Consider the following 69,062-nt stretch of genomic DNA (forward strand, 5'->3'; position numbering starts at 1 on the left):
AAAAGTAAGATAAGATGAGAAGATAAATAAATTCATAACAAAAAACAAACAAATACAATATTGTAACTTGTAACTAAATGTGTGTGTATATATATAAATGGAGATCGGGTACATAACATAGTTATTGAAAGTTTGGTCATTGTTAGGGATGAAATCCTTTTAAATCAGACACTAAGAAAGATAATTATTGGAAAACCAAATCTACAAAATAATGAAATCAATCGTACCATATATACAATATAAACAAATCGAAGAAAAAAAAGAATATACATACATAATAAACAAAAAATCAATTAAAATATCTAGAAAATAAGAACATATCTAAAAGTAAACAAATGAATGGAAAAAAAATGCACTTTAAACAACATATTTACAAAAAAAGAACAAATCTACAATGATGAAGATTGAGTAGCGGGATACAAAAGTCATCATATTAAGTTAATGTATGAAAAATCAATAAAAATACACTTTAAACAACATATTTATAAAATAAGAACAAATCTACAATGACGAAGATTTAGTAGCGAGATATAGAAGTCATCATATTAAGTTTAACGAAATGAAGATTGACGAATGAAACATTTGACTTTAGACATGTGAGAGAAGAAGAGAGAAATATAAAATTAAAGGGGGGGACGAAATGAAGATTGACGAATGAAACATTGAATTGTAGACATGTGAGAAAAGAAGAGAGAAATATGAAATGAAAGGATGAGAAGAATATGGAGATATGAAATGATAATGGTGGAGAAGTAATTCACATATGAAAAGGGATTCAATCCCCTTTATTGTGAGATGTAATTTCTTCATATAATAAAAAACAAATGGACCCATTAATCATTAGAATTAAATTGTACAATGAACAAAAAGGGAAGATTGACATGTTTTGGAGGGAAAGTTTTGATTGAGAGATTGACACATGTCATGAGGGGCCTTTAATTTTGATGAGAGATTGACACATGTCATGAGAGCTTGAGCGATTGACACATGTCATGAAAGACATTTTTTTGTTATATAGGTAATAGATTTTCTCTCTTTATCACCCCAGGAAGAACAATTTTGACTGAAATGAAAAAACATTTAATGACACACTAATCATTATTAGAGAATTTTTTTATAGAAACTTTGTATATACACTTGATATCAGAAAAAATAAGAATGTGAGTCGACAGATAAGGAGTGTTGGTCGACACACTAGTGTTAATAATACTTCAATTCTATTCTTCAATTTTAGAGATGTTGTATTCATTTTTTTAATATTTTTATTCCCCCTCTATACTTAAGGCTAGTATAAATAACTAAAAGTAATTTTTTATACAAAGTATTTACTAGACAAATAATCAAATACCAATTTTTTGAATATGTAGTTGTATTCAAGTATTATCTAGCATAAGTTTGTTGTCTTAGTTATATCGCTTCAAAAAATGTTGTTTTTGCTTCTCAATTATATAACTCAAATGGTAGATAGAATAATATTTTTAAAATAAGGGTATTTTGATAATTATACAATATATTTCTAATAATATGCATCATAAACAATATGGTTTCAAGTTATCCCATGAATGTTGATAAAGATCCCAAAAAATATAAATATCAACCAATCATATATTTTAATATACCCATGATTCCATGAATGCTATTTTTGGTAATAGTATTCCTAGGAATGTGGTTTTCAAGATTATAAATTTATACCTTGAAACAAATTTCGGTACTATTTTTATTTGATACAACATTTCCAATATCATTCGGGAGTAATATTATATTTGGTTTTTAATATAAGTCACTTAAAAAATGTATAGACTTGTAAAAATGGAGAACATTTATTATCTCATACAGTGTGTCATTTCATGTATCAGTTAATATGATTGATTGAAAAAATGTATATAACTTAAAGGTTTAATAATTAAATATTTTTATAATCAACTACATCAAGTGACACATGAAATAACACACTTTATGAGACATGATATGTACTCCCCTGTCAAAAGAGGTCGGGTCATGCGAGTACCCAGAGTATGAAAATGTATAGAAAATAGATATTAGATTAGGAAGATATTGTTTAAACCATGATTTTTAGCCAGACTATACCACATTAAAATCATACTTGGGTTGGGTTTTCTTCTCTACATTCAGGCTAACATCATTAAACATGTTGATAAAAGAATATGGTCAAGTATAGTCTCACGACCATAAAACATTAAATATCTTCCTCTAGTTTGTTACCTTTTGACATTTCCTATTCTTCCAATCACACTTCTAAAAATCTAAATATTCTTTGTCTTCTAAAAGACTAAGACATAGTCACAAACACCTTCATATGATAGTAACTTTGTTGCTCATTCTATGACTCTCTAGTCTACTTCATCAGCATGATGACATAGTTTCTCTCACATTCTAACGGCGACATGATCTATCTCACATTCTTCCAATGACATGATTTATCTAATTTGACATAATGACACAATCTATCTCACACTCTCACAATGACATATTTTGTCTCATGCGGCACAATGTGTCTTAATGATCACGACGACAGAGTGTGGCTCATACTCATGGAGGCATGTTTTGTCACACTCTCACAACAACACAGGTTGTCATAATCCACGTCTGTGTTAGGATCAATGTTCACCTAGGTTACAAACTCAACTTCTTCCACTTTCATGCTCAATTGATCGTTTTAACTTTCAAATTTTATGTTCAATCCATATAGTACTTATAAAGCTATAATAATTTTAACTATTTTTTTTTAGTTTCTTTCTCCCTCTTTTGCAAATTTAGATATTGTAGAATTTAGTGTTAATTATTTGATAAGTGTGAAATTTATGAATTGTGGATATCGTTTGATAGTACTGTTCGACTCTAATTCATTACATTTTAATTAATCAACTTAATTTGTGTATAGTTTTTTATGCATGCTATTATTAATGTTTCGTTGTTAATATTTTACTTTTAGGTATAATTTGGAAGGAAAAGCAAGGATTCAAACCATAGCAGTCCGAGTAAAAATGAAACACCACATTTATTCACTATTAGATCGAGAAAAGTTTCTAATATGACATTCCTAACACATGGAAATTCAATCTAAACACTCGGGTCATTGAATTATGCAAATCAACTCTCTTAGAGTTAGTCGAAGCTTGGTGAGCGAGAATGAAATAGTAATAATAGGTAGTCCGAGTAAAATTATCATATTGCGTTCGTTCATAGTTAGATCAAGCAAAATTTTAGGTATGATATTCATAACATATGGATCCTCAAGAAAAATGGTGGGATCAGTGAAGTCTTTAAAATCGATCTTGCTAAGCGACAATTGGGTAGAATGTTAGGATTGCCTCGCCATTTTCGAAGAGCAAGAACCCGTCGTTGAGCAAAAGTGTGTGAATTTCTACAACTTTAAAAGGGAAAACCACATGATCTTTAACCCTAACTTTTCCCCATTCCTTCATTTTTCTTAGGCTTAGACATGTAGCTTTAGGGTTTTTGCAACCCGTAGGAGAGGTAGAGTTGAATATTGAAGGCATTGTAACCTTGTTGTGAGTTCACCTTGGTGCTCTTCCTTGGAAGGTATTCATCTTTTCTTCACCATTGTGTTTGTTTCCATGAAAATGAGTAGATAACTTCTTTTTTGTTGAGATTAGATGTAGTCACTCACATTGATGTATCTATTTTAATTCATTTCAGTTTAGTCAAATTTATGTCATGATTTCTATGGTTTATTGTTGTTTTTAACGTTGGTTTTAGTTTGATCATCTAAAGCATAATTTTAGATGTTGAATGTGTTGGTGGAAATAACATGTATGAGTTTGAATTAGAATATATCATCTAGTGGGTCTAATTTCTAGGAATTGATTTAGATTGATTAGTCAAGATAACATCCAAGCTTACTACAATTCACTTTGATAATCACTCAAGGAATTGATGGTTAGGAAATGAGTTGTTAATATTATCATTATTATATTAATGATGTTAGATAAAAATGATATTGAATAATTCAAAGTATAGATAGTTTTGTGAGATAAAGCATTCTGATATTGAAATGTCGAGCAGTGAATTCTAATTCTAATGTTTTTATCTTCAATTTATTTTATAATTATTTAGTTAAAAAATCAAAATCACTATTGATAAGTCCATTAGATTAAGACCATAATTATTGTCGAACATGTCAATATCGTTCGATTCCTTGTTGATACAACAAGTCTTTATAATTGTTTGGAACAATCCGATTCAATATTTCATTGATGATTTGTCGGTTAACAAAATATCCTTGCTCATCGAAAGTAATCAGCCAACAGTGCCAACATTCTTCCCAATTCTCACTCAGCGAGGTCGATTTTACATATTTTGTTGATCCAACCATTCATATTGTAGCTTCATATGTTATGATCAAATAGTAGACGAATGCGGTGTTACAATGTTACTCAGACTACCCATGATTGTTGTCTCTTTATCACTTTAAGAGAGCTAATTTGCATATTTCACCAATTCAGTCATTTATATTGATGTTCTGTGTTAGTAACATCATACCTAAAACTCGTCTCGATCCAATGATGAATGAATATGGTGTTTCAATTTTGCGCGGACTACTATAGTTTGATTCCTTGGTTTTCCTTCCAAAACATACTGAAAGTAAAATATTATCTGTGAGACATTATTAATTGTATAAATAAACAAATAATAATCAAATTGAGTCAATTAGCTACAAATATAAGAGATTGACGTCTGATGTGGACATGGATAAGCCACACCAAGAACTCTGAGGCTTAGGATGGTGTATGATAAGGACAAGAAGGGCCAGAGAAGCATTACCAAAAGTCATTGGGGCCCTAACTGAAGCCCAACCGGAGGAAGAAGACTTAGAGCCAAGGGTAGTGTTACACATTTAAGGTTAAAACCCACAAGCTTACACAACTATGGGCCCATATAGGCTAAAACCCACGTTTTTTATGGTTTGTATATCATTTTATAGGTTTGCCTATTCCTTGCATGTTAAGTGCCAAAATTACCTTAATCCATAAGGTTAGTTTAGCAATTTCTGATTCTAAATACATACTTTATATAATCATAGTTGAGATTTTGATGATAAATTGCATTAATCTCACTTTCCAAGTCCATCTATGTGTCTTAGGTCAAAAAAGAATGAATTGGCCGAGAATGGATCAAATTGGGCTAAACATGCAAAAGCCTCAAATCTGATCAACTTCGCTCATCGCAGGAGCTGAGCCCAGTTCAATGGTGCTGACTGTGGGAAGCCACGCTAAGCATGGAGGAAGCCAAGCTAAAGGTCTGAATTGAATGGAGGTGCGCTTAGTGCACCGTTGCTGCTCTGAGTGCAAGAACCCAGATCCGTAAACATAAAAAAGAGCATCAAAAGACTAACTTTGGGGAGATATTATCACAAATTTCATCTAGGGAGTTAGAAACTGATATTTCTATAACTTTGTATTTTCTTAGTACGGTTTCTAGTCTCCTTAATGTGTAAGTTTATGTAAGTTGGATTTAGGATGTAAAGATTAGAAAGTATGAATAATATGGATATTTGATGTTCATGAGGAGATGGACACATCTCCATGAACTCAAATTCTGAAGTCCATTTTTATTGAGTTATGTATGAGAATACTTAATTAGATTGGTTCTTAGCTGAGATTGGTTTAATTATTCATTGATGTATTTTGTAGTTCGATTTATGAATGAAATGACATGATTTTTATGAATTATTCATGCTATATTCTTAATTCTTACCATGTGTTTGACAAAAGGCATAGTTTGATTTTATGAAAAAAATCTTGAGGCGAAATCCTGGTTTGATAGTCCAATGAATGTCTTTGCTCTTATTTTTGCTAGACATGGATTCATATTTGTATTGAAAACTCTCAAACTCGACGGTGTGTGTTACTAGACATAGAGACACGTTTGATGGTTCATAAATCATAATTTTATCAAGTTAGTTACAAGACCTAGATCTAATTTTGGTAAAGTGTTAGTATACACCAAAACATTGGCGGCTAACAACATTGAAGATATGCATTAATCTCAACTCATTTGCATAGTTAATAGACATAGAGGTATGCATGTGTATCATAATCATTAATCTTGTATTTAAGGTTTGAGTTTTATTTCATGAGTTTCTAAGTAGACTAAAATATTACTTCTTAGTGGAATTGTGGTCAAATGTTGTGTGAAATTGTACTTGTTTTATTGCTTGATTGTTTGTCAATTTATTGCTATGAATAGTGAGTCAATCCCATATCTGAATTCCAACACTTTTATTATTCAAAACTTTTTCAACCAAAACAACAACCAATTGAAAACCCTTTTGAAATCCAACTTAAAGTGGTTATTTGATCTTGAAAGGTTGAGTAAGCAAGTCCATGTGGATTAGACAACCACTTACTTTCTGTGCTTGTTTGGGACAACTGAGGTTGTATTTTTATACCTACTTGTTGATTTAGCATTGCCCCAAAGGACTTAGTGGGGGACAAAACATTTATTACTTTCTTATAATTTGCATTTTCGTTAGTGGAGGTTGTCTTCTTATCTAGTTCAACTGCCTATAAATGTACCTCCATTTTGATGAATCAACATATCTTGAATTCTAGCTTAAACATATTACTTACTTCATATTGTGAGGAGTCTTCTTCTTGATTCTTAACTGATTTGATCCATGGACTTATCATCGAGCTAGTCACCCTTCATAACTTCCAATCGTTGGTTTATCAATCAATCTTGGTTGTAGCACTATTCGAGTTCTTCATTTCCATTTCTTACCTTCCATAAATTCATCATCAATGTTCTTTATGATGATGTATGTTAGTTAAGATACCATCCTATATTCATAACACCCAACTATATAAGTTTTACATTAGAATGATTGTTTAACAAGGACCTCCAAAGGAGGTTCACTTCAAATGGTACCTCCAAAGGATCTTCAAAGTATATTGCTTGGCACAAAAAGTAAGCCTACAACTCTAAAACGCCTAAGACTCTAAGATCACAAGTCCTAAAAACGTCTTGTGGCATCATCTACACGGGTACTAGTTGATCTAACGTTTTATGTTAGAAGTCTTGTTCATGTTATTTTGCCTTCTTCATAGATTGAAGCATTGTTTGCAGGCTGTTTTATGCTTCTTCAGAGTAGCATACATCTCATCCCATCTTTGATGAATGGATGGTTCCAATATGTAAATTGGTAAAATGAGGCAAAATGTTCTAATTGAGGACTATGGTGGAGAGAAGTTTAATGAGGTTGTGACACACTTTCAGAATCTAGAACAACTATTCTAGGAGTATAACCTCGATGTTAGATTCTAGAACTAGATTTGAGGTATGGGAGTCATGGGATGATACTCTACTAGTTGAATAGATTCTAAAGGTGAAATGGATTGACGAGGTGATACTTAGTCTGGTATGGGTGATGTGACATAAGCTAAAGGTTAGGGAGAATGATCTATTTGAAATATGCACTAGGGTAAAGAGAAAACTTACTCCAAATATATATATATATATGTGTCTGTGTGTGTGTTTTCTCTCAAAAAGCGCCACTAATTTGCACTTTGTCATCCTTAAATCAATATTTCCTAAAACAAACAAAAAAACCTATTAGGCTGAAACCTGAAAGGTAGTTTAAGCACAAATTAAGGATCCATACAATTAAAAGGGGAAAGTCGTCTTGAGAGAAACCTGAATTAAAAGCCATACTAAGCCATATAAGAAATAAGTTGAAGCCGTAATTTTTTTACATATATGGTAAGTAATGGGGAAAGTTCAAAATATGGACAAAAGAAACTCTAGATCTCAAACTGGAGCAACAGTTCGGATTCGAATATGAGCGTATTAAACCTATTAGGATTAGGAATGACAATAGGGCGGGTTGGGATCGAGTTTGTGCTTACCTAACTTTGAACCCAAAATCCAAAACTTGAACCCGAACCCGAATTAAGGGAGATTGAAAATAATGATATTATCTCCGAACCCGTCAGATTTCGGGTAACCTGAACCCGATGGGAACCCTTCTGAAACATGTATTTATATATATATTCTATATATATGTCAAATTTATATATATATATATATATAGGTTTTATATATGTATTTATATATAATACTATAATTGTATATATACTAATTAGGTTCGAGGTAGGATATCAACTATACCAAACCCGAAAGTTGAACCTAGGTAAAATCCGAACTCAATCACATGGGTTTTATCCGTTAAATTCGGGTTGAGTTCGGACAGTTACCCACGAGTCCAGTTTTAATTGTCATCCCTAATTAGGATGCTGACCGATTTTCTTTTCAAAAGAAGACACTATGGAAGATTTTGGATTGTCTCATAATTTTTTCTAGAATCAACTCTTACCTAAAAGATCCCTATCATGCTTTACAATTGTAAATATCCAATTTTGTCGACCTATTTCCACACAAAAAATAAATAAAATAATAAAAAGAAATACAAAATATAAAAACTATAAATTTCAAAATAATGAAAAGGACATTCTTGTCATTTTTTATTTTATAGAGTTAAATGCTTTTTAGTCCATTTATGAGTTTCTAGTAATTTTTAGATTTTATTGTCACAAAGAATTTTTTGTCCTAAAAGTGTACTCTGATAATTTTTTAAAGGTAAATGAAATATTTGTATGTGAACTAGAGATTTATTTTTTGATAAATAATTGTATCAAATAGTAAAATATTTAGATGTCCTAGACCAACTTTTAACTTCGAATTATAATCGACGATTATTTAATTTTCAACTATTTATTCCGAAAATAATTAGCGATTTTGAATTTTAAATTAAAAAATAAATGAGCAATTTTGTTTTAAATTTTCAGAATTTATTTAATAGTTTTAGAAATTAAAAAAATTAAGTTACAAGTTTATTTTTTAATTAATTCAGAGTTACAAAATATTTACCATTCAAAAAGGAGAGAAAAAAAGCAAAGAATGAAAGAGAAAATAGACTAGAAAAGGAAAAAAAAAACCAAAACACTCCAAAAAACACCAAATGTAAGACAACATTATTGCCTTTTTCTCTCTAATTTTAGTGTGTGAATCATGGACACATGAAACATGCACTAACCGTGACAATTAGCTACCAGTTAATCCTTGTCGAAATAATTAAGATACTCATTAGTTCTATCGGTGACTTGTGTTAGGTCGCGATTGGGCAGCCGCCTCTATTTTGATTGCCACAACCATTCCTGTCTCCCAAGCAATACATTTCGCCTTACTATTCGCCAACACCACCACCATTTTAGTACATGTCGTCCGCCTAGACATGGCAATCATGTGGTCATCATATCACGCCTAATCGTTGTCATCTAGTTAGGCAACCATAGTAAGGCACATGGACAATTGTCTCATACCCAGTCTACGTTATTGACGCCTTCTCAATCAACTCCAACCTTTTTCCTCGACCAACGTTTAGTTGACACATGACCATCCCGTGCAAATTGTTATAATTTATTTTATTTTTATGTTTCTAATATATTTAAATGAAAAATGATACTCTTTCTTAGTAATAAAAATGTTCATAATTAATTTGTTTAGTTTTTTTTTAAATATTAATAATTATAATAATAAATTTATGGAATTTGAAAACCCCATTGTGATTTACGTTATCTCTTCCTTTTTGTCTCAAGTGGAAAGTCGGTTTATAATCAGCACCGTCTATTTGTTATTGATTCCATTTATTTGAAAAATAATTAAAAATTGAGTGAATTACACTAACACCCCCTGTGTTTTAGTGAAATTACACAAACCATCCAGACCTTTTTAAAACCTACACAAACCACCCATATTTATACATATATATTACACTAACTACCATTGTAAGAGATATAAGTGTAATTTCTTAAACAAAAATAGTGACGGGTGTAATTAAGTCTAACAAAATATGTTATATTGTGGAGAGAAGTCCAAAAAGTATAAATTTGATGTATATTCATTATTTTTTATTCGTTACAAACTACATCAATAAGTTTAAGGAGGTGTTTAAATTACTCTCGTATTATATTGTAACTAACCAAAATAAAGAATAAACATCGACTTTTATACTATTTGGACTTGTCTTCACAATATATCGTATTTTTTTTGATTTCTTACCGCCTAAATAATTTTATAGAATTTGAATAGCTCAATCGTGACAAATATCGTTTCTTTCTTTCAGCCTCAAGCAGAAAGTCAGTATGTGACAAGTGACGTCTCTTTAATATTGATTCTAGTTAATAGGAAAATAACAATAATAAAAATATATTACCAAAATTAATTTAGTGAAATTTTTATAGTATAATTATGGTTTACATCTTCTTTTACTTATTTGAAAATGGGAAGAAAATCTACAACCAACATCATATATTCGCTATTAATTCCATTTAAAATCAATAACATATATTTTTAATCAATCACTTATTTAATTATTAAATAAATTTGATGAAGCTTTTATAGCTGATTATTATTCTTGTTGTCTCTAACTTCTTTGAAAATGGAAAGAAGGTCACGACCAACACTATCTCTTCGCTATTAGTTCCGTTGAGATGATTAAATATTTAAACCAAATAAAATAATTAAAATCAAATCAACCAACTCTTATTTTCAACTAGAACAACGTAGTCTTGATTTTCCTATTGCACCTAGGGATACATATGAGCAAGATAAATTATTGAAAAAGAAAATATTTTTGTTTTAATAAATAAATGTGTTTAAGGGTATAAAAGTCCATATGATTAGCAAGTGTATCATTTTAATACGCGTGAATGAAGTGCTAATACATTCCTTGATCCATAATCGACTTACGAACTTAGTATCTTTGTTTAAAGACCATTCTATCCAATTCAGACATACACATAGTTTTCTATATTTTAACCGCAGAAGACATAATAGTGACTCCAATTTATTTGAGAAATGTTGAAATCGAGTTTGTCTCTTCCTAGGTTGTAAAGTTGGTTTCCAACCGAATAATGGGTCGTGGCAGTTGGTGATCATAATGGAGACACTTCCATAAGAGAGTCAGGCTAGAGCTGTTAATTACATGGACTAAAATACATTTACCTTTATTTAAACAAATAGTATGTATCCGCTTTTATTTTTGGCTCCAATTAAATATTTTTGAATACTCATTCATCCTTTGTGTAGCTATTGGGGTGGGCATTTATTTTTAACTAAAGGTTTGCATACTGCTAGGTCAGGTTAAAGGTCAGCAAAACTCAAGTATTTCGATAATATTTCACGTTTTCTATCTTGCCAATGTTATGTTGTTTAAATTATCAACCATCCATAACATTCATAACCACATAGAATTTTCATCATACACATGATAAAGCAAGGTGATGTACATAATTAAATACAAACTTTCATTAACAAATTGACATGAATACATGTGATACACAAAATAAAGGAAGGTAATGAAAGTTCATGAGCTATCATAATTCTTGTCCGTTTCTAAATAGGAAAATATATCAATCATAGGTTGTAGGTTCAAAAGTCGATATAAAAAAATATACAACTTGTTAATTTTTCAGGTTAGATCAAGTTAAGAACTTTCATTCAACAAGAAGTTTATAAACTAAATCAGTCATGCACAAAGATATACAAAAAATAATGTGTAGATATGCTTCAATAATAAAAATAGATGTTAAAAAATAATAATAAAATCACTGAAAAATGTAGTTGAAACCTTATTGACATGTCTGCCGTGTACTGTTATATAATCTCATCATCATAAGAAAATCAAAGGTTATCAGAAAACCAAGGTTAGATAAGGAGATTAAATTATCTTATTTCTTAATATTATTTATTATTATAAATCACTTAGATATATGATATATGTATATATATTGTTAATTATGTATAATGATGACAAAAAATTAGAGAATTAATTACATTGAATCAAAGAGATATAATTATTATATGAGAACAAAGTATCTCTTCGTACAAAGAAATAACTTATATTTACTAGAGATGGCAAAATGAATTGCTCAATTCGTTTTGCTCGTGCCCGCAAATGCCCGCAAAGTTTAAGCTGGTGCGGGCATGCCCGCATTGTCTTAACGGACAAAGTTGAATGTTCTGCTCGTTTTAAAATGGGCTAACAGACATACAGGCGGTCCGCGAACATTGATAAATAAAAAATTCATAGAATAAAGTAAACAAATTAAATAAAGTGGTTGACGAGAATTTTTTTAAAAATACTTTGATATTTTATATGAAGTTGAACAAATGTTTTTAGGCATTAAATCACATCATATCATAATTTTTTTGAGTTTTTCTTATTTTTTCTCTTACGTAATGTCCATGGGCAGCCCACATTGCCTAATAGAAATGTCAGCAGGCATAGCAGGCAAACGGGCAGGGCTAAATGAGCTAATGAACAAAATTTTTATGCTCCAAAATTTTGCACGCTATGTGGGTGGGCCCATGGGCTTTGCTCGTTTTTGTCATCTCTATCTCTTACGACAAGTAAAAATATGACATGTGTGCTATTTTATTTAGTTTTAAAAATATTATTATAAAAAATGATTAAATATAATACATGTCATAATTTTAGTAATTGAAGAAGATATTTTATTCTCTTATTATATACATAATTGAATATACGTAAATAAAAATATAATGAATGATCACCGACCTCATCAAATCATATTTGTACCTTACCCAATTAAAATAAATTTTTGAACTTAAACCTGACCGAGAATATTTCTTTAATACCGTGTAAACAAATCCATGTGTTACCTCGGGAACACAAACCAAAACTTAGACATAAGACACGGCGGCACAAGAAACACAACCGTGTATAGATAGATCTCGAGAACTAAAATGGCAGCTTGCATATTCACGGTATCACAGAACGGAAACGGAGATTTCCAAACGGTGCAGGAAGCAATCGACGCCGTGCCACTCGGAAACACTCGCCGGACTTTGATCCGTGTGGCGCCGGGAATCTACCGGCAACCGGTGTACGTTCCAAAGACGAAGAATTTCATAACTCTTGCTGGTTTGCGCCCTGAGGACACTCTTCTTACTTGGAATAACACCGCCGCAGGAATCGATCACCACCAAGTATGCATATTTTCTTCATCTTTTTCATCATGTGGTTTAATAGCTACGCGGTTGTTGTTTTTTAAGTGGAAATTGGAGTATTTGAAGGTTTTTTCGTTACTACCAAGGTATCCCTTACCGTCTCGTGTTTTTGGGAATCTAGCCGGGCCTTACGGCACTATAGTGATGCATTGTTGTTGAGTAGTCGAAGGTTTGTGTAATTTGTATCAATCACTCAGCAAGTGTAAGTATAACAAAAACTGGGAGTTTGATATAGTAATTTCTAAAACAAGATGGTTCGACTAATCAAAAGATGTCATAATGTTATATCATGAATCATATTCATGAAGAGAACATTGATCTCTTTCTTAATAATTTTGTCTATGATTTTTCTTGTTCTCCCTACTCCTTTTAACAATTGGACTTCATTTCATGTATACTCCTTATGCAGTTTTTATTGGTCTCCCTCACGCATGTTCAAATCACTTAAAGACACGATTCTATTATCTTTTCTACAATAATACTTACTCTTGCCTAGTGTACTTGATGCTATAAATACCCGGTTCTTTGAAACAAAGTTGATTTGAAGAATGAACTTTCTTGCCTTTTTTTGTGGCCTTCACATACTCTTAGAATACTAACACTAAATTTAGGGTTTTTCCAAGGGAGTCTTTGTGCTAAACTAAACTAGGGTCGAATTGATTTAAGTCATTAGAAATATACTTCTCAACATCATATAACCAAAAGGAGTGGGCCTTTGTGGATATTCATCTTCATTTGGGTCCATATCACCCGTAGGTGAAAGTTGTGTTAGGTAGTCGACAACCAAAGTAAAACTTTGTCGAATCTATATGATATGAATTTTAAAAGAAGATGGTATAACTAAAAAAGTTTCCTTTTATATCTGTTACTGGGTGAATGTCAAAACTTTATTTTTCTTTTTATATTATTTCTTCTCTTGGGTTCAAGGCGTATGTGTCAAATTGTTAACTTTTTTGTTTGGTGTTGGATTTTTGTTGTAGCCTGCTAGGGTGATAGGGACTGGGACATTTGGCTGCGGAAGTACCATTGTAGAAGGGGAGGACTTCATTGCCGAGAATATTACTTTTGAGAATTCTTCACCTGAGGTAATGCTTGTGAAACCTTCATTATTTTTTAAGGATTTTGCTTGTGCTAGTTTATCATTTATGTCATTATTACCGAATACATGGTACGGGCACACAGTTTGTTTGAGCACCCAGTTCATCCCTTTTTATATTATTATTATTAATATAAGACTTAGACTTTCTTTGAGATGCACCTAATATGTGGTGCACGGTTCTGAAGCACGGATTCATCAAACATTCTCGCGTGTCGGTGTCCGACATGTATTCGACAGGGATATGCTCGGATTCGCGAAGGATACGTATCCGTAGAGTATCCAAAAAAAAAAAAATAAATATCAAGATACGTATCAGATTTGTTTCCAAAAAATATAGGATAATATAGATTCGTTTTCAATAAAATAGGATAAGATAGATTCATTTTCAATAAAACACCGACTTATTTAAAGGTCACAAAGACTCATACCAACATACTATTATACCGCATTGACCCTGCAATAGTCGGTCCACCAAACCGACTCTCTGATCCACAACATCGCTATCAAGGATGAGATGAAATTGATACTATTCGTGTTTCTAGGGCTAGACAATAAGCAATTTTATGAATTATTCTACTATATTTTGTAATTTTGATACTTGGAATTTTGGAGGACAATGATTTTCAATTTCCATTATATTTTTTACTTTGGATAGTTTGATTTACACTTATAATTTTATCATATTTTATGTGTTTTTTATTATTTTATACACGTATCCTTGAACGTGTCGTATCCTATATGTTAGAAAAAATGTGTATCGACGTATCGGATACGTATCGTATCCGACACACGTATCCGTATCTGTGCTTCATAGGTGCACGGTATGGTGAGTTTCGGTAGCCATATGCAGAGTTAACAACAGAATCTGGTAACTGCAGTTTATCTATCATTACTTTGATGAGGACTGGTTTGCATTGTTTGGTAAATGGATATGTGTGCATTAGTTAAAGGAAAAGTGGCAGTAAGATTCTGTGTGTTCATGAAAACATATTTGGATAGTTCCCTTTGTTGGTAATTGACATGTTTATTATATGTAGTTAGCCTGTTGTGGCATTACTTACAGAGTTACAGATGTAGTATTTATATGAGAGATTACTAGCAGTTTGAGATCTTTTCCTTTTTAGAGGTTTCTGGATCTGCTTAATGCTGAAAACCTCCAATAGTTGACATTAAATCTGTCACTTTTCTAAGATATTGTCTCAAAATCATTAGATGTTTTGGTATTTTTCCTTCATACTTCTGCATCTCAATTAGTATCTTCTTTTTCTGGCAGGGTTCAGGGCAAGCAGTGGCAATTAGAGTAACAGCAGATAGATGTGCCTTCTATAATTGCCGGTTCCTTGGATGGCAGGTAACTCCACTATCTTGATGTATTAGTTTATATCGGTTAGAGCCTTCTTAAAGTTTTTTATGTTGGTGATTTATGCTTGTTGAATTGCTGAAATATTTTTGAAGACCATCAAAGAATTCAGTATGGGTTATAAATATATTTAAAAAAACTTCGATTAAGTGATTGCTTTGTTGGACAATTTCTTTGTATAAGTTACGATTTTCATCTTTCTAGCCTTTGTTTTTAAATATTAGTATCTTAAATTAATTTGGGGCATGATTGGCTGACTAGCTGGTCTTATGTTCAATACATTGGCCCAGATTCTGTTTCATTAGGGGACAATCTCTGGAGATATGAAGGGATAAATTTCTTTTGTGATTGTGGTGCAGGACACATTGTACTTACATTATGGAAAACAATATTTGAAAGATTGCTATATTGAAGGAAATGTGGACTTCATCTTTGGCAATAGCACTGCTCTTTTGGAGCACTGCCATATCCACTGCAAATCTGCTGGGTTCATAACCGCACAGAGCAGAAAATCTTCACAGGAAACAACTGGTTATGTATTCTTGAGGTTTGTAATTGACCACTGTCTAGTGTTAACAATCTCATATTCCACTTATTACTATGTTTTAGTCATTAGAAGTTCTTAACCAGTCCAACAAAGAAAGAATTAGTCCCTAAGATAATGTTTTTTCATACAACAAAGTGAACCGAGTTTAAGCTTTTATAGATGATGGAAAAATATCGATCGTTACTGTGATATCCCAAAGCAACATTCTTCTCTCTTTGTGCTTGTGATCAGAAATCATCACTCATACTGGGGTTTATTGGAATATATGAAAAATATCTTATTATATCATTTTTTTCTTAAAATATCTTTGGAGTATCTTAGACATTTTCCTAGGATTTGTTTTCAATTTATATTTCCTGATTTGTTTGCCTATTTGAATAGGACTAGAAGTCTAGTATTAGTATAATTGTACAAATAGGACTTTGGGTTTGTCTTTTTTATCACATTATCATTGTATTAGTTTCAATATCAATATCAATCTCATTATTTCGAGTCTCTATTCTATTATTTCCCCCCTCCTTACCTAAACCCCTCCAATTCAACATGGGCAAAAGTTGTTGATGACTGACTGATTCTGATAATAGGAGCATGCTACTGTCAAAGAGGATCATGCTTTTAAAATTGAAAGTAAGAGAGAGAATAAGGAAGATTTTATGAAATTGCTTCAGTGAAATAGTACTCAGCAAGCTTGATATTTATACACACTTCTAGATAACTAAATCTTATGTTTACAAGGAAAAATAATGTTAGGCCTATACTTCCTTTAAGATATTGGTTTACTCTTCCCTGTCATGGGTTTTTATTTCTGGATATTTTGGTTCCTTATATCTTTTTTCTATTCTACCTATGACTGGTCTCTGTTGTCATTGCAGATGTGTTATCACAGGTAATGGAGGAAATTCATATGTATATCTTGGACGACCATGGGGACCTTTTGGAAGAGTGGTCTTTGCTTACACATACATGGATCCATGCATAAAGCATGTTGGATGGGATAATTGGGGGAAAACAGAGAATGAGAGAAGCGCTTGCTTTTATGAATACAGGTATGACATGTCAGATTCCATTGCACTGTTTTATGCTTTCCAGTTTTTTCTTCCTATTTTTTGGGGTGTGAAATAGGTCCAGGTTATGCATATATGTGGTGCAACTAAATGCCATATTTTTTTGTTAAATCTAAGGATCTATGGCAACCATTATAATTGTAGGTTAAATTCAAATCGGAAACTGTTTTATTGTTGTTAGAAGATCCAAAAGGTTTAAATAAGATTTTAGCCCATAGTTAATTTATGGGGGTATTGATCCCTATATTCCCTCTCATTTGGGTTTTGGTCCTTATTTTTTCATTCATTTGGATTTTGGTCCCTATTTTTCATTCATTTGGGTTATAGTCACTATATTTTCATGCATTTGGGTAGTGATCCATTTTTTCTGCACGCTTCAGTTTAGGTACCTATAGTTTCTGCATTTCTACTCATTAATGTACTGGTTGTCTGGTTCCTATTTTTATGAAGGATTGGTCCCTATCCTCTTCCATCAAATGGTTCATCTAGCTTCAATTTGATGGCAACTAAGGTTGACATTTAGATTCTTCAAATCTAGACATGATGTGGGCAGGATTTGAACATGAAACCGTCATGGGCTTGATGAGTTAATCAACTACTCTACCCCAAATCTTCCCCTTCTCTTTCTTTTCTTTCTTTATTCCCACCTAGGTTCCCCTCTTTGATTGCTTGGTCGCTATAGAAACAGAGTTTCCATTTATTATGTGGTAGTGGTATTTGTCCTTGAGCAACTTGAACCCAAATGAGTGAAAACACAATCTTATAGAAGAAAAAAACCACCTGGAGCAAAACCTAAATAGTTGGAAACTATAAGACCAACATTTTATTTGAATAACAAAGTCTTTTCCCATTAGGTAAGGTCGTCCTATCATGAATTACATCTTCACTAATGTCACTTAAATCTAAGTACTTTTTATTGGTCCATTTATAGTTTTTCTTGATTTCCTTTATGTCTAACTATTGGGTATCCTGTGAAAATCTATTTTTCTTATTGAGGCTTCTAAAGATCTTCTGACAAACTTCCTAAGGAGTTCTAATGTTTTTTCCATGATAGGTGTTATCCTTACTTTCTTGCTTATGTGTTTATTACCAATCCCATCTTGTCTTATATGATTCTAATCATTGAGCGTAACATTCTTATCTTTGCAACATTGAGCTTTTGTTCTTAGGCTTTTTACCATCTAACATTTAGTACTATACTACATTGAACCATTCACATGTCTTATAGATATGCAATAAAAATTATATCTAAGCTTAAGTGATACTTTTCTACCATAAATAACACCTGAAATACTTCCCTACTTTACCATGGAGGCCATATAATTGATACAACAATTGGTGGAGAGATATCGAAGAAACCAAAGGGGCTTATACACAATTTTCATTGGTTTGGAGAAGACATTTGATAACATGCCTAGAGAGGTATAGTGGAAAGTTTTAGAGAAGAAAATTGTTCGAATCGACTACTTTTGAGTAATTAAGGATATGTATGATGAGTTCAAGACTAGTGTGAGGTTTGAGAAGATTTTCCTATTGTCATAGGATAACACCAAGGGTCAATATTGAACTTCTATTTGTATACATTGTTCTTAGATGTGCTTACTAGCATTTCCAAGAACTGGTGCCACAATGCATGTCTTTTACGGATAATATTGTCCTAGTTGGATTTTTGAGAGAAATTAAATGAGAAGTTAGAAATATGGAGACAAACATGAGAAGTACATGACTTTCATATAAGACGAAATATATGGTGTATAATTTTAATAAGAGGCAGACAAACCCTAATGTACAGGTAGAAATTGAAAATCATATCATACTACAGATCACTACATTTATGTATCTTGGGTCAATCACACAAAAAGATGAGGAATTAACAAAGATGTAAACTATAGGATTCAAGCAAATTGGATGAAATGTCTAAGTGCTTCAGGCTTAAGGAGAAGTTTAACTGCACAACTATAAAACCCGAAATAATATATGGAACTGAATGGTGAGAGGTAAAATATCAACAGAAGAATAAATTCCATGCAGCATAGATTAAAATATTGCATTGGATGATTGAACACACTAAATAAGATAGGATTAGAAATGAATATATTGTAGAGAAAAGATAGTAAAATCACGTCTTAAGTGATTTGGATATGTATGGATGAGATCGTTAGAAGTCCTAGTAAGGAGAGTAGATCAATTGGATGTTAATCCAATTTCTAGAGGAAGGGGAGACCCTGAAAAAACATAGGCGAAATGATTAGGTTAGATTTAAAGATAAATGTTTTATCAATAAATATGTTTTATGACAGAGACTAATATTAAAAACAAATGACTTCCATCTTAGTAGCAAGACGAAGTATATGTAAGTCAACAAGAAGCATAATATTTCAAAGTTGTCAATAACGACATGTAGAGGTGTTATAGTGGATAGGGGTGTAAAAATTCGGTTCGGTTTGGTTTTTGGTGCATTTTAGTGACCGAACCGATAAAAAATATATGGTTCGGTTCCGCTCAATTAACCACAAATTTAACTATAAGAACCGAACCGCTCTTGAATGGTTTGGTTCCACGATTTTTCCATTTATTTTTTTATAAAAAATCTTCCATGGATTGAATATTCAAGATGTATTATAAGAGATATTGTTTATCCATAAAAAGATAAATATTACTACTACTATTATAAAAAATTATGAATCATATATAACAATAAAATTCATGATTAGTAATATATATATGAATTAGTAAAATATATAATAGTTACATTTATAACCTTACATTTCATAATTAGAAACACATATAACAATACATGTATAACAATATATGATATACGTTAGTTTCAAACTCAATATCACAAAAGTTGTAAATATGTTCCAAATCATAAGACAATAGGAAACAATTTAGTAACTAATAATATATATAATACTAATTTCATAACAATTTAGTAACATATATAATATTACAATTCACACAAAAATTGATAATTTAAGCTAGAAAATTGGTTGAAGAATTTAAACAATAATAAAACATTATTCCCTAATCCCTTGTATATATTTCTTTAATATGCAGTTCGGTTTGGTTCCAACGGTTCCTAAATTTCTAAAACCATAAACCGAACCGAACATAAACGGTTCCTTAAAAAAATAACCGAACCGAACTGCGAAATCGAACTACATTTTGCGGTTTGGTTCGGTTCCATCGATTTCGCGGTTTAAACCGGAACCACTTACACCCCTAATAGTGGAGGAGCGGAGGGTTCCCGCTATGAGACACGTTGTAGCGTGACGTTTTTTAGCAGTGGTTGTCGCAACCGCCATCACGACCACAATCTCGACTGTGTTGCATCCAAAAGAATCTAAGGCAGAGCAAATAAACTTTATTTTGTGGCGATCTTAACCTGTTTTGAATTTAGACATGCTTTTGAACGGCGCTGATCTTGGTTTTAGTAGAATTGAGGTTCTTTCTCACATTTATGATTTTCTTACTATTTTGTCCTCATTATAACTTATCAAAACTCTACTTACCCCTTTTACTCACAATATCTATTTTGCCCCATGTTGTGAAAACTGGCTTGAATCGGCTAATTCAACCGGTTGGATCGAGAATTGGACTCCAGAACGGTCCGAGTCAGGTGTTGGGTCGTGTATGCTTCATAATTAGTGAGAACTGGCTTGGCTCAATTGGGCTACATGAAAATCAGTGACTCACTTGGTTCTTAGTTGAGCTTTCGAGTCACCGTTTTTTTTAAATAATCGTGAAGTTCAAAATGACATCAATTTGAGTGTTTTAAAAAAAATAACAAAATGATGCCATTTTGACCGTAAATAATAACTAGATTTGAAGTTATAGAACACTAACATACAACCATTTAACTCAACCATATGTCAATACCATTGTTATTAAACTCAGACCAGTCATCGACTCGGTCAGATTATTGGGTCAATGGTCAGACCAATAATCATTGGTTGAATCTGTTTTTAAATCAATTTTCATTAATAAATTCCTAATAATATTAATAGCTATCATCATATTGTAAAAAAAAAACACATGTCAGAAATGTAACTTTTGTAAAAAAATGAACATTTCAATATCAACTATAAAATAATAAAAGTACAATAATTATAAGTTTTTTCTTTATGTCAAAGGAGGCAAAGTTGCTTCCAAGTGAGACCCTCATTCTTCATCAAATAAATTAGAAGCTTTGCTAGCATTACTTTCATTTTGATTCATGTTTTCCACATGTTATCTTGTGCATCATCATCCAAATTTAGTTAACCTGTCACAATTAACAGTAATATTAATATAAAATGATACTAAATATCAATGAATGAATCATATAATTATATTTATAATAATAATATAGTAAAGGTATATCCCAATATCATAAGAAATTGGTTTGATTGTCATATTAGAAATATCATTATACAATGCATCAACCTTCTCATTGGTTAAGAAAGGTGGTGGCTCTTCCATTAATTAGAATAGTCATCAACTACTTCAAGATAGTGTTATAACTTTGATGCCTTAGTCGGTTCCTAAGTTTATTAACTTGCCCACAAGTTAATATAATAAAATCAAAGCATATTTATTCATGTATAAAAACAAGCAATCAATTAAAAATTAAAATTACTATACATTTGTACCTTTATTGTAGCCTCACGTTGTAACAAGCATAGATAGAATCATTTAACTTTTAATCGTCTAATCTATTTCTTTTCTTTGAGTGAATGTGCTAAAACACACTCCAATTTCGTTCCCAACCAGAAGCATTGCAGATTTGACTTAAAATATGGATCGACAATTGTTGCAAATTTGGTGCACCGCAGCCATATAATTCCCATTGTTGATCTAAAATAAAAAACGTAATGAGACTCCACTTTCTTCTTATTTCTTGGAAACCTTTTCATCATCTCTTCTCTAGCTTTATAAAAAGCTTGGTAAAGAGAACTCAAGGTATGTTTATCTTCACTGTGAATAAGACGTAATAAACAAATAAACAAGTGATTCAATCAATTTCACAATATCAACATATTTCTTCCAAAACTTAGAATCCATGACTTATCCACAAATCTTTTTGCCTTGGCTTCTTTGACATAAACTGAGATTGTTCATTCCTTAAATATTATCATAACTCTTAATGCATCTTTTTTAGCCAAAAGTGGCAAAGCGAGTTGGGGCTGGATGAAGAATTTCTCTACCACCTATGCTTTCTCATCAATTATAATAGATAAGAATGATTATAAATGTATTTGGTAATATTAGAAGATTATGACACGATCTCTTTAACTTCTTCTAGCTTCCCTGTGTTGTGAAAGTCATGAAAGTAGTACAGTGGAAAACACAGAGCACAATATAACTTCAGAAATCCAACTTCTAATAACATGCCAACTGTAACTTAGTTTGCAATATTATTTGTTACCATGAGAACAATATTCTTAGTACCAACAAATAATGTTATATCCCAGAAAAGTTTATAAAGCACATCTACAGTTTTGGAATGTTGAGATCAACAAATTTCAGAAAAAACAGTGCCTTTGAGATAATAGACCAAAAAAATTAATGAGGGTTCTCCTACATCGATCAATTCATCCATCTTCCATAAGAGTAAAACCCATTTGGTTTCATATCTTGCGATAGATTTCAAGTTTTTTTGTATCATCAATCTACTTATTTAACAAGTAGCCACAAACTCTAAGGATTATCAGCTTTATACTTCAGACCTATGACACAAATAACATCAATCATAGATTGATAATATGCATAATTAACTACATTAATTAACATAGGCGCGTCAATCATTTATTTTGAAATTGCAAGGTCACACACTCTTTAAGATAGGCTGAACTCCTCGAGTTATTCTAGGTATAAACAATTATCTATACGACCATCAACGGGCGGCAAAGACGTCAATACACTGGTCGCATGAGTGATTTTTTATGCCTAAAACAACTCCTAGAGCTAAGTCTATCCTAAAGAGTGTGTTGCAAAGTAAATAAGTTATAGAGAAGTGTGACTTTGTGATTTCGAAATGGATGATTCATGCATCTATATCATTTAATATAGTTAATTTCACATATTATCAACCATTGATTAATGCTATTTGTGTATGAATCCAGGGTATAAAGCTCTTAATTTTTAGAGTCCATGACTATTTGTTAAATCAATAGGTTGAAAGCTATCTCAATATATGAAAGCAAATTGTTGTAATCTTATGGTAGATGAGTGGACTGGTCGATGTAGGAGAATCCTGATTAATTTTTGGCTTGTTGTTTTTGTCTTAAATATGTTGATGCTTCTCGGTATTCCAAAATTGCATATTTGCTTTATAAGCTTTTCCTGGAATTAATATTATTTGTTGACCTTAGAATATTGTTCATATAGTCACAAATAATATGGCAAAGTATGTTTCAACTGACAGATTATTAGAGGTTGAGTTTCCGAAGTTATATTGCGCTCCCTATGTCGCCCATTGTGTTAATATGATGTTGCACAACATATGCTAGAAGTTATAAGACTATGTCATAAACTTCTAATATTATCAAATACATTTATTGTCATTGTTATTCATTGTATTTGATGAGAAAATATATAGGCCGTAGACAATTTTTTCATCTGGTCCCAACTTGTTTTCCCACTAATTTTATTACATTGCATAATATTTTGGCTTAAAAAGACACGCTAAGAGTCATGGTAACATCTAAGGAATGAACAACTGCAGTTTATGCCAAAGAAGTCAAGGCAAAGAGATTTTGGAGTAAGTCCTAAACTCTAGGTTTTAGAAAAAATATATTGATATTGTGAAACTGATTGAGCCATTTGTTTGTTTGTTACGTCTTGTTGACAATGAAGTTAAATCTGCCATGAGTTAGAGTTGAGATGGTGAAAAAGTTCCAAAGAAATAAGAAGAAAGTAGAGTCTCACTTGAACATCATAGATAGTCGTTAGGATTCTCATCTTTGTAAAAATCTTCATGTTACATGTTATTGGCTAAATACAATTTGTCGATTTAATTTTGGAGAATTTGAAAAGCATATTGTGTATATAAGTATATTCATTAATTTAATTACATTTGTTATCTTAGATCAATGGTAGAAATCTTATGGATGTGGTGCACCAAATTTATAACAATTGGCAAAATCCGTATTTTAAGTCAAACATGTAGTGCTTCTGGTTGTGAATGAAATTGGAGTATATTTGAGTGCATTCACTCCAAGAAAAGAAATAGATTAATGCATAAAAAATTAAATGATCTTGTCTATGTTCATTAAAACTTGAGGCTACAACAAATGTACAATAACTTAATTCTTAATTGATTGTTTGTTTGCTTTTATATATAAATAAATGTGTTTTGATTTTATTATATTGATATGTGGGCAAGTTAATAAACTTAATAACTGACTAACGCATCAAAGTTATAATCCCATCAATTTTGAAGTTGATGCATTGCGTAATGATCTAGCTAAGAACAATCAAACCAATCTCTGATGGTATTGATATGTACCTTTGTTATATTATGATTCATTGATTGATATTTGGTATCACGTTAATGTTAATTGTTGCATTACATTTAAAATGTTGTTTTGTCATAAATCAATTAAATTCGGATGATGGTACCAGATTACATCACGGAAAATGTACATCAGAATAAATGTAATGCTAGAGAAGCTTCTGATTTACTCGAATGAATGCTTAACTTGGAAGCAAGTTTGCTTCATTGAAATGTATGATACTTGGTACTTTTTTTTGGCGGAAGTTACCTTTGTGACATGTATTTTTTACAATATGATGTTAGCTATTAATATTATTAGGAATATATTAATGAAAACCGAGTTAATCAGTTCAATTAATGACACATCGGTTCGACCAGTGACCCATTGACCTAATAGCCTGACCTAGTCGATAATTTTGCAATGTCTTGCTTACCCTCGGTAAATGTCCATTTAACCCTCACTTCCTCCACACTCTGACTTGGTTTCTCTCTTGTTGTGCAGCCACCCTCTTAAACCACCTCCTTTCTGCAGCCTTTTCTTTTCTTGCTATTTTATGGCCACTTTTAGCTAGCCCTGTTTGTTTGCAGGAGACACTTACTCTCCTGTTCATCTTTTATGTGACTTAGAGTTGTGCTCCACTGTTCCATTCTAAATTATGGGGTCATCTTCAGTTGTTTTCACTTCATTTTGAATGCTAAGCTTAGTAACTTTAGAGGCTTAGTGACAATGGTTTTTAATGATTGATTATCAATTATGAATGACTTTATTTTTAGTTAAATCTGTATAATATTAAGTCACTTGTATTAGTTTTTCTAGATGTCCCAATGGTGGTCATCTGCTACTGCTATAGTGTTTTTGGGGTCGGCCGTTCTAGACGCTATTTGGGATTGACTATTTAATAAGTACATCCAAAACTAAGGTAAATGAATAAGGACTCGTAGTTGACCCTTGTCACAGTCCTACAATTATAGGGAAATCTTGTGTCCCCACCATGTTTTCTATAGCTAGTTTTAACTTCATCATGCACATTTTTTATTGCTAGATGAACATAGAGGACAACAAAAACAGTACACAAATCATACTTTTACTAGTGGAAGGAGGTAAGTTATCTTCTGGTATGAGGAGATACTTTATTCTCATTATAAAAAGAAAAAAAATAAGACACATATCAAATAATGAGTAAATTTAAGGAGATAAGTTATCTCTTGGTATGATGAGACATTTTATTCTCTTAATTTTATTGATTTCAAGAAGTTTGGAATAACTTTATAAAAAGTACAGGTGTTTTGGACCTGGTTGCTGTCCAAACAAACGAGCAACATGGTGTAGAGAATTGATGGATGAAGAAGCAGACCAGTTCCTGATGCATCCTTTTATTGACCCAGAACCTGATAGACCTTGGCTTGCTCAAAGAATGGCTTTGAGGATTCCATATTCTGCTTAAAACACATTACATGAGAATGTTCCAAACAGAATGGGTTTGAGGGTTATTTTTCCATCTTGGAAGAATTTTGTAATTTATATTTTAATGTAGTAATGTAATGGGTTATCACTTATCACATTATTAAGGCAAAATAGAAGGATGGTAAGTGAAAAAATTTCATGATTTTACACATTTTTGCTGTATCAATTTGCTAGGTAGGACTGTTTTTGGAATGAAAAATTCTCACGTATGATTTCACATTTTTCATAGTTTGATAAGATCTGGCCCTCCCTTGTTTTTGTATACTGCATTCTGAGTTTGATGCATAGGCATATGACATTACCTGCGGCGTGGCCCGTATTGCCTGCAAAATGGTGTGGGCATGACATCCATATTTTACCCATTAACTAGGGGTGAGTAGGATCTGACCTTACTTGCTCACCCGGTAGATCGGGCCCAAATAAGGTCGGGTTCAGCTTAAAAAATTAGACATGATTAATATTTAAGATCGGGTAAGGACCAAAACATCACATAGCCTGTTCCATTGTCACTTACTCATTGTCTCTATTCAAATGTGTACAGAGTAATGACATCTTTATAGTCGAAAATATCATTGATTTTCTAATTTTTTATCATATATATATGATTAATAATATATATATATATATATCATTTTATATCTCAAATTACATATTTATAATAATAAATAATATTGAGAAGACTTTATCTAAAATGAGTATGCATTATATTTAATTGGGTTTAGGCCGGGTTCGAGTTTAAAGACTAACCATATCGATATTTAGAGTTAAGTTAGCTTTGGGTCTAGGGTTGGGTTCAAGTTCAAGAAAATAACCCACCAACATTTACGACCGGGTAAGGGATAAATCTTAACTCGTCCCAACTTGACATATATCCACCCCTGCCATTTAACTTATCTCACGTGACCCACTTGCCTGTTAAATTAGTGGGCATTTCAAGCGGACTAAATGGGTGGTATGCAGGGCATACACTAAACATTATTGCCTATGTTATAAGTGTTACTGATATATGTTGCCTACTACAACTTCCATAACAAAATGAGGCTTGTAACTAAAGAAAATGTGATGATTATGTGGTTTGAAGTTAACTAAAAACAAAACAAGTATCAAATTGGAATGTTGCATTACATTCCAACTCCTGCACGGTCTGCAAGCACTTCCACCATTGCATTTACATTGGCCTAGAAGTGTATTGTGCAGTGTTGAATAATTTAACTATTGTTTTAGTGTAAGTTAGTAATGACCTGCTATATCCATTTTAAAATGAGCATGCAATTTTGTTCATTAAACATATATGAGTGTGTATGTGCCTGCCTTCACTTAAATTTTGCAGGTAAGAGCAAAACAGTATGGGCTACCCCTTTGCCATCTCTAGATACAACTAATAAATAACAATGTGTTAATGCTTACATACACACATAAATATTAACGTTTGGTATAGGTGGCATTTTGTAATTGGGTCACCTCAACTAGTAGCATACATTTAGAATTCCCAACTAAAGTTTGTAATTATAAAAAGTCTTATAAGTTTTGTCTTTTTATACAAGGAAGGGACTAATATGCCAAAAATAATATTAAAGCTATCATTGGAAATTTGGATCATAATCATTCGGTTGTCCGCCTGTCGGCACGTTTTTGGTGGGCAAGACATGAAAAATGTTTCCATCCGCCTTAAAATGTCTGTCCACTATACTCTTTTCACCCACCCGTATTTCAAACGAGTAGGTAGAGCGGCTCACGAATATCAAAGAATACTACAATAAGAAATTTGATGGGTCAAGTATGGCAAGAGTAGTTCATGTTCTCACCACTTGAGTACAATGTAATTATTTTTTAAAATATAATATCTTACCAATTAAATACATGTCCAGTGTATGCAAAATAAAATGTTATGTTTTATGTTTTAAATCCTACTATCATATTGTGCATCCATGTAATCTCAAGTATGATAACACAAATATTGTAATGTTTCAGCAGTGAAATAAAAAATAAAAGACAATATATAATATATTGCAATGTTCTATGTACTAGATCATTTTTTGTTTTTTTTTTAATTTTGGGCGGCCCACAAGTCCACCCTGCCCATGTTTAGGGCGGACATGATATGATATTTCATTCCCTATCTAAAAACAGGCATACCCATACCCGCCCTAATTTTGGTGGGTATTATATGGGCATGGGCAGAACGATCCTAATTGCCAATACTAATTAAAGTCATGCTATTTTCCCTTTTTAGTTTAAGATCCAAAGTTATTTATTTAGGAATTACTACAAATTAATGACTCATAACTTGTTTGTGTTGGAACAGAAATGAATCACTTGTGAACCCGAGACAAGAAGAGAGAAGAATTGAATGAAGATAGTGAGGAACTTGTGTTGAAGAAAGAAAAGAGAATGAATGAGGGAAACTTTTTATTAATTTCTTCTAGAATGTACAACATCTATTTATAGTAGAGAAACTAACTGAATTACCTAACTTTTGAATTACATTTCAACACCCTACATGATTCAAAAGTTTACAATTTCAAACAAACAAAACGAAAGAAAAACAACTTTCATTTGTTATTCTTGGTTTAACCTTTGAATTCCTATTTTCTTTCTCAACTCCTTAAATCTGTCCATCCTCAATGGCTTAGTCATAATGTCAGCCAATTGCACCTCAGTTCTGCAGTGAGTGAGTTTAATTCTGCCCTCTTCTACTTGTTGCCTCAAGTAATGGTACTTTGTTTCAATATGCTTGCACCTTCCATGAGATACTAGATTTTTGGCTAAGTCTATAGCATACTTACTATCTACCAATAATTCAACTGCATACCCATTATCAATGCCAAGTTCTAGCAGTAAAGAGGACAACCAAATTACTTGACAAGTTGTTAAACATGCTGATATGTACTCATCCTCACATGTAGATAGAGCCACTACCTTCTGCTTTTGTGAACACCAAGAGTTTGGTCCTCCTGCTATCATAAATATGTACCCCATAGTGCTTTTCCTGTCCAGAACATCTCCACTCCAATCAGAATCAGAGTAGGCAGTGAGTTGTGAGCAAACTTTCTCATTATGGTGAGGGAAAACAATGCCAAAATCTAGAGCCCCCTTCAGATATCTTAAGATTCTCTTGGCTGCAATCATGTGGGAGTGTCTCGGATCATTCACAAACCTGCTAATTACACCAACACTGAATGATATTTCTGGTTTGGTATGACACATGTATCTCAAACTACCCACCATTTGTCTATACTGAGTTGCATCAACTCTATCTTCTTCCTCACATTTATCCAGCTTTAGATTCATCTCTGCTGGAGTTTCTGAAGGATTGCAGTCCTTCATATTGAATTTTCCCAATAATTCAAGTATGTACTTCTTTTGGTCCATGAATAGCCCTTTCTTGGTGTGCTGAAACTCGAAACCAAGAAAGTATGACAATCTTCCTAGATCTGTCATTTCAAACTCTCCTTTTAGACTTGTTTTTAGCTCATCAATTTCTGCAGAACTGATCCCTGTGATGAGAAGATCATCCACATAGAGACATATGAATAATGCACCAAGGTTCTAGTCAGTAGGTTTGATGTACACTCCATACTCAACTGAACATTTTTTAAAACCAGAATCTTGCAAGAACTTGTCAATTCTTTTGTTCCAAGCTCTAGGTGCTTGCTTTAATCCATATAAAGCTTTCTTGAGTCTTAGTACATTTGCTTCATTTCCTTTGCTTATGAAGCTAGGGGGTTGATTCACAAATACCACTTCTTCTAGAGGTCCATTTAGAAATGTAGACTTTACATCTAGTTGGCATAGGTTCCATCTCTTCCAGCTAGCTAGAGCTACCATAAACCTTATGGTTTCAAGCCTAGCTACAGGTGCAAATACTTCTGAGTAATCAAGCCCTTTCTTTTGCATGAATCCTTTGGCTACTAGCCTTGCTTTATGCTTTGCTATGGTGCCATCTGGTTTTAGCTTTTTCTTGAAAATCCATTTCACATCTATTGGCCTTTTCTGTTCAGGTAGGTTCACCAATTCCCAAGTCTCATTTTTTTTCTATTGACTTGATCTCCTCTTGCATAGCTTTTCTCCAAACAGTGCTAGATAATGCCTCTTCCATACTTATTGGCTCAGTATATGCTAACAATGCCATGTGTTGCACCAAGTCTCCTTCTGTGTTTACTGCATCATCAGAGTATAATTGAAAATCTCTGAGTCTAGGTGGAGCATTTCTTTGTCTTCTTGGTCTTTCACTCATCTCTTTTTGTGTGTGATTCAAAGTGCCTGAGTTTTCTTCTTCTTCTTCTCTTCTCAATTCCTCAAATTCCCAATCCAGTTGCACACTAGTCATAGGATTGTTGTCCTCTTTGGGCCATTTCCATGATTCTGATTCAACAAATAGTACATCCCTGCTAAATACAACTTGCTTTGTTGCAGGTTTGTACAATTTGTATGAACCAGTGGGATTGTATCCAATGAAGATCATTGGTTCACTCTTATTGTCTAGCTTCTTTCTTCTCTGATCAGGAATGTGGCTGTAACATAGTGAGCCAAATATCCTTAGGTGTTTTATAGAGGGTTTGGTCCCTGGCCATGCTTCTTCTAGCACAATTGAATTCAGCTTCTTTGTAGGGCATCTATTGAGCACAAATGTTGTAGTTGTGGCTGCTTCTCCCCAAAAATTTTGTGGCAAATTCTTTGACTTCAACATACTTCTCACCATATTAAGAATGGTCATGTTTCTTCTTTCTGCAATTCCATTGTGCTGAGGTGTGTAAGGAGCAGTCACCTCATGCACAATTCCTTGTTCTCTGCAAAACTCTGCAAATTCTTTTGATGTGTATTCACCACCTCCATCTGTCCTAAGAATCTTTAAATTCTTCCCTGACTGTCTTTCTACCAATTTCTTGAATTCTTTGAATATCAGGAACACTTCATTCTTGAGTTTGATTAGGTAGAGCCATATTTGTCTGCTTAAGTCATCTACAAAGGTGACATAATATTTATTGCCTCCTAATGAAGGAACACCAATAGGCCCACACACATCTGAGTACACAATGTGTAAAAGATCACTGGCTCTTGAATATGTTATTGATTTGAAAGAGTTCCTTGGTAGTTTGCTGATGAGGCAGTTGTCACATACCTTCTTTGGAATTTGTATTGGTGACATGCCTGTCACCATTTCTCTAGCTTTCAGCATATTCAAGTCTCTAAAGTTTAAATTCCCAGACCTTAGATGCCAAATCCAAGATTCTTCAGCCAGTGTTGTAGCAGATAGGCATTGAGATTCAACAGTGGCAAGACTTATCTGAAATGTTCTATTTGAGGCCATGTTTGCTCTCATGACTAACTTCTTCCTTTGATCATAGATTTCCAGAGATTCATTGATTAGCCCCATGGAAAAAACTTTCTCCAATAGCTGCTCCATGCTAATTAGATTGCTTTTCATATTTGGTACATATAATACATCAGTGATCATGACATGCTTGCCATCATTTCTTTTGATCAATACATCACCTGTGCCTTCAGCTTGGATGATCCTATTGTCAGCAAATCTCACTGTGCTTTTTCTCTTCTCATCAAAATTCACCAGCTAGTCTCTATGTCCAGTCATATGACTTGAACAACCAGAGTTTATGTACCACACATCCTTGTTCTTGTCAAATTGACTTGTTACCATCATGAGTAGAAGGGGTTGCTCATCATCTTCTGTCACTATTTCCTCCTTAACCATGTGTGCTTCACTGAAATGTCTACTTCTGTTGTCACTTTGATTTGAAGATGTCTTGCATTCATTCGAGAAATGACCAACTTTCCCACAGTTAAAGCATTTTATCTTCTTTTTGTCCACCATCTTTCTTCTCCCTTTCCACTGGTTGAAGCCACCTCTTTTGATTGAAGTTTCTGGTTTATCAGGTTCCATTTTCTCTTGATCTTTATTGTGCATATTCTTGTAGTTCTTGTAATCTCTCACTCTGCCTCTTCCTCTCAAGCCACTTCTTCCTCCAAAGTTCTTTCTGCTGTAAGCTTGTAAGGCTTGCTCAACAGGTCTCTCAATACTTCTCTCTATAATTCTTTGCTCATGTGCCTCTAGAGATCCTTGAAGATCTTCAACTTTCATGTCTTCTAGTCTATTTGATTCTTCAATGGCCACCACAATATGATCAAAACTTGGAGTAAGTGTGCGAAGGATCTTCTCAACTATTGATTGATCACTGATTTTTTCACCATATGCCTTCATTGAGTTTGTGTGTGTTACAATTTTCTTAAAGAATTGAGCCACCTTCTCTGTTGTATCCATCCACATTAGTTCATATTGTCGCCTTAGAGTTTGTAGCCTCACTTTCTTCAATTGCTCTGCATCTTGATTGCATGCTTCAAGAATTAACCAAGCATCCTTTGCATTTGCTGCACCAGAAATCTTTTCAAAGTGTGTTTCATCTACACACTGATGTAAAAGAAACATGGTTTTGCAATCTTTCTTTTTCTTTCTTTATACTGCTTCTTTTGCTCTTCTGTTGCATTTTCAGCAAGATCTTGATACCCTTGCTCAACAATTTCGTCCACTTCTTGATACCCCATTAGAGCCTTCATTTGTACCCTTCATCGGTTCCAATTCTTCCCATCAAGAATTGGAAGATTTGCTGGAAAATTTCCACTGTTCTGTCCTATGCTTTTGAAGGATCTTTAACAACCTTGCTCTTGATACTAGATTTGTTGGAACAGAAATGAATCACTTGTGAACTCGAGACAAGAAGAGAGAAGAATTGAATGAAGATGGTGAGGAACTTGTGTTGAAGAAAGAAAAGAGAATGAATGAGGGAAACTTTTTGTTAATTTCTTCTAGGATGTACAACATCTAATTATAGTAGAAAAACTAACTGAATTACTGATAGGGTTTTTGATTAAGGTAGAAGAACAGTGAACTAAGTAAGAAAAGAATAAGAAAATAAATGCAGAAAAAGATAATTCATTTCATTCATAGCCTCCATGCATCAGCTGGATAAGGTTAAATACATGAGCTAGAGAATTTAGGGTTTCAACTACTAGTGATGGGCTAAATACATGAGGCCCGAATTGACATAAAAATTGTAAAATGACAGTAATTACTTTTTAACCACAAAATCAGATAACCAATTGGGTCTATGTTTTATGCGAATGGGCCTTTGTGTGCCTTCAGCCCTATCATTGCCCAACCCTTGGAGAGACACCTTGTCCTCAAGGTGTGATGAAGAGTCACCAGCAAGGCCACGTGGGACTGAATTCAAACGGGTGGAAAGTGTGTGTGGATGACAACTGATTGGAATGGATGGTGCGAATGTGTGTGGCGCCAAAAGAGGGGGGGGCGTGGATGGTGGGGATCTAGTCAGCAAGGGGAAGTGTGTAATCCCTTCAATCACGCCTCGAGTACCAGATTGTATTAAAGACGGTTCAGAAGGGTTCAATGCATCCAATGGTGGAGATGAAACTCCCCAATCTAACGGTCCTCTTTGAACTCCTCGGTTTGCACGAGGAGACCTAATCAAGTGGGTGGGGAATCTTTCATTTCCCATATTCATTGTACTTTCCCTTTCCAAAGCCATTTCTCCTGGTTTCTCTCCCACATTAACCATTTCATTGAGAGTCTCTTTTTTTCCAATGTTTTCTTGCTCACGGTTTAAGGTGTGAGCTTCAACAAAGTGTTTTCTTTTATGCTATTCTCTTCTCCAACCAATCTGTTTGTCCTCTTGCTCCTCTCCTCTTCTTCTTCAATATGCAGGCCATGTTCATTCCAACACGGTTGAACCCCTGGCTCCATGGAGGATTTAAACGGAATGACTGGGGGGTCAAAGGGTGGTTCTACCACTGTTTCTGGCAGAGAACCGGTGAGGGAGGTGTCCTCGGTTTGTCCCGGTGGTGCACCATAAAAACGTCTTAAGAATGAGACGTGAAACACCGGGTGGATGCGAGCCGATGGTGGAAGTTTGAGTTCATACACAACCTGCCCAACTCGCCGAACAACCTGGAACGGCCTGTGGAAGCGCCAAGACAGTTTCTGTGACCGGGGCGTGCCATTGTTTGCTGCCGATACGGTTGAAGGCGGAGAAGAACCCTTTCGTCCACCTCAAAGGTAACATCTTTTATACCTGAATCCGCTTGTGCTTTCATACGTTGTTGCGCATGAAGGAGATGTTGTTTGAGTGTTATTAACATCTCGGTTCTAGATTGCAGGATATCCCGGATTGGTGTGTTATTCGTGGAACCGGGAAGGTAGTCACGCAATGTTGGTGGAGGTCGTCCATAAAGTGCTTCAAAGGGTGTGACTTGAAGGGTTGAGTGATGGTTTGTATTGTACCAATACTCAGCCAAAGAAAGGTGAGAAAACCATTGGTTCGATTGAGTCCCTGTGAAACACCGGAGGTAAGTTTGGAGTCCTCGATTCACAACTTCGGTTTGACCGTCTGACTGCGGGTGGTAGGCGGTGCTATAGCATAAGGAAGTGCCCAGGAGCTTAAAAAGCCCCTTCCAGAACGCACTGAGGAACAAAGGGTCACGGTCAGAAACGATGCTCTTAGGGACACCATGGAGCTTGCAAATGTCATTCAGAAACCGTCGTGCTAGTGTCTCAGTTGAGAACCGAGGAGGAAGTGCGGTGAAATGGGCGTATTTGGTAAGCCGATCCATGACAACCCATATGACTGTATGGCCCTGTGATGATGGTAAGTGTGTTATAAAGTCCATAGATATTTCGTCCCATACTTTTGCTGGTATTGGAAGTGGCTGTAATAACCCATGAGACTTTTGTGTTAGGGGCTTGTTAGATTGGCAAACCACACACTGTTGGACGAAGCTCTTGACATCCTTGGCGAGCCCAGGCCACTAACACGAGGCTGTAAGTCGAGCCAAAGTAGATTTCCACCCAAAATGACATGCAAATGGTGTCTCATGTAACTCCTTCAACAAGGTGACCCGCAGATTTGCTGTATCAGGTATGAAAATGCGGTTTTGAAAAAATACCAGACCCTGTGAAATATGAAACTTTGAACTTTGTGTTGCCTCAAATTCTAATTTGTGTATAAATTGTTGTCCACATGAGGAACTATAATATGCACGGATCTGTTCCAGAATTGTATGCCCATTCGCATAAATTGTAGTCCATGTAAATGTCTGTAATTTTAACAGGTCGGTGAGGGGAGCGGCGAGTGTGGCGTAGTGCTTGACAAACTTCCGATAGAAACCAGTGAGACCAAAAAATTCCCTGAGTGTCGTGAGTGAACGTGGCTGAGGCCATTCGAGCATTGCTTGGATCTTATCCGGATCCGGGTTAACTACCCCTGCTGAGATGATGCGACCTAAGTAACCAACCGTAGAAACACCAAACTGACATTTGGACAACTTGGCATAAAACTAGTTAGTAACTAATAGGTCTAATATGATGCCCAAGTGCACTAAGTGATCATGCAAATTAGAACTATAAATCAGTATATCATCAAAGAACACCAAGACAAACCTTCACAAATAAGGGTGCAATAGGTCATTCATAGCTGCTTGAAAAGTGGCAGGAGCATTAGTTAGCCCAAACGGCATAACCAAAAACTCGTAATGACCATAGAAGGTCCTGAATGCGGTTTTATGTGTATCTTGTTCTTGCACTTTAATTTGATGATAACCAGAACGAAAATCAATCTTTGAAAAAATGGTAGCGCTGCCTAATTCATCCAACAATACGTCAATAGTTGGAATTGGAAAGCGATCACAGATTGTTATTGCATTTAAAGCCCGGTAATCAATGCAAAAACGCCAAGTCTCGTCCTTCTTTTTAACTAGCAAAACTGGGAATGAAAAGGGACTATTGCTAGGTGTGATAATTCCATCTTTGAGCATTTCATGAATCATAGTGGTCATAGTGTCTTTCTGGGAATGTGGATAACAGTAGGGTTTAATGGAGATGGGTGTAGAGTTTGGTAGTAAGGGAATGTAGTGGTTATGAGAGCGGTCTGGTGGTAGGCTATGTGGGGTCTGGAAAATGTCCTCATGTTTGTGGAGGAGAGTCTGTATTTGTGGGTTAATTTCATGAGTTGTTTGTTGGGGTAAGTGGGTGGTGGGTAGGATGGGTAGAAAGATTATTGTGGGAAGAGAAGCGACAGAGTCTGTGCTTAGGAAACGGGTGAGTTGATGAAGTGAAGAAGGCAAAATGAGGATGACATTGTCTCCTTGGAGGGTGATGGTGTCATTCCCCACTCTAAAAGTCATGGACAGAATTGCAAAGTCAGAAGTGACTGGTCCTAGAGTGCGCAACCATTCAATGCCGAGAACAACATCAGCTCCCTGAATTGGCAGTAAATAAAGTGGGATGTGAAACAACTGGTTTTGCATCCTGACTGGTGTATTAGAACACATGCCTGTACAATATATGTGAGCGCCATTTCCCACCATAACTAGAAACGTTGAAGTCGGGTCAATCTCCAATTGCAGATAGCTTGCCAATCGAGGCTGAATGACATTGTGAGAACTTCCAGTGTCGACCAAAATTATGATTGGATGGCCTGCGATTGATCCTTGAAATCACAATGTCTTAGGGGAAGTTTGTCCCTCGAGAGCTTGTTCAGATAATTGAAAATGAATAAGGTCATCAGTAACTGTGAGATCCTCCTTTGCAGTTTCGAGAGAGGACGTGTGAGTGTCATCTGTTTGCTGGAAATCATCATCGAGCAACAACAAAAAACGTCTAGGTTGACATTTATGGCCGTTGTGAAACTTTTCATCGCAGTTATAACAAAGACCTTGGGCACGTCTCTCTTGCATTTGGGCCATAGTGGGATGACGTATAGGAAAAGATGGCGAGTTTGATTGTGTGGTTGGAGGGGGGGTTAGGAAGTGTATTGGGTCGGGGGTTGATGAAGTGGTTGGGTTGGGTATTGGCAGTTGGGTAACGAAATGGTCTGTGTGGTGGGGGTTTGGAGTCTTTGATTTTTGATTCCACAAGTTTAACAAGGCCCAAAGTTTTAGCAATATTAGAGGGGCGGAGTACAGCCAGCTCACGCCTAATCTCTGTTAAAAGCCCAGAAATGAAACAGTTTAGAATTACCTCTAGGGTCAGACCCCAAATTCTGTTGCAGAGCGTTTCAAACTGTCGTTGATATTCAGCTACTGTGCCTGTTTGTCGAAGCTTGAATAGCTCCGCTTGATGATTTTCATAGCAAGAGGGTCCAAACCGTGCCTCCAATGATCTAGTGAAACTCTCCCAATCAGTAAAAGTAGAATTATGGAAGGCCCATTTGAACCAGCTTAAGGCTTCCCCATTCATATAAAATGAAATGATATGGAGACGATGATCTGGAGGGACTTGGTAAAGCTGAAAAAATTGCTCAGCTTGGAATAACCAATCCAAAGGTTCTGATCCGTCAAAAGGGGAAAGTTGTAATTTTGGGGGTCTTGGTTGGGTTGTGGGTGGGGGCATATATGGAAAGTTGGGGCGAATGTAAGGGTTATTAGGAGTGAAAAATGGAGAAACAGGAGAATGTGGATAGTTAGGAAAGTGGGTAGGTGGTGGTTGATGAGGTGGAATGGGGGGTATAGGGGTTGTTGGGTTAGGGTTTGATATATTGGAGGATTCAGGTTGGTTTGGAGATGTTTGTGGGGGATTTGGTGGTTGAGGGGGTAAGGTAGATATATTTGCCAATTTTTCAGTGATTGTGTGAAGAGCTTCTGTAATAGTCTCATGTCTGGAATCTTGCTGTTCTTGCTGTTCTTTAAGTTTATCAGCAAAGATTTGTAACAAGGACTCATCAATATCCTTGGGAGTAGTCTTAGGAGGCATAGTACAGGAATGAAAGCACCAAATTGATAGGGTTTTTTTTTGATTAAGGTAGAAGAACAGTGAACTAAGTAAGAAAAGAACAAGAAAATAAATGCAGAAAAAGATAATTCATTTCATTCATAGCCTCCATGCATCAGCTGGATAAGGTTAAATACATGAGCTAGAGAATTTAGGGTTTCAACTACTAGTGATGGGCTAAATACATGAGGCCCGAATTGACATAAAATTGTAAAATGACAGTAATTACTTTTGAACCACAAAATCAGATAACCAATTGGGTCTATGTTTTATGCGAATGGGCCTTTGTGTGCCTTCAGCCTTATCAATTACCTAACTTTTGAATTACATTTCAACAGTTTGCAAGTTCCGCATATAAAAAAGAATTAGAAAAATATATGTTCAAACTTCAAACTTAGAGCCTTGTTATATCCATGGAAGGAATTGTGTTCTCTCTTCAAAGGAAAGAACCGCCACCTAATTATGTGTATGGAGGTGCGCCATTCAAAGATAATGTACTCGACCATAAACAACCGCCACCTAGGGTGAAAAGAAACCTGATGGCATAGAACATTATAATAGTCGTATATGAACAAGGTCTCGGGTTCGAGTCTTGTGGATGAAAAAAATATCCGCCGAGAGAGTTAGCTCCACATATCTATGAATGTTCCAGTCTCAGATAAGATTGCATCCAGTGTGAGGATACCTATGCGAAACCAAACCAAAAGAGTCGTATATGAACAAGGGATTTTGGCAGTTCCTTATGTGACTTTCAATGGATCTATTTTCATGAGCCCTGATCTACATTCATAGACTTTGTGGTAGTCACAATTGTGAGAAAAAAATATAGCTACAACGTTCTGCAGGATAGATTGTAAAGAGGGGTGGACATCTGTTGTCCCAAAACAGTGTACTACTTCATGTACCACTTGTGACACATGAAGTAAGATGCAGTTTGTGGGACAAAAAATGTGCTCCATGTAAAGAGGGGTTTTGATCATTAATTGGTGGTGGCTGAACGAACTCATTAATTCATAGCACCAACGACTAATGTGGAGCGCACCATGGTGCAGATTAGATTCCCAAAATTCAACAAGGTTTACTACGATGAAAAAGAATCATGCTTGGATTAACATCATATGTCAATAGGCCTATAAAAGTTGTCACAAACACTTTGTGTGTAGATAGAGGAAGGCATGCAAGAGTTTACGTGGATATTGATTGATGTTACAAAACCAATTATAGGAAGATACAAACTCGGAGAACATTCCAACAAGGTCATGTATGAGGGTCTCTATTTGAGTTGTAATACATGTGGATTGTTGTAGGGTTTGAAGGGTTTTTTGAACTTTCTTTTGTTCTGAATTATCAATTAAAGAAATAGAACTAACAACGTTTGAATATTTTGTAGAGACTATCATTATTATTTCTAAAAAATCAAGAAAAATCAAATTTGTTCAACCTTGAAATACTAATTAATTCTTGTCTAAATGATTGTATACCAAAAGTCTCAAATAAATATAAATGAAGTTCAGTTTTTAAATGTAATCTAAAAGTTCAATAGCTTCCATTTCAAACTTTTTTGACACTCACAAAGACGAGTCTTTCATCATCACTTGACTCCAAAGGCAACCATGCATAGTGATACTTATGTGAGTAGTAGTGTGAGAACTCGCACACCAATTATCATTAGGATACAAAAGCTAAATTAACTCTAGACCAAACTAATGTGTGATACCCTTCTTTTTACCGTATGTAGCGTACTTAGGATACTCTTTCCTATTGTGTCCTTGACCATTATAAAAGTAGTAGATAAAATACTTACCATTATTTCATTTCTTTTGTTGAGAAGGTTCTTCTGCAACACCTTTGTTATTCTTTTTTTCTTATTTTGTGAAGTTGCAGCTAATTGAGAACTTTCAGTCTTATCTCTCTACCGTCTTTCTTCCTCTCACAATGAGGCTGAAGTCTCACTTTGAATTTCCCAAAGTGAGTAGGAAACGAGATCAAAATCAAGTGCATGAGTGAGTCCTCATCAAGATCTAACTTGAGTGACATACATTTTGATGCGATATTAAATATCTTTATAATGTACTCCCTTATATTCTTTTTGTCATTATACTTCATCGAGATGAGATTAGCCAAAAGATTACTCGTCTCCGTCTTTCTATTTTTTTGGCAAAATATTGCTAAATTTAATCAAGGAACATCTTTGCATTTTGACCCTTCGAAATGGAGCTCTAAAACACATTTAAAATATAACGTTTCATGATCATCAGACATATTCTTTTATATTGTTTTGACTTCTTAATTTTAACATCATAAAGGTTATTCGGAGTAAGAACAAATTTCTCTATCCGAAATAGCAGATCTAAATCTGTATAAGAGAATTATCGCTACGGCTTCCTTCCAAGCCTTAACTTTTATCTCATTCAATATTGGGTTGTTATTAATGGTCGTAGACATTGAGTTAACATTCCTGTCACTATCAAAGAACCAAATGCATAATGATTAAATATCAAATAAATAACTTAATGTCAATTATGTGACATTAAATTCGGTCTTTAGATAGATAATCGACTCAAAAGTGATCAACCTGTCGTAGAAATTGATATTGATATCCAAATAAATATCCTTCCTAGACTATTTGAGTACTCGCAACAAACACCTTACAACAATCGCAACTCAATATCACTCATGTATACTAATTCCTTCTAGACATCCACCTTTCTTTGGAGGTATGTAACACAAACAACTTAGTAACTCATAAGTGAATTTTTTTCCAAAGAAGTTAGTTTGGCAATATACTCTTTCAACCAATCAAAATAAGAAATCAAGCAAACTCATTAATAGCAACCTAATGTTCTTATTCTATTATTCAATCACATTAACATGCAATTATAAGCAAGCAATCATATAATATAATATAATATAATATATATATATATATATATATATATAAATAACAAGACATGTGCAAATAATTTAAAATAATAGGCCCAATACAAGATATCCAATATAATATCAATTTCTACTCTTCTTAAGTGATATTATCTTTACAATGATGAAATATTGACAATTAATTTTCTCAAGCAATAACCTTTCTTTGGATTGACTATTATCGACATGAAAAAACATTATAATTGTTACATATATATCATCACATGTATATCATGTTGACCAAATTGTGCCTTTCTTTGGTTAGATTATAATTCATCTCATACGAACATCCATGTAATTTCAATCAAATCAATTTTCACAATAGATGTTACTTTGACAATATATTATATCAATTAATCTAATTAAAAAAATATCTGATAAAAGGAAACAATAGTCCATTATATGTACAACATAGATATATTTTATGTATGAAGGGAATGATTTATATGGTTATTTTACAAATTTTAAAATTATTAAGTGAAATAAATCACCTAAAACTAGATATGTCGTAACATGTATATCTGAAAAGCATAACAAACACGCAAATCATAATAAAACCAAAATTTAGTAAATACGAATTCAATTATTCCAAATAGATTTGAAAATCAAATTTCAAATGAGTGTATATCCCGGCTAGCTACCAAGGCAAGCACTGCCCTGATAGAAGTGTGTCTCACCACTGGGGAGAAAATCTCATTGTAGTCGACTCCTTTCTGCTGTGAATACCCTTTTTCTACAAGACGAGCCTTGAACTTTTCTCATTCTTTTTCTGATACTGTTGTCTTCCTCTTGTACACCCACTTGCACCCAACTGCACGCTTATCTGGGGGCAATGGAACAAGCTCCCAAGTTTGGTTCTTCTGTAAAGACTCTATCTCCTCCATTATGACACTCATCCATTGTTCTTTCTACTGGCTGCTTATAGCCTCTTGAAAGCTACATGGATCTCCTGAACTGATATGGAGAGCAACTGAAGCCATATCCTCAAAGCCATATCTCTTTGGAGGTTTGATAGGATGTCTATCCCTGTCTCTAGCAAGTAGACACTCCTACACACCTGAACTCTCTGGCTGACAATCATCATGTTCTTGACTTGAACTAGTGCATGGTTCATTGCCTTTATTCACCTAAACCATTTCATTGCTTATTAGAATCATATTTGATCCCAAAGTCTCTCCATTTGGCATGTGCACCTCTATCAAAACTGACTGTTTCATCATGAAATCTTCATCAAACACTGCATCTCTGCTCAACACCACCTTTCTGGAAACTGGATCCCAGAACTTGAACCCCTTCACACCTTTGGTATATCCAATGAAGATACACCTCTTTGACTTAGATTAGGATCAAGTTTAGATCGTCCATCATTGGGTACATGTATATAAGCGGGACAACCAAGTATGCGTAACGTATTATAATTGACTAGGTTACCTACCCATACTTCTTCTGCAACTTTACCATTCAATAAAGCCTGTGGTGATCTATTGATGACATAACATGCCATACTAAGTGCCTCTGCCCAAAATCCTTCGGAAAGTCCAATATTCAGTCTCATACATTTGGCCCTCTCTGTAAGAGTTTTATTCATCATATCTGCAACACCATTCTGTTGATGAGTCTTCTTCACTGAAAAGTGCCACTAAATGCCATGTTCCTCACAGAATTTCTGAAACTGTGAGTTTTTATACTCCATACCATTATCTGACCACATGTATTTCATTTTCCTACCAGTCTGGTTCTCTACCTCTGCCTTCCAAACCTTGAATTTCACAAAGACTTTTGACTTATGCTTCAGAAAATATACCCAGACCTTGTGAGAAAAGTCATCAACGAAGGTAACAAAATACCTAGAACCTCCTAGGGATGGTTCTTGAGTGGGTCCCCTTACATCAGTGTGGATATAGTCTAGAATGCCCCGAGTCCTCTGTTGGCCAGCCTTGAAACTAACTGGTGTCTATTTCCCAAGCACACAATACTTGCACAAATCTAGCATGCATTTGCTAACTCCCATCAACAGTCCTCTTTTGTATAGTTCTGTCATGCCACACACACCCATATGTCCCAAACGCATGTGCCATAATTTTGTAGCACTGTGGTATGAATCTACTGAGATCTCTTCAGCCACTCTAGCAACTCCACCTATAATTGTTCTCCCTAACAACTTGTAAGTGTTCCCTGCATTCCTTTTACCTTTCATCACATTCAGAGCACCTTTGCATACTCGAAGAATATCACTGTCCCCATCAGCTCTATAACTAAATCCTTTGGCTTGCAATATCCTCAAAGAAACCAAATTCTTCTTTAAATCTGGTATGTGCCTAACCTCACATAACGTCTTCACTACACCATCATCCATCACAATTCTGATTTCTCCCATACCAATAATTCCACATGCTTTATTATTTCCGAGAAACATGAAACCAAAATTGCATGCCCTGTATGTGGTGAACCATTCTCTATTTGGCGTCATGTGGTGGGAACAATCAGTGTCAAGTATCCACTCATTTGTACTATGATTTGATGATACAGATAGTAGATCAACTTCACTATTGTAACCAGAGTCATCTTTCTATGCAACATTTGACGATGTAGATACTCCATCTTTCTCCACCGGCTTGCTAGAACTTCATTCATTGGGACAATCCCTTTTGTAATGCCCAACCTGTTTGCACTTATAGCACTCTACTGGTGTTCTGCCCCTGGAATTTGGTCTTTTTCCTTTGGCAGGACCTCTTATGCCTTGTCTCCTCACACGCGTTTGGATCCCTTTCAAATACAGACCATCACCCTAAGACCCTTCACCTACATTTTGTCTTCTTTGAGTGTGGGACAGAAGTGCATATGTGATCTCATCCAATTTGATTGAGTCTTTCTCGTATGTCAATGTTGTCACCAAGTGTTCATAGGAATTTGGCAAAGAACACAGTAATATTATTGCTTTGTCCTCATCATCAACCTTCACATCAAGTTTCTGCAAGTCATTGATCACTTGATTAAAATTGTTGAGATGTTGTTGCAAATCAGCACCTTCCTGCATCTTCAGACCATAGAGTCTCTGTTTCAATACGACTTATTTGTTAGAGACTTGGACATGAACCGCTTCTCTAATGTCTCTCGTACCTCTGTTGGTAACGTCAGATCCATAACATGATACATCACTTCATCTGATAGACAGAGCCGTATGGTTCCTGCAACCTTCTCCTTCAACTCTTCCCAATCCAGTTGATTCATACCCTCTGGTTTATTCTCACGCAACGTCTTTGATAGACCTTTTTGAGCCAACACATCCTTAACTCTCGTTTACCACAATCATCGATTACCAGTTCCATCGAACTTCCTCACCTCGAATTTGGCACCTGGGTTAAGAGTCATCTGATACCAATTGTTGGGAACAAGCGAACAATCAAATAGTAAGTATAGAGACAAGAGAATAACACAAGAGATTTGGTAACGATGTTCGATCAATTGTGCCGACGTCCCTGGGAGCATTGAACGACTACCACTATATATTATTAGAGAATAAAGATTAGTGTTTGACTATTCTTCTCATTGCTACATTAGGTTTACATAACATAAATATATATAGCTCTCTACCCCAACCTTTTACATCAGCCCAAACTCATAACTTGTATTGTTGTTATCTAGAGATATTTGTCATTACACAACAAAATTTTTTAATAAGAGAACTATCAATTCTTTAAAGATCTTAAATCTCACGATTCTCCCAAAATAAAATAAAGTTATAATATAAATACATATTTGAATCCATATTCTTGATCTTTCTTTGAAATACTTTCCAGAAGTCGGTACAATAATATTCATCAATCAAACCACATAGTTCATCAAGGGACTTTCACCTTCTAGAAAGGAAAACTATTTTATAATTTGTGTATTATGAACCTAATTGTTCTTATGTGTTAATATATAAGATTGTTGGCAAGAATGAGTACTCATAAAGCCTATATTACTTGCAATTTCTTGAAGTTATATAAATTATCAATATTAGAATACTTATTTTATAACCTTTTAAATAAATAACTAATACAATTATATTAAAATAATGACTAAACATTAATTAGAAATTATAAATTTCTAACACATGCTATATAAATACATTAATAGTATATAGATTTTAAGCTTAACAATATTATCCTACTTTTTTCAATTCTTTTAACTTACTTTTCAACTTATAGTTTTTCTACTTTACCAATTTGATTTCCAAAAAAAAATATTCGAATTAATTTATATGATGAATATAAGTTAAAAGAGTTTTTATCAAATATCATGAAAAATTGTAAAAGTAATTAATTTGATTATATTTAATATTTTTTTAGACTATTTTAAACTTTCAAATTTGCAGTAGTTAGAAGAGGCAAAAGTTTCAAAACCTGGATCCTATATAAAGAAAGCTTCATTTCTGCGAGAAGCATTGGAAGGGAACTTCAATGGCGGGAACAGGAAGTGATCCTCAGAAACAATTCTTGAGCCTTATCCGTAATTTCGCCACCGAGAAATCTCAAGGAGGTACCTCTCTTCATACTCTACTTTTCTTTCATTCTTTCTCTCCCGAGAAATTCAGCAATCGCCGCGATATTTTCTCTTTATATCATTTCATCTTCATCTTTCTCAGAACGAAGAGTAGTTACTCTGAGAAAGCGATTCGAAGATCTTAAATCTGAGCTTAGTGTGGCCAATGCGGAGGTAGAAAATTCTAAGCGATGCAAAGAACTCGTGGAGCAAGAGCTTAAAGGCTTTGAAGTTCAATTGTTCATGATCGAAGCTTCAGTTCAAACACTAGAGGTTGTTTAATGCTTACTATTCTCAGTTCAAACGCTACATTACGATATTGCGAAATTTTGCGAGTTTGAGTTAATTTCTTAGCTACATTATGATATTGTGAAATTATACGAGTCTGAGTTAATTTCTTAGCTACATTATGATATTGTGAAATTATACGAGTTTGAGTTAATTTCTTAGCTGCATTATGATATTTAAAAGTATATGAGTCAGAGATAATTTCTTAGCTACATTATGATATTGCAAAATCATACGAGTTTGAGTTAATTATACTTGGAAGTTGGAACTTCTCTTGTTTAAGAAGAGATTATAGGGACCTCTGTTGACTTTTTATTAAATCAAACCTATAGGGATTTTGCCATAATTTGCGCTTGGTGGATTTTCATTGAAACTTTATTACAGGCAAGGGTGTCTCTAATTCAAGATGAGATTGCTGCTGTTGGATCTGATTCAGAAACTATCAAGGTACACACAAAGTTTTCCTTGCTGGTTTTGGATTCTTGTGCTCTTAAGCATCTCATTGAACCTGTATCTTCTGGAAATTGTGGCTGCGTTACTACTGAAGAGTGAAGAAGCGGCTCTATGGTAAAAAATTGTCAATCACCATTGCATATTTCATTGATTTTGGAAATGAAATTGTTGTTTTAACAGATTTACTTGTATCGCACATGTGTTAAGTTTTCTTGCTTCTATGCAGTGAGCAGTTCATCAACAACATGCTTGAGCTGAATGCCAAGATAAGGTATCTGGTTGATGAAATTATTATGCATTTGTCAAACATATCCTCCAGTTTCGGTTTGTATTCTTCCGCATAAAGTAAGGGTATCAATACAATTTCGATGATCAAGTTTAAAAATAAAGCACCACTAAGGTATACCAAAGGTTTTTTTTTGCTTCTTGATAAGCTATTTCAAAGTGTTTCTATTTCTGGATTTGTGCATGGCACTGTTTATTAGAACTATTGATATTTATTAAAAAAAATAAAACTATTAATTGCCTTTTGAACAAATATCTTTTAGGGATAACTATAATTAATTTATTATTTATTTGTCTATTGAAATTTTGAGAACTAGTTTGGCATTAAGAAGTTCCCTTCCTAATATATAATTAGTGTATGAGTTTCTCTTACGTATTTTTAAATTAGATTATCTTGCAAACCAGTCTTGTATATTTTTAACATAATATTAGTTGCCTAGGCCTTTAGTTTTTTTTACAGATAAGTGCATTTTTCTCCATCATGACCTTTGATTTCAAATTTCTCTCAAATTTCTTAAAACCATAAATGTACACAACAATTCACTGAAAAAAATGCATGCCAAATTTAATTTTGGTTTCTGATACGTTGTGAAAATCCTACACTATTGCATATTTATTGAAATTTGTCCATTTCAAAAATTTGATAATACAGTAGTCTGTAGTCGTACTCTCAATCTTATCTAGTAACTTTCTATCATGCATCTTACACTCTTACAAATAGTCACTTCCATATTATATTTGCTCAATGTATAAATTGGAACAGGGTCATGTTTAAAGTTTACCATTATAGATGCAGCTTTCGCCACCTTGCAGCACAGTCACTAATCCCTCGTTAAAAATGCAGGAAATTTCATGAGAGTATCATTACTTGCGACTTTGATGCAGTAGATGGGGAAGTTTTAACAGGTTCTGTGATTTTCTTACTGTTATATATGATGACTGTCAGCCCATGCTTTATAATGAGGTAAAGGTAGTAGGAAAAAATGAGAATAGAAAAACCAGAGGGATACTTGTGGAGTTGTGGTGAAAGGAAGAAGTTTACCTTTTTTTCCCGTTCCTTCCTTCAGACAACGTGAATTTACTTTGTTTGCAGAAGATAAGCCATGTGCATTCTTCTGGTTCTGATAGTAGTGATTGAAATCACTAATTTCAATTACTAATCACTTGAAACTAAATAACTTCTCAACCAAATTGTATGCTGGTGGTCTTATTTGTATAACTTTCACTATCTCAGGGACAGAAGATATTAATATAATAAACATCAAACAAGGATTTGATTTCATCTCAGTCTTGTTTGAAATATTTAATGCATATTATATATTTTTGTTCATAACAAATTTTTATTAGAGCATGAATGAAGGATTTGATTTCATCTATAATAACATATAAAGGAACTCTGTTCATTGCCCATGCTCTGCATTTTCCTTGACACTCTCTGTCCTTGAACTTTATCCCACTGTATTTTTTGTATCAGTATTAATATTTCATAGTTAGTGTTGTGTCTAGAAGCTGAGGATACACTTTGACTTTGTTTTAGATGCACCAGATGTAATTGTGAAAGAGAGTGATGCTGAAGTTGCATTAATGTCTCTTGAAAGTACACTTTTGGATATAATATCTCAAACAGCTAAAGAAGAGGAGGAATACCAAGCAGAACAGAAGATTTATAAGAATGTGAGTTGAGAATCAAATGCTGGAAGTTCAGGTTCCTTCCCATCATATCTTTAGTTTCTTATAGTTTAACCATTTCTTAAGGTAAGGATAATCTGCAGATCCAGCAGGAATTAATTGATTGTGAAAGGAAGGTGTCTTTAATCAACATCATAGTCACAGAAACAAAAGCATTGCAGGATCTTACCATATATCCTTATACATATGAAAGTGGTAGAGTTGTTTTGGAAGTCTCTGCCTTGGAATTGAGACAACCTAAAATCTTAAAATGTTATCATGTTATGTGTCCCACAGTTACAACCCATAAAGCACTCTTTGAAGATGTATAGTACGTCTGTCTAGTAAATAGGTATGGTTCATCATCATATAAAATCTATTTGATTGGTTAGTAGGCTCCATTCTTATAAGCTACAATTTCAAAGTATTTTGTGCCGAGCTGAATACCTAGAGGCTAGAAACCAGAGAAGGGAAGATCTGATCAGTGAAAGAAGATAACTTGCCAAAATCCATATATTCACTAAACTAAATTCTTGAAATTCTGTTCTCCAGAAGAAATTTAAAAATGAAAACAGATGAGAAGTAAAGGAATTTGTTATTAGAACAAAGAAGAGGGTGCAACGATAAGGTTACTACTTTGGGAACTAGAAATCAAAGGTTCTAATATTGGAAGCAACATCTCCGTTTGTGAGGGTTAGGCTGCATACATTTATTCTTCCCATACCCCATCAACGAGAGTCTTGTGCATTGAGTCGCCATTATTCTATTATTAGAACATAGAAGTATTTTTAGGACCCAAGAGAGGAGAGATTAATTGTTATGGGGAGGAAGCTGTAGAGCATGTAGGAGTGAGTACTGAGTAGCCATTCAGTTTTGATATGTTAAGTATTAGAGCTGAGGCTTAGGGTTGGAAAATAGTTTTTCTCCAATTAATGGGCAATTAATTGTTCTTGGGAGGCTGGACCACCTGCTTCTCTGTGTTTATCTGATTGCCTACTATAGCATTAATACTCCCTCTGCCTTTTGCTTTTGACTCATTCTCTATCAAAGTATTTTTGTGTTCTGCCTTTCCCTACATAACTTCACTCCCATTTTGGTTATTGTGATCTTAGTATTATTAATGGAGATAACATTTTTCTATTGATTAACATCCTCTGAGAAGCTGAGTTATGTCCTTAACTTGAAACAAGCAATCTTCCGAATTAGAAGCAACATACAGTTCACTTGGGGAAGAACTTCAAAAAAGATGCATGTGTCCGAGTTGTCATCTTGACAATTTGGAGGCTGTCAGCGAACTACTTGTAGCAAATGAGGAAGAATGATATCTTGTAAGTAGTCTACTTCTTGACCAAACATTTGAAGTGTTGATAATATTGCATACTACAATGATATAATATTTCATTGATTTCGTAAGACTCATGCATAATAGAGCTAAGCTACATATTGATTTGATTTGTTGTGAACAAGCCAACAATCAAATAGTTAGAGAATAAGGAGAAGATAAAATAATACAAGGAATTTGGTAACGAGGTTCGACCAATTTATGTCTATGTCATCGAGAGTATTGAGTAGGGATGGCAACGGGTACGGGCGGGCACGGGTAGTAGCTACCCGCTACCCGTTTTAAAATAGAAAAGTAATACCCATACCCGCCCGTACCCGTACGGGTACCCGTGAGCGGGTATTTGCGGGTAGTTCTGGGTACCCGCGGGTAGAACGGGCACCCGCGGGTTTCCTCTATTATAAATAATTTTTAAATTTTTTACTTCTATTGTGTTTCAAATAACATGAAACTTAATTATTTTTGTACCTTTTGATTAAATATTTTGCTAAAATGCTAAATTTATTGGTGGTTTCCATTTGTGTGATTTTTTGTTCTCATTTTTAAAAAAAAATAATATATATTTTCTTTGTAAAACATGTGTGTTTCTATACTTTCTATACATGTAATAATATTTGTAGGGTGTTTCATCACCAAACTCATTAAAATATGTAAACAAAGTAAAAGGAAAAAATATACATAGTGTAATAAATGTTAGAATAATATATTTTTTATTTTAATTAAATATAATATATTAATTGAGTGACTATCACTATGTATAAATGAATAAGGATTTGTATTTGTAGCTAACTAGCTATTGTTATTCTTCTCATTAGGTTTACATAATACATAAATATATAATCCTCAACCCTAACCCTTTTATATCAATTCAAATCCATATTTGTATTGCTGTTTTTTGGAGAAATGCTCGGTTATTGGAATATGAGCCATTGCATAACAATCTCCACTTTGACAAATATCATCAATCTCCATTTTCTATCATTGGGTTGGGGTGATCCACTGTCTGAATATCAATTAGTGAATGTCCATTATTTCTATTGTTGTTTTCCAAAGAAAATGCCCAGTCCATTGCACAACACGATTCTCAACAGCAATTGTACTCAGTATTCATAGACAGTTGCCATTTTCCTGATAAATCTACTTCAGTTGACATCCTTCATCATCCTACTGATGTTATAGATTAGTATTGGTCGTGTTAGAACGCAGTTAGTAGCCATCCACGATTCTTCTACTAGGACCTTCGAATGAGCAATTCAATTTCAACGAAGCCATTGTTTGTTGATCTGAATAGGATTTTTCTATAATTTGTTTCTTGGATTGATATCATAATCATCAAACAAGCATTGTGAACTAACAATACATTGGTCTAGTGGTGTAAGGCTCGCTAGATCTCTAGAGAGATAAAAAAGTCAAAGGTTTGATTCCTGAGAACGACACTTGTTGGGAGTTCCTTACTTATAAGGTGAAAGGATACCATTGTTAATGCCAAAAACAAGCATTGTGAACTTACAGTAATGCGGTGCAATGTTGCCAGGGTAACCCCTTTTTTTTTCTCTCCTTTAAATGACAAACAAATTATGGCCAACAATGAAGAAAAAATTGACAATTATTACCATACTATGTTGGTGCTTCTTCTCACTTAATCTGTCTGGAAATCTGCTAGACTATCTCTTTTTCTTTCCTGAGTGTGTCATACTTCTGCAATGCAAATCTTGCTTTTGTATCACTGCCTTGCTACATTATCCCTCAATGATAACATATAGATGAGATTCTCCAACAATAATATCATGCTGTTGCGCAGTTAATACTAGAGAAAACAGTGTAAAACACCATTTTAACGATTGAACCATAAAGTTTCCGGAAATCAGAGAAACAAGATGTATAATAATAACGGCTCAAGAAAAAATGGTGTCTGGGTTTGAAATTGACCATAATTATTATTTTTCATGTTAGGGTGAAGAGCCAAATTGGTCCCCTAGGATATTGGATTAATCCAAATTGGTCTATAAAGATATAAAAAATACAATTTAGTTTACAAAAGTCTTAATTGTGCTAGTCCTTTCATTGGTCCTAAAATCACTTGCTCATTTATATTTTTTTACTAATAGAAAACAAGTCTTGTAACATATTTTACCTTTGCCTTAGTTAATTGATAATTAATAAGCAATTTTGAGGCATTTGTACTAAAGATTTTGTTTTCTTTTCATAGTATTTTGTAGGAATTAGTCCTTGAATAATGAATACAATTTAGATCTGCACCTGAGTGTATCAAAATCAGCGAAACTATTTGAAATCCTTCACTATGGAGTATCAAACCTATAGAACAATGCCACTTTGTCGAGCTTATGAGGACAGTTTTAGGACGTAATATCAATTTTGGCGCCAAATTTAGTTAACTGTAGCAAATATGGTAAGGCCCAGCATCTTTAGATGATGATCATTATCTACTATAATTTATATGCTAGTTATATTAATACTTCAGAGTAAATCTAAGACTAACAATGCCTTACTCCGGTGGTTTAAAATTTCATTAGATGCTCAGCTATCATATTAGGTCAAAGGTTTGGGAGCGGAACTTGTTGCGAAGATAGTTTCACACTTTAAAATGAATTGGAAGAAGATCGTATGTCTCATGTTAGTGTCTGCAACCATGTCCTACCCAATAGTATAGTGTCACATAATATTCTATTTTGTTTCAGCAAGAAGAATGAAATGACACATAATAATGATCTTTATCCAAATAAATTAGTTACACGGAAGAGATACATTAGTTATATAAAAAAAATGTAAGCATGTTTGAATTATTATTAATATAATTTTCATGTTAGTTAATTAATTGTAAAAGGAAGAGAGAAAGGGTGAATTAATATTTTTTATAAAAAAAGAGAAGTAATAAGATAGTGTAGATTCAAAGTATAGTTATAAAAAGATGAAGGTGAGATAGCTATGAAATCATGTTTTTTTATGAGTGTAAAATCTATACATTATACACATAAATTTCATAATTCATTTGAATTATTGTTTTTAAAAAAGTTAACAATATCAAACATTAATAATAAATGATTCAATGTATAAAACATATATGTTATCATTGCATATATCTTTCTTTCTTGCCCGATGATATAAGTTTTGAAAATTAAGAGAATAAATATATAAGGAAACTAGACATTAGGTATTGACTATTTCTTTTTCTAAAAAAAAAGTGTTAAACCATTTCTCATAAAAAATGATATATACTTTTGCAAATCATCTAACTACATAAAAAAATAACATTGTCATACAATGATATTTTACTTAATGATTAATTTACATGGATAAACAAACGTTAATTTATTGTATTGTGGGATGATTTATATGAATATTATGTGGGATAATATATCATTATTTTTTCTCTAACATATAAAAGCCTAAATTCCTATGAAAGATTGTGATGCTAGTGTAGCTTGAAATTTGCTCTTTGCTTTAGGGAATGATAATGAAGCGGATTAGAGTAGGTTCGTGTGTATCCAACATCAAACCGGAGTTAAACTCAGCAAAATTAAAAATAATAGTATCATCTTCGATCTTATCGGATTTCAGGTAACTTGAATCTGACAAAAACTCGCCCAAAAGCTATGGAAGCAAGCAATACTAACTTTTCAACATTAGTTCCAGCCTTCAGTAACCTACAACCATGATGTGTTTGCCTCCATTTCATCTATAATTATGTCAACCAAATACTACTGATTCATAACTAATATTGTATTCCTTTTTATGAGCAATTGTTTAAGAAAATAAACTAAAAGCAATTTTCATGTTGGCTGATTGCTCAAAAGGATATTCACAATATAATGTTATAGTAATCATAAGCCAAGTTCGGGGTCGAATATCAATTATATCAAACCTGAAAGTTGAATTTGGATAAAATCTAAATCTAATCAGATTGAAATTTTCTTGTTAAATTTGTGTTGGATTGAGATGGGTACACACCAATTTGATTTTCAATTTCATGCTTTTAATAATCTTAGAAAGGTGCTGTGTAAAGATTCTCCATTTTCTTCACATGACCTTGTCTTCAGATTTTTTACTGTTAATGATTCAGTTTGTCATTTAGGCCTTGTCATTATATTGCATTAGTCCTCCATAAATTCCTTGCTAAATGAATTGCTTTAGATTTTTATTTTTATTTTCACTTTATAATACTCCTAATCTAGATCATGACAATCATCTCACTTCTATCAAAAACGCGATACCGCCATAATTGACATGGCTTATTCTTCCAATAAATAAAGGTACAAAATCATAAATACACTATCTTAATATACATATGTATAAACTAACAATATAAAATTATTGTATTATTGATAGTTTATATTATTTATATTTAATAAATTCAGTGATAGTTAAATATGAATAATAAATGATATATCGACATTTAAAATCAGTAAATTTGGGATACTAACAAGATGTTAGTATAATAGTTTAAAACCTTGATAAATAGTAAATGGTTCGATTCATAATAAGAGTGATATTTGTCGGAAGAAAGCTTTGGGGCACGCTCCACACAAAAAAAGCAAGCGCGTGGAATTCCGAAACCAACTTTTTCATATCTGCAAACAAAAGTTGGATTGGTTAGGCGCAAGAGTACACACTCTATTTCTATATCTGTATTCTTCTGTTCTCTGAGGCTCCTCTGCTTCAATTCTAAAAAAGGAACTGTTACTGCCATTTTCCACCAATTTCGATCTCACTCCGATACACTCTTACTGGTACTGTGCTTTTAATAAACTCCAATTTATTCTACACCTTATGCTTTTTCCACTTTGATTTTATAATTTTTTTAGTTACTTTCTACTTTACTTTCATTTTCTTGCTGTGCTTTTATTGAAACCCAATTCCTTTTTTCTCTTATAAGACTTTCTAGTCTCCCTTGCATTAAGAAAAGAGTGTTAGTGTAAAACAAAGATTTATATACCTTCACAATTAATTCGTATTATGTTTTTTTTAAGTGAAAGGTAATTAAATCTGAATTATAAATAATAGATTGTAGTAAAAAATGATGTTCATCACATGTTGGAGGAGCTTATATGTGCTGAAATAAGATAACCATAAATTAATTGAAATAAACAAGCATGTTATTTAGGATATTATTCTGTGCACTGAAATTGAGGCTAGGATGGGGTGGGGACCACTTAAACTTTTGGCTAACCTTACATACACCACAGAATTTTCTTCCAATATATTAGAATGGAGTATCTCCTGGTATAACGAGATCTCCTAGTGAAATCATGACATGTGTCATGTTTTATTATTTTTTATAAAAGTATTTTAAAAAATAAACAAAATAGCACGTATGTCATATTTTTACTAGGAGATATGTTATACATTATTCTCTATATTAAATACATACTTTCTAATCAAAAAATTATCTTTGATTTCTTACTCATTATTCTTGGGCATTTGGTAATTAGATCCTGAGCTTTTCTGTCCTTAGTTACAATTCTCTCATTTATGGTATATATGGTGTAACAATCCCATTACATGTATCAGGTTTGCTATAAAGTCATAAAATTAATGTAAAAAGTAATGAAGTGTAAACTCAATTGAATGTACTTGTACAAGGTAACAAAAGTTTTAAATGACAGTTATGGTTTTGGAACTCCCAAAAACCTTGACGTTTTGAACAATTACGGGCAAATGCGGCCACAATTGCGCTCACCATATGGTTTTGGCGACCCCAAAACCTTAAATATCGGCGTCTGCTTGTGAATAAAGATTTAAAACCTTGCAGCAGGTAATTACGAATCAGTGGAAGGAATGGATCCTGCTAAATGATAGATAATGTTTTCTATCCTTCATTAGTTGCAGAAGGTAGCATAAATAAAACTTACAGGGTTCTCTCCTTTTTTTCTAAATATATAATCAGTTATCAATTTTTTTACTTGTATGCTTTCTGCAGGTTTGGTGAATTCGGTTCATTTTTTTTTTCAATTTGAGACTGAGTCACTTGACAATTATATTATGTATCCTGGTGGTTACACTGCTGAAGTTACAAGTTTATCCCCTAACGCTAATGAGAATGATGTGTGCACTTTTTTCGCATACTGTGGTGTAATTGAGCATGTTGGAATTGTAAGGTAATGTTTCTTGACCTTATTTTCTGATATAGATCTTGTAAATTGAAACATAATGTCCATAACTTCATATTTGAGTGATTCTGTTATGAGTTCTACGTTGAGTAATGAAGTAAGCTCAATGTGATACTGAAGTAATCCGGCTCTCCAACCTTATGGACTACGCTTTTGGGTTGTGATCTCTTTATGGGATTAAGTCATAACTTTTGACGAACAGGCCAACTTGTATGCGTTGTAGGTAAATAGATTCCGTTGTTCGCACAACCTGTATGCCTTGTAGGTAAACAGTTTTACTGTTAACCAGGAAATAAAATAGATTGACTTTTCGACACTGTATTTCTCTTCTATCCAAATAAAGGTTTTTCATTATTATTCGATCACAGGTTGGATAAATTTACCATTAGCTTTAAAATTATGAATTGTTGCTAAGACCTATCAAGGAAGCTGTGAATATCTGTTCTTCAATGCATTGCCCTAAATCCTAATGCTTATTCGTAATTAACCAAAAACAGAAGATGCTGAAATCTAATTCTTTTTTTGAAGTTGTTGATATGAGTTTAATTCTTTTATTTCACTATGTTGTTGAATGGAAAGATTGTATACTTCTTAGATGCAAGGCCTAAATGATAGAAATGTTAGTTAACTCTGTAGCTATAACTTATGAAGAATTTCATGGAAATAATAGGAAGAATTTTTCTTTCATCAAGATACAGATCTGGTGAATATGCCTGTACTGCATATGTGACATTTAGGGATGCTTATGCCCTGGAAACTGCATTATTACTGAATGTAAGATTCTCATTCTCTTACCTTTCCTTTCTCCATTTTTGTTAAACTTGGATATCATGGATTGACATAATAAGTAACAAATTTCTTTGATCTTTTAACGGAATTATGTGGTAGATAAATATTGATTGATCATGGTGATTTTCCTTCCTATTGAAGTGCAAGATGGATCCAAAATCTCTTCAAATGAGTCTTATTTTTTGGATGGAGCTAATGATTGAGTTTTGTTTCTTGTTTTGTTTAAGTTCTGCAACCCTGCCTTTGTTGTGCTTGCATTTAATTTCATTTATTTGGAAAAGAGATGTTGAAGTTTGTGATAGATAAATCTATATATACTTTCATCTCCACTGCATTTGACAAAAAATGGTTACCTATATTATGATATTTCTACATTTTTAATCGAACTTATATTCGTTTGTTGTAGAGCATTAGCTATATCTGGCATTTTCGCTAGCATATTGTTTTCTAACATGCATATTTTTGTGCAATACTATTTTAGGGGTCCATGATTTTGGACCAATGCATATGCATTTCACGCTGCGGAGCTTACATACAAGACTGTGATAATTGGAACAGTTATGCATCAAGTCATGAAGAAAGTATTATAACCTCCAAAGTATGCCTGAACTCATTCCTTAGAAAGTTGTATTACTTTTAGTTTGCAACCAAACTGTTAGAAGTTTTCTTTGTGCACATTCAAGAACATTGGTGAACCATGCTATGAATTTGAGGTTGCTCTTTTGCTTTCTCTAAGGTAGACTAGACCACCACAAGCTATATCATGAAGAAACTAAGTTATTTTTTTGGTACTACTAAGGGTAGGTAAGGAACTAATCCCTTTTGGGTGCTTGGCTGCTCCTTCCAACATGTGCCGTTCCTAGGAATCGAACATTTGACCTTTTGGTCATCCTGGGGATCTAGTGGGACCTTACACCACTAGACCAATGTCTTGTTGGTAGAAACTAAATTATTTCAAATAAAGGGAATGGTCAATGATTTTCTACCACAGTCCATTTTAGAATGCAAGAATTATGTTTTTGAAGATTGGATTAAATACCAGTATTTCTTGTCACCTAAAGGCCCTTTAACCCTAAGAAAGAACAATATAAAATAGCAGAAAAATATACATGCAACTCAGCCAAGAAGATATCGCAGTAGTACTCAACCTTCATATTGTTGACATGTCCTTCACTATATGAAGATTATGGTGGTTCCAACATAATCTTATCATGATATATGTAACATTATTAGCAGTATGACAATCTATATTTTCATGGACATCGAATTTGTTGACGGCACGCCTTTTGGGAGCTTCGGTGCAACAATAAGGCTACTTGCATTGTGACCTAGAGGTCATAGGTTCATATATTGGAAATAGCTTCTTCGCTTGTGAGGGTAAGGCTACATACATTTACCCTCCTAGACCCTATTAGGTGAGAGTCTCGTACATTGTACCGCCCATGACTTTTGGGGAGGCAACTTCAATGAAATTTGTTGTTCCCATATGAATTTCTATCTGATGCAATGCATCTTGTTGTTAGTAGTTTTATCTATTAACATATTTTAAACAATAAAGTAATCAGGTAGCAAAATCCAACTTACACTAAAATGTGCATAACATCTTCCACTGTGACCTATAGCAAGTGACATACTGAATTTATGTTGGAGTGACCATTGATTAAGCTAACATTGTTTTTGGTCACAGGATATTCATATGAACAAGTTTGTTTCTTCCCCCGGAGAAGCAATAATTTTGGCCCAGGAGGTTGTAAAAACAATGGTAGCCAAGGGCTATGTGTTGGGCAAAGATGCATTTGTCATGGCAAGAGCTTTTGATGAATCTCATAATGTATCATCTTCAACAACGGCCAAGGTTGCCGAACTCAGCAACAAAATTGGCCTGACCAATACAATAAATTCTGGCATCGAAAATTTTAAATCTCTCGACGAGAAGTATCATGTTACAGATATCACCAAATCAGCTGTAACATTTACAGGGACAACGGCTATAGTTGTCGGAACAGTCACGAGTAAAGCAGCTATGGCAACTGGAAATGCTATAATCAATAGCAGCTACTTTGCTAAAGGTGCTCTCTGGGTTTCAGATATGTTGGCTCGTGCAGCAAAAGGTGTTGCAGATTTGGGTCAGCACAACAAGTGAAACTACAAATGTAAATGGCTCTTATATTTTCTGTTGCTGTACTAAAAAAATGCACCATTTACTTATATTGGAACTGTATTATAGTGTGGCTACTCATTTGGCACAAATGTTCATAGCACTTGTTTTGGAGAATCCATGGTAAGCTGATACTTGTTTGTTTACCTTTTCAGCAATCAAAGCATGTAATTGAGGTTTGAATTGTAAGTATATAGTTTCTTATCTATTTTCATTTGGCAAAAAAAGGTTATTTTGGTTATGTTTTTCTCTCATTGGTCTTTTTAACTTTTATTTTGTCTCACTTTGCCATAAGTTTATTTCCCTTTGTATCATTAGCCTCAATGCTAATTTTCACATAATGTTAGAATATTTTGTTAGACTAACAAAATAATTTTTTTTCATATAGTTTCAATTTGGTTAACATGTGGCTCGTGGAGAGGGAAAAAATATTTTTAATGAGATGAATGAAATAATGCAAAGGCGTTAAGTAAAAGTTAATGTTAGAACTAAAGCTACAAAGAAAAATAAAGTTGAGGATAAAACTAGAATAATCAAATTTTATTCCCACAAATTGGGGTAAACTGTCTATTTTATTTTAAAGGTTTCTCTCTCATATATATATATATATATATATATAACATCAACACTTTGTTTTGTGCCACAACAATGAGTTACATTCATATATGTCCATTTCGCTTTGTTTAGGAGTTAGGAGAGAAAAAGAATGAGAGTGATCAAAGGGTTAGGAAGAGGAAGGAAGGGAAGAGGAAGGAAGGGAAGAGAGAAGGAAGTAAATCTTCTTGTCTGGGATATGAAATTTAGATGAAGGAATGTAAACTAATGATAATGTAAGAATATTTTTTATTTTCTTTTAAAAATGTAATTTACAATAAGAAATGAACAATAATATGTAATTATATATTATCACTAAACATATTTAATTATTTTGACATCTTATCTCAAAAAACCCCAAATTGAAGGAACGTTAAAACTAGACACATGGAGAGTTTTGGAGGGTTTGAGAAACCCTCCAAAACCTTCTCCTCTTCTTCATCCAATTCCCAAACAATAGAGCTTTCCAAAGTTATCCCTTTCATTCTCCTCCAAAACCCCACTTCAAAATAAGGTAATAATGTATTCACATTTACTCTTTCTCATCTTGCCAGAATCATTAAAATTGAGGACCATATTTATGAAAGTTTTTTATTTTATTTATAATAGTCACTCTTTGTGACAAGCATCTCGGGGCTTGGTTTGTTGTTTAGACAATTAGAATAATTCAAAACATATCAAACAAGATTTAATTGTATATGATTGTTGATATCCCTAAGGTGGACTAAACTTTGAAAAAGGATGACAATGACAAAACAAACTCGAGTCAACAAATACTATTAGAATTTGAATTCTTCTTGCACAAAAAGATTGGAGAATTCTTTCAAGGAATTCTAATGCACAAGATAAAAGAATACCTCAAGACTATTATTGATATTGAATTGAATTGAATTACAAGAAGAGGGTTGAGTTCTATTTATAGAATTCCATCAACCAATAACTAACTCTTACCTACCTAACAAACTAATTATACTTAATTAAGCACATGCTAAAATATTTGTTGTTTGGTCAATAAGTTAACCAATTCCTCTTAGCCCATAATGCTTGGGCCAGATTGATCCAACATGCTGATGCATAGGACTTGGCATGATCTAATGTGTGCCCAAGAGTTCCTGGTGTATGGCCAAGAGTGCTTGATGTATGGCCAAGAGTGCTTGGAGCGCCTGGTGCGTGGCCTGATGCGCCTTGTGCGCCTGGTGCGCTGCCTGGTGCATTGCCTAGTGCATCTGCTGATGCGTGACCTGGCTGAGTCTGCCCATGCTTATCTGATGCAGACTGAGTATGAATATTGGCTAATAAATACTAATATGAAAAACGTTCCTTTATGCCAAAGGCAAGGCTACACTGCCTAGCAAAGGACATGTCCAAAATGTTGCCCATATGTAATCTCACTCTACAACACAGTCATACTAATAAGCTAAAAAGGACAAAATCACATCATCTATAATAATGACAGACCTCCATATGAAGTATAATTCACTTCACCTCTAATGTAAATAGGTGAAATCACTCATAAGGAAATGACGTGTATTATCATTTTACTTTTTCTCTCTATTTACACCTATAAGTATTGGCTTTAACCCTGAAGTCTCTTTTTAGATACTTAGGTATTCATTCTAAGGCCAACATATGGCGATAAAGTTAAATACGTTAATCTTCTTCAAATCCCACTAGGTGTTAATCTGATGTATTAGAAAATCTTATGATAAAAAATTATTTAAAAAAGAAGATTGCAGCATTTTAACAACAACAAAAAAGCAGCATTCCATATGTTGTGCATATAACCCTTTCCTCCACATAAGCAATTAATTGACATTTCAACCATTACTGAGTACAATATAATTGTCATGAATTGTGAATTTGATTGGACGGCAAGGGAAAGGTTATTGGTATTTTCCTTGCTTCTAAGTTCTAACTCATTTATTACATTAACATCATTATAAAGCTAAATAAGTAGGTAAGGTGAAAAAGTTTGCTCCTTTCACACAAATCATTGGGATCGTTAACATGTGTCCTTAGAGGTGCATTATTTCATAAATGGCACCACATGATATTATAATTTTAATTCTACCAATATATAAATTATTTCCCATAGTTTGGTTAATGAAATGCCGCATCACCCTACAATGATTAATGAAAAATATCACAGTTATCAATATCGTATTCGTCATTAAACTAACCAGAATAATAGTAGGATAATACAATCATTCAACAAGTAGTTTATTAATTAAATTACAGATAAATTAGATATACATATATATTATAATAACATTAATTTTCAAAAAATACTAAATAAAATGTACGACTTGGTGATAGATAATATTTTAGAAATATAAACAAAGATAATGATGATGTGTTTAATCCCCATAACAATATTTTGGTAAAGATTAAGTTATTTTCATAAAAAAAATATAATTTTAAATAAAACCAGTTGATACGACAAGTACAGTTTAAATGAAAACGATAATGTGATTAATTTTGACTCATATCATTGTATGACCAATATAATTAATTAAATCTACTTGATATAAAGACCAATTCGCTTACGGTTTTGATAACACTAAAAAATAATCTACAAAATCCTTTGGAAGTGTATAGTAAAGTGTATAGTATGGTGATACTCGAAGTCAAAATTGGTGATTCTTCTTGTCTTAGTTTAGGTGCTTGTGTCAGTTTCAAGCTTAGAATATTAGAATTTCAATGCAATGCTCTCAAATTACCCAGTTCAAACATAAATATTCCCAAACAAAATTTAATGAGAATAATAAAGAACTAAAGCTCCTTTTAAAATCTTCTTTAACTTGAAAAAATGTTTTATTTGCTTTTGAACCGTTGAATAAAAAATGGTTCATTAGGTTGAAGTCCTAAAAGCTCTTTATTTTTTAAGGGAGATTAGTGGACATATATTCACTACTTTTCCTGAAGTTGACCAAAGAGTCAAAGACAATGTCTACCTAATATGCTATTTTATGCCCCCACTTAACCTAAGTTTATAAAATAACAAAGAACGTGGAGTTCAAATAAATTTGAAAGGAAGGTAAGGTGATATTCATTAATATAAGACTTGGCATACACTTTCATTTACCAGTTATATAAAATTTTGATTTCTTTTTTAATAAGATTCATAATTATATAACCAACCAATTGCAATATAATATTAAAATCAGCGGCTAAAGTTTGTGCTTGTAAATGTTAATTGCATTGAGCTTATAAACCCCACCACCTACAAGTTTATCACCTAATTAGCTTTACGATGACAAGAGAGTATGTTTTCTTAAATTCTCTTATATATGGAAACATGTCATCCCAATTAAAAAATTACAATTACTATTATTGTTTAATTTTTATTATCACAAGATAATGTATAAGACAATAAATTTGTGAGTAAATTACATTTACATTATCTTAGTTTTACAACTACAAAAACCCTTCAATTTATATGCATACATTACACTCACTACCCTACATAGAAATAATAAATAAGTGTGATCTTTTAAACAAAAAAGGATGATAAATGCAATTAAGTTAAATAAAATATGGTATTTTGTTGAAACAAGTCCAAATAGTATGAGTCAATACATTTTTATTACTTTTTGTTCATTACAATATAATATAAGAGTGATTTAAACAATAGCTCCTTAGAATGTTGATGTATTTTATACAAAAAATAATGAAAATGATTAACTCGTAAACTATTAACATTTGTCTCCATAATATATCATATTTTGTTTAACTTAATTACATTTACTATCATTTTTATTTAAAATATCACACTTGTTTCTCGTACAAAAATAGTCAGTGTTAAGTATATATATAAATTAGGTTGTTGTAGGTGTAAAAAGAGAAGGTGGTTATATAATTTTATTAAAACTAAGGGATATTTAATCTAAATTTTTATAGTGAACAGGTTCAACTTTAGGGCCCTAGAAAACATTGAAGACCCCCAATGCAATGACTTTCTATCTGAACTTTGAAATAGCAAAATGGTTAAAGAACAACTCAACAACACATTATGAAGTAAAAGAATGCAAATGCTGCTACCTTTCTGCATTTCTTATTAATTTTGAATGGAAAGGAACAGTATACAACCATCTTTTTTCAGAATGGAAAACTGAAAAGTATAGATCCAATAGCACTGGTTGTGCAGAGGGACTCAATGTTCCATCCTCTCTACAACTATCCAGCATCATTCTCTCCAATAAACAGAAATTAAAATTCAAAAATTTGTTGAACATAGTTACCTGGTTCAACTTAAAGAAATCTTGTAATAATAACGTAAAATTATGACAAACCGTGTACCTAAATGGGTATCCATACCCTCGTTTATATCGAATTCCATGTACATGTGCACGTTCCGTCTTAAATGAAGTCTTGTAATAATAATATGAAGGCCGAGAAACCACATAGAACCAGGTATCTTGAACTACTAGAACTGGTTCCACATACTATGTAATATCCGCATAACTAGTAACTCATCTCTGCTAATAGCAGCATACAGGGCACCTAATTAGTCCATTTTCATTGCAATCAGGGCAACACTGAAATCCATACCGATCCGTAGCACCATCATCTTGATCGTCATCATCATCATCATCACTTCCACGATAAATTTTACAGCTTCCGTAACAGTTTTCGCAAGCAACGAACCTTATATCCCCACATGCCTCACATAATCCACTACCATTGTCCTCAATCTTGTCACAAGAAACAAACAATTTCTCAAGTTTACCACTCTCATGCAGTTTCTGAATTTCCTCTGCTCCACCAATGTAACCTCTCCCAACAAACACTCTTGGCAATCCTCCTCCCACACCATAACCATCACCTAACAATTCTTTCAGCTCCTCCTTGAACTCCGAATGCATCGATACGTCGCGCTCGTCCACTCGCACACCTAGTCCTCTTAGAATACTCATCACTTTGCAGCAATCCTCATAAGTCTTTCGTACCCCACGCAAGCTTGTGAAATACAACACAACCTTGTCCTTCCCAAACTTGTTATCAGCTGCAGGGTTAAAGACAAATGGTTGACAGAACGAGGAAAGGACTTCGGGTTCGAATTCTGAAATCGCAGGGTTGATTTTTGATTCATCTTCCTGTGTAATTTGAACAAACATGACTGGTTTAGGCGAATCAACAACAGCATTTGAATCGAAAGAGATGCTCCGGAATCGGAATGGACTGGTGTCTTCTAGGCCTTCCATTAATTCCCATGTGTTGATGATAGTCTGTGGCTCACCAGGTGGTGTCTTGGTTGGGGTCATGGGAGTAACAACTTTTGTTATCTTTTGTTCAATCATGTTGGACCAAGTTTTGGCTTCTATTAGCCCCATTGAAAATTCTTCTTTTTTCTCACTCTTCTTCTTCTTCTTCTTGTCCTCTTTGTATCTGAAGAAATTATCATTAGTAAATGTTAAATCGTCGCCGGAATCATCACCATCATCATCATGGTCATGGTGACAAGGGAAATTGAGTTTTAGAGTGCCCAATGTAGTAGAGGTCAATGCTACAACATGTTCAGTTTGAGGAGGTGCATGATGAATGTGCATTGAGTTGCTTCTTAGTTTGGATTTGTGACATTTTTTCTGCTTGGAATTAGTGCAACCCATTAAGTAAATATCAGAATGGAGAATTAATATAAGAAATTCAGAAACTGGTGTATTTGAATTTGCTTCCAGATTGTGATACAATTCACCAATGTTGTAAGCACTAAGATGAGACAACTAAAGGAGAGAACACCAAACTTTAAAAGGTGTTTGAAATTGAGATGAGAGACAAATCTAAGAAAGAGTAAATGAAAAGGAAAATAATATTTGATCAAAGGAACTGTTGAACAAGTTTGATCATATAGGACAAAGAGTTGCTAAAATTCAAAGATGTCACTTTACTTTACATAGTTTTATTGATTAAAAACCTCAATTTTGGTTCATTAAAATATTTAACAGTTTGCTTTATCTGTCATTTTGGTAGTTAACATTATAAAAACTTGCTTTGTCTCACAAGTTGGTAATTAACATGAGAAAAAGATATATGCATTATGAATGATATATTGTTATTAACAGTGTATGAGTTTTATATATTGTTATTGTATTATTTATCATTGATATTTAATTACTTTTAGTTTTTTCAAAAAAGTAATCCAAACGAAGGGTGAACAATAAAGTATATGGGTATAAATCTTTACGCTATCTGTGTACAGATTTACAATCAATTAACAATATAAAAATGCTTTAATTTTATGAATGATAATATATGTTTTTAACAAATCCTCATATCTAGGAAAGTGACATATTTTTTTGGTACCACCAAGGATATTCCCTCACCTTTTTGAGTAAGAGACTAATCCATTTCGGGGTTCATGACTGCCTCTCCCAACAAGTATCACTCCTATGAATCGAACCATCAATCTTATAGATCTAATGAGACCTTACATTACTCAATCAATATTTTATTGGTTAGGAAAGTAACATATGTCACTTGTAAATTAATTGTTAAATAAAGTATCAGTCTTTGATAAATTACTTTTCTTTTGATATAGGGAATTTTATAGAAGGATTTCTAACTTTACATATCATTATTCATGTTCTCTAACATCATTGAGTATTAGCAAACTTTAATGAAGACTTAGATCTACTATATTGCACTTGTTACATTCAATAATTCAAGCCATTAAATTTTATGTAGATTTTCTTCTTCAAAATAAATGATTTTGATTAGGGATGGTAAAATTATCTAGAATCCAAAATCCATCCAAACTAAATTCATCCAAATTCATTTGTTAAAATTAATGGATTTAAATGAATATAATCCAATGGATAATGTTGATAATGGATGGATTCAAATCCATCAATTATATCCAATGGATATCCATGGGTATATTCATTTGGATGGATACCCAATCCATCCAAAAAAATAAAAATAAAAACAATTTTTTCCCAATTAATTCTATATTAAAATAGAAAAATTTCTCTTACCTTTCTAAACACAATTCCACACATTTTACAAAAGTTGAAAATTGCAATTGTGATTTTAAAAAGTGCTTATCAAAAAAGTATAAACGATTTCAGCCTTAGTGCTTTACCCCAACATCTTAACGCAAAGTATAAATACATCATTTTTGTTATTGACTAATGTGATAATATAATAACAAAATGAAATATTTCTGGATGATGAACTATTGCATATAACTTATGGAAGTCCCAATTATTAGGAGTGTAAGCGGCTCCAGTTTAAACCTGAAACCGATGAAACCGAACCGAACCATAAAATGTGGTTCAGTTCGGTTTTTTTTATTTAGAACCATTTAAGTTTGGTTCGGTTTACGGTTTTATAAATTTTGGAATCGTTAGACCGAACAACATATTAAAAAATAATTTTATTTTATATTTGAATGGTTAAGCTTTAAAGTTAGGATATAAAATATGATTAAGAATTTAGAATTATTAATACATATAGGCTATAAATAAGATGCAAATAGAAAAAATTAAATAGTAAACAAACCTAAATATCTATTATCTCTATTATCCATTGAGAAGATAGAAAGAAAACTAAAAAACTAGTATACTTTTTGTTAATATTCAGAGATGAAATTAATTAAATAAAGAAATTAATGAACTAAAAGAAAATAAAGGAAAAACTTGAGGACATTACTAATGATGTGGAGTATTAGGTGTTACTGTTGAACTAAAATATTGGTACCAAGTTTGTCATTCTTAAATTTTGTTGGACATCGTCGAAGATTTTGTGGACTAAAATTTCAAGTTTGTAGTGCGTAGAGATGTTGAATTATTATTATTTTACTAGAAAGAGTATTAAATACTTTATTCTTGATGTGTTTAGTATTCATTTAGTTGACTCTATACCTTGCAAATTTTGTTCATCTATTTCTTAAAGGATTTTCTTTAAATAAGTTAAAAAACCGAACCGTTAATGAATAGTTCGGTTTGGTGCCTAAATAAAATTTGCGATTAATCGAGTAGAACCGAACCGTATCTTTGTGTTAGGTTCGGCCACTAAATTGCGTCAAAAATTGAACTGAACTTTTACACCTCTGCCAATTATATTGCAATAGAGATTCTTGCCAATAAGAGTGCTTATAAAAAAACTTCACAAATTCACCTTTTTAAAAGTGTTTATCAAAAAAGCAATTTATAAAAGTGTTTGTTAAGAAAATTATTTTTTAAAATGTGTTTTTAAAAAAAATCACTTTTTAAGAATCATTTTTAAAAAAAACACTTTTTAAGTTTTTTAAAATTGATATTTAAAAATGATTTACTAAATAATAATTTTTAAAAGAAATTTTTTTCTTCGAATTGCTTTATTAAAATTGTTTTGTTCAAATTAAAAAAAGTATGTTGAATATCCATCCATCCAATCCATTAAAATGGATATATGGATAGAATGGATGGATTGAAATCCATTGGATACAAATGGATTGGATAATTTAAAAATGCGATGTAATGAATTTATATGGATTGGTGGATAGTTTTATATCCATCCATTAGGATCCAAATCCAAATCCATCCAAACTCATCCAATTGCCACCCCTAATTTTGATGGTTAGATTGCATGCCTTAGCAAATCCAAATCCTTTGGATGGGTTGTTTGTTGTTGGCACATTTCATGTGAGTTAGGGATGACAACCAACATATGTAATATTTATCTGCTACTCGTTCTATAAATGGAAAATTTATTTTATCCACCCATATTCATATGGATACTCGCTTGTGGTTTTAATGAGTATCCGTGGATATAACAGGTAGCCACTTGTATCTATTAATTGCTTTAAAAATTGAAAAAAGAAACTTTATAAAATAATTACGTTTTAGACATTTTACTTGTTAGTTGTAAAAAAAAAATTGAAAATAACATTGTTTCAAAGTAATGTACAATGTGCAACACCAAATTAAACTGTGCAAATTTAAAATTCTAAATTCAATTAGATATTAAAGTAATTTTATATAGTACCAGTATAATCATGCCTACTCAATATATTTTGGGTAGTTTGAGGAATTCGTTTCTATAATCCGCAGACACCCATTTATGATTTGTTCTTTTACCTATACGGATTGCCAACAGGTTGGATTCGAGTTTTTTGCCAACCCTAATGCAGCCTAATAACTACTCCACAAACCACCAAATCAAATTTGGAAGATGTTGGTTAACAAGGGCTCTAACATACCTATAGGGGATGAATAGGTGGTTTGGTTTATAATTAAAAAAAATCGGTTACAAAAGATATTCGTTGATTTTCACTAGTTTTAATCGATTAAAAGATTACTTAATCAATTAAAGAAAGCTCTAGTTAATCGAGTAACGTTAGTCGTAATCTATTAACTCGATTAGTTTTCTTGAAAATCTTCTGTTCTTGATACAATGAAATGCATTGATCAACCCATTCTTACAAGCACTTTGCGAGTTCAATTAATATGATTAATCATGCAAAAAAACTTTTTCAACAATCCTAATATGAATACAATTCAAGCTAGTGGAAATTGATAATTTCGTAAATGTAAAAGTGTAGGGATAAGAAAAAATTGACATGATCGATTTATTCTGGTTTGATTACCAATCACTGCAATCTATATCCAGTCATCCCTTCTGATATGAGAGATTTGATTTCAATATAAAGAAATCGAATGTCTTTCCAAACACTTCTTCCACCAAGAACCTCTTGGATCAAACTTCTAAGGGATACCTCGCCACTTCTAGCTTAGGATTTCTTCCTGAAATCTTCTCTTATTCTAAGGTGATAATGTTGAGATATAATGTATGCTCAAGAACCAATTTGTCATGTTTATAATAATAAAGTTATATGTATTATCATCTTAATATCATATTCATTATTTATCAAAATAATTAATATGAAAAATCATTGATTAAAATTAGAGATTTATTATTATAATAGAGATTATAATAATGAGAAATAAATCTTTTATAATTTTAATCCAAATTATTATTGATCATAGGATTATTGAGCTTAGGATACTATTAATCCGGATAGATCAATATATGTGTAATGGTCTTTA

General features: G+C 33.3%; 5 protein-coding genes across 11 annotated transcripts; 3 read left to right on the forward strand and 2 right to left on the reverse strand.

Moving 5' to 3' along the window:
* LOC109361231 (pectinesterase 31-like) lies at nucleotides 12,682–26,348 on the forward strand. Of its 3 annotated transcripts, none has more exons than XM_019606617.1 (6): nucleotides 12,682–13,053; nucleotides 14,055–14,159; nucleotides 15,447–15,524; nucleotides 15,893–16,080; nucleotides 16,953–17,126; nucleotides 25,904–26,348. In XM_019606617.1, the coding sequence occupies exons 1-6, from the start codon at nucleotides 12,811–12,813 to the stop codon at nucleotides 26,064–26,066; spliced, it is 951 nt and encodes a 316-aa protein (XP_019462162.1). In that variant the 5' UTR covers nucleotides 12,682–12,810; the 3' UTR covers nucleotides 26,067–26,348. The 3 variants fall into 3 exon arrangements, with proteins under 3 accessions (XP_019462162.1, XP_019462164.1, XP_019462163.1); XM_019606619.1 differs by lacking the exon at nucleotides 25,904–26,348 and adding an exon at nucleotides 25,665–25,767; XM_019606618.1 differs by lacking the exon at nucleotides 25,904–26,348 and adding an exon at nucleotides 17,595–17,682.
* On the reverse strand, nucleotides 31,659–32,531 carry LOC109359766. Its single transcript, XM_019604462.1, has one exon. It carries the CDS (start codon nucleotides 32,529–32,531, stop codon nucleotides 31,659–31,661), a length of 873 nt encoding a protein of 290 aa, XP_019460007.1.
* On the forward strand, nucleotides 45,235–49,351 carry LOC109361015. Of its 3 annotated transcripts, XM_019606292.1 has the most exons (10): nucleotides 45,235–45,326; nucleotides 45,433–45,455; nucleotides 45,516–45,602; nucleotides 46,002–46,064; nucleotides 46,165–46,184; nucleotides 46,297–46,341; nucleotides 47,200–47,261; nucleotides 47,893–48,029; nucleotides 48,128–48,216; nucleotides 49,213–49,351. In XM_019606292.1, the coding sequence occupies exons 1-10, from the start codon at nucleotides 45,248–45,250 to the stop codon at nucleotides 49,343–49,345; spliced, it is 738 nt and encodes a 245-aa protein (XP_019461837.1). In that variant the 5' UTR covers nucleotides 45,235–45,247; the 3' UTR covers nucleotides 49,346–49,351. The 3 variants fall into 3 exon arrangements, with proteins under 3 accessions (XP_019461837.1, XP_019461836.1, XP_019461838.1); XM_019606291.1 differs by having other exon boundaries at nucleotides 45,433–45,602; XM_019606293.1 differs by having other exon boundaries at nucleotides 45,433–45,602; nucleotides 49,217–49,345.
* LOC109361014 (binding partner of ACD11 1-like) lies at nucleotides 53,937–58,648 on the forward strand. 3 transcript variants are annotated; one of them, XM_019606290.1, is made up of 5 exons: nucleotides 53,937–54,113; nucleotides 55,304–55,481; nucleotides 56,186–56,267; nucleotides 56,764–56,880; nucleotides 57,970–58,648. In XM_019606290.1, the coding sequence occupies exons 2-5, from the start codon at nucleotides 55,366–55,368 to the stop codon at nucleotides 58,423–58,425; spliced, it is 771 nt and encodes a 256-aa protein (XP_019461835.1). In that variant the 5' UTR covers nucleotides 53,937–54,113; nucleotides 55,304–55,365; the 3' UTR covers nucleotides 58,426–58,648. The 3 variants fall into 3 exon arrangements, with proteins under 3 accessions (XP_019461835.1, XP_019461833.1, XP_019461834.1); XM_019606288.1 differs by lacking the exon at nucleotides 53,937–54,113 and adding an exon at nucleotides 55,124–55,215; XM_019606289.1 differs by lacking the exon at nucleotides 53,937–54,113 and adding an exon at nucleotides 55,129–55,215 and having other exon boundaries at nucleotides 56,192–56,267.
* Nucleotides 63,239–64,685, reverse strand: LOC109360058 (uncharacterized protein At3g28850-like). Its single transcript, XM_019604802.1, has one exon. It carries the CDS (start codon nucleotides 64,641–64,643, stop codon nucleotides 63,516–63,518), a length of 1,128 nt encoding a protein of 375 aa, XP_019460347.1. The 5' UTR covers nucleotides 64,644–64,685; the 3' UTR covers nucleotides 63,239–63,515.

The sequence above is a fragment of the Lupinus angustifolius genome, chromosome LG11 (assembly GCF_001865875.1).
Source record: "Lupinus angustifolius cultivar Tanjil chromosome LG11, LupAngTanjil_v1.0, whole genome shotgun sequence".
In the NCBI taxonomy this organism is placed as follows: Eukaryota; Viridiplantae; Streptophyta; class Magnoliopsida; order Fabales; family Fabaceae; genus Lupinus; species Lupinus angustifolius.

What these genes read in the sequence shown, in the direction of transcription:
- LOC109361231 (XM_019606617.1), top strand. Translation starts at nt 12,811, where the DNA reads ATGGCAGCTTGCATATTCACGGTATCACAGAACGGAAACGGAGATTTC. An exon ending in TTGAGAATTCTTCACCTGAG is followed by an intron (nt 14,160 to 15,446) that starts GTAATGCTTGTG and finishes TTTTTCTGGCAG; the next exon opens with GGTTCAGGGCAAGCAGTGGC. An exon ending in ACTGGTTATGTATTCTTGAG is followed by an intron (nt 16,081 to 16,952) that starts GTTTGTAATTGA and finishes TTGTCATTGCAG; the next exon opens with ATGTGTTATCACAGGTAATG.
- LOC109359766 (XM_019604462.1), bottom strand. Translation starts at nt 32,531, where the DNA reads ATGTTTCTTTTACATCAGTGTGTAGATGAAACACACTTTGAAAAGATT.
- LOC109361015 (XM_019606291.1), top strand. Translation starts at nt 45,248, where the DNA reads ATGGCGGGAACAGGAAGTGATCCTCAGAAACAATTCTTGAGCCTTATC. An exon ending in CTGATTCAGAAACTATCAAG is followed by an intron (nt 46,065 to 46,164) that starts GTACACACAAAG and finishes TTACTACTGAAG; the next exon opens with AGTGAAGAAGCGGCTCTATG. An exon ending in AGATGGGGAAGTTTTAACAG is followed by an intron (nt 47,262 to 47,892) that starts GTTCTGTGATTT and finishes ACTTTGTTTTAG; the next exon opens with ATGCACCAGATGTAATTGTG.
- LOC109361014 (XM_019606288.1), top strand. Translation starts at nt 55,176, where the DNA reads ATGATAGATAATGTTTTCTATCCTTCATTAGTTGCAGAAG. An exon ending in AAACTGCATTATTACTGAAT is followed by an intron (nt 56,268 to 56,763) that starts GTAAGATTCTCA and finishes ATACTATTTTAG; the next exon opens with GGGTCCATGATTTTGGACCA. An exon ending in AAAGTATTATAACCTCCAAA is followed by an intron (nt 56,881 to 57,969) that starts GTATGCCTGAAC and finishes TTTTGGTCACAG; the next exon opens with GATATTCATATGAACAAGTT.
- LOC109360058 (XM_019604802.1), bottom strand. Translation starts at nt 64,643, where the DNA reads ATGGGTTGCACTAATTCCAAGCAGAAAAAATGTCACAAATCCAAACTA.